Genomic DNA, 57,326 nt, shown 5'->3' on the forward strand with positions numbered 1-57,326 from the left:
AGGGGGAGGTGCTCCATCCCTCCCCCTGGAATCCTGCCCGGCCAGCTCCACTCTGCGGCCAAGCCGCGGAGCTGCCGGCCGGCTCTGGCCACCCACGGCCGGACATCTGGCCGCTGGGCAGCCCTGCAGGGATGCAAATGGCGGCTGTTGTAGCCGCCACCATTTGCGTCCCTGTATTGAGCCATGATAGGCTATGTAAATATTTACGTAGACTATCACGGCAGGGGAAAAACCCCAGCATACTCAAATGGCAGTAGCCACCACCATTTGCATACACTGGGGTTTCCCCCCCTCCCGCCATGATAGGCTACGTAGGTTACGTAGCCTATCACGGCCTCCGCAGGGACGCAAATGGTGTCCCTGGATTAGCCGTGATAGGCTACATAAGTATTTATGTAGCCTATCACGGCTATGAAGAGGAGGAAGCGAATGGCGGCCGCAGGATGGCCGCCATTCGCAAAGCAGCGCGGACGGGAGCAGGTAAGTGCTCCGTTTTGCATGCCTTTCGTGGGTTTGGGGGGGTGGGGGCTAAGTTCCACGACGGATTCAGGGGGCCGAATGCACTGGCATTCGGCCTCACCGAGATCCGTCGCGGAATTCTTTGACATCCCTATGTTTATTAAGCACGTTTGCAAAGGTGGGTGTCCTAGTTGAGTAGGCACACCTGATAATCAAAGCACACAGTTTTTATTCCCTTTCCCTGGCCGCTGAGTCCCTCCCTTGTTTCTCCATTGGGTGGGTACTCCAAAGTTCCCAGCCTATCCTGAGCGCCCAAGCAAGCCCACAGAAGTCCCGCCTCTGTTTACATCTCCCACTACTCTAATTCTAAAGCCCCTTGCCCATGTTTATAACTCTCCTATTATGGCTTCCACTTTGCTTGGCCTACCCACACTCTGACCTCAGTCTAAGTTTCCGGCCACAAAGTACCTTGGACACTTGTTTCCACATCCTGTCTCAGCTCAGCTAGTGCTCAAAAGCATTTGCGATCTATTTAATGCAAAAGCACATTTTAACCCTTTCCTACACGCCCACTCTGGGATGTGGCCCTGCCCACCGTGGGCATGTGCCCCCCAGCATGCTTGCCCAGGAGCAATGTGGCCCTTGGCCCGAGAAATACTCCCCAGCCCTGATGTAGGTGGGAGGTGTGATGCTGCTCTTCATGTTCACAGCCAGGCCACTGGAGGGACCCAGAGGTGGGGAAGCGAGGCAGCCTTGCTCCTGCCCAAGGGTGTGGGAGACAGAGGGACTGAGCCCCAGCAGGCTTTGAGACGTTCCTTCTACCCCAGCAGATGACATGGTGTCACTGCTGCAGCCTGCATGATCTGAGGATGTCATGTGACAGTGTTGCACAAAATGCTAGTGTCGCCCCCTGGAGGCTAGTCCAATTTGCCCCAAAGAGGAGAATCAACTTCAGGCTGGGTCCAACTGGATTTTATTGTTTGCAAACAGTTCGACAGAGGAGCTCACGCTCAAAAGCAGAGTCGACCCTGGGCAACCCCCGCGTTACAGTTTTATCACCTTAGCTTGCATTCCTTAGCCAGCGTGTCACTTTGATTGGTTGCTAGCAGTTTGCTTGGCTGCCTTATCTTAGGGTTACTGTCTGCTCATTCCAGGCATGCGCAGCTCTTACAATACTACGTGCTGCTTAAGACACATACAATGGCTTTTAGGTTACATTTTTACTACAATTCCCCCCTCAAAAGGCTTTTCTCAAATTTATACTCTCTTTGGCCCAGCGGTGGACTGCGCACTTAAGGGCGCAAACTATTATCGCTGTGGCATTGACGGTTTTCTCTAAACAGCAAGTGAGGCCTGGGACGCCTTTGTTCTAGCTACTAGAATGCTGACAACAAAAACACAGTTTTTTTGAACTTTTGGAACTCAGTTTTGTTCCGTTCATCAGGAACCCTTGAAACGAGAGCGCCCCCTTCCTGTAGACCTACTTGGGTCCTTTCAAGGGTTCATTATTCCAACGGTGACCTTCAGGTGGGTCAGCTTCCGGTGTGACCCTCTCTGGTGCAGGTGATGCCTTTATTCAGTGTGATGAATCCACTTCTTTTCTTTGGCGACTTTCATAGCAATGGGAGTGGTAAGTAGGATCTGAAACAGACCCTTCTGCTTCTTGGTAGGTGGTTCATCTTTCTAGGACTGGATTAGCACCCAATTGCTGGGATTGAGATTATGCACTGGAGCATCTAAAGGCCAGGATTGGTGTGGTGTCGCAAACCTGTGAAAACAAAACAGACTGCAAAGCAGTAACATAACCTTGAATCTTAAAACTTTTACTTCTAAATTCACATTTAAGCTATCAGCCATAGGTAATATCCGAGGTGGGCGCTTATGGAACGTTTAAAAGGTGTCAATTTAATACTTCCCTTGGGGGTGCACCGTACTCGAGTCAAGGTGATTGGCAAGGCTTGTGGCCTTTCAACTTAATCTTTAAACAAATTCTAGTGAGCATTGTCTTTAAGGTGCGGTCAATTGGTTTTATCATTACTAGCAGGTACCGATAGCCATGAGTCTGGGGCAACTCTGAAAAGTCAATTTGAAATCTCTGAAAAGGATAGTAAGCGCATGGGCGACTTCTCATTTGAGCTGGGGGCTCAAACATTTTTGAATTGTTTTTGAGGCACAAAGGGCAGTCCGCCACTGTTCTCAGGTCTTGGTCTAACCTGAAGGAGGTGCTATCTGCCTCGGGCGCACCCAAAATCGGGGTGTTAAAGGGGGATGATCCCTTTATTAGCTAACCATAATTTTTGAACTTCTCAATGAGTGGCTTCAAGCCTGCACAGGTGGCTTTCTTCAGAGGATACTGCCTCACGCACACAGGGCTCTCCCTTTTTAAAAGACGATTTTAACTGGTGTTATGCATTTGGTCGGGCAGGGGTTCTGTCTGCCCACACACATGGATCAACATTCTCTAAAATCTCAGTCCCTTTGGCCTCTGACACAATCTCGATTGCTTGAAGGGCCATCTGCTAATTTGAGCCCTGCATTGCTGGCAGCTGTACTACAATCTGATTATCACGGAAGAAGATTTTAGCTTGCAGTTTTGTTAACAAGTCCCGCTCCAAGAGGGCAACCAGGTGTGCAGATGAAACTACAAAGGCATGTTCCAGTATGTTATTTCCAGTCTTCGTGAGGAGGGGCTTACACACGGGCAATTTAGTTTGTTTGTTTTTCTTTTAATTCCTTTTATAGTTACATGCTTTCCACTTTTTCTCGCCGGGAGGCTTCACAGGGATCATAGAAAATGTGGCTCCAGTATCTACTAGGGCCTCACAGTCCTTGCCACCAACCCTTACTTTTACCTTGGGATTCTCCCAAGCGTTTGTTTGTAGGGTGGTGGCCCTTCAGCTAGACTTCCCCCCAACCCCGGAGGATCCTGCCCGCGTTTGGCAGCCTTCAGGGTGAGTTTCTTTTCTCTTCTCTTTTAACTCTGGAAAATCTTTTTAGTGTCTCTTCTCTCAACAATACGCACAGTTATTGAGCCCCGGTCGGCCCTTTCCTTTTCTCCCCCCCCCCCCCCCGGTCGCGTCTGTGCTCTCAAGCCGCGGTTTATATCTCTGCCCATGGTGGCTGCCAGCATTGCCTTTTCCTTTTTTCAGCAATGGCACTCTTTTCATGTGCTCTCATGTGCACCATAGCTCTAAAAACTTCATGATCTGGGGTCTGATAAGGCTAAAGCAGGCGGTGATATTAAGGCTTGCTTCAATTTAAGAAAAGCCTTTTTTAATTTTAATTGTCCACTTCTAGTGGGTAATATTTTTGTTAGAGCTTCATACGGGGGCTTTGCCCCTTTTTATGGCTACTATAGCCTCCCTCTTGTAACAGGCACACTTATCTTTTGGCTTGCCTGTTCTGCAGATCATGTTTCAAATTCTCTGTGCCATGCACCAGTTTTAACTCTTTGTCTTCTCTGCAAGTTAGGCTGTTTGCCATTGCTTCGACAGAGACTCGCTTGCTTAGATCTTCTTACTAATCTCAACAGCACACATTTGGGATAAGCTTTCTTTCTTTTTAAGCCTTTTTGTCTGCTACTTTCTTCTGCCTTCTTTTATACCTTTTTCATATCATTAAAATCTTACACCATGACTGGAAAACATTTGTTTTGCATCGTAGGGCATGGTGGAGCAGATCTAACAATTATACTGCTCCTCTGACTGCATGGTCAGGGCCCATCAAAATTAAGGGAAGGGCGTTCTCATACATGCAAAGAGTTCCAAGCCACCATTTTTGCATCGGCAACTCCACACTGCATGAGTTTTGGCAGAGTGTCAGGTTTGCCTCTGAGCAAATGGAACGTCAGAACAGTTCAGATTTTGAGAAAGAGCTGGAACACATGGGGCAGGAACTTTCTTAGGCTTCAGAAACACAGCTGGGCTTAGAAGTATCACGGGAGAGTGGGGGACTCTTTCCCTCTCACCTCTTAAGTTAAGAGAATTTGCTGCCCCTCTTTTTAAAGGGAAACTAACTTTCGTAGTTTCTCTTTGAACTTTGTGAAGGCTGTTTCCTTTGTAGTTTGTAAATCTCTAGCAATTTGTATCTGTATGCTTCATTAGGGTAAATGAAATCAAAGCCTTGGAAATCATAGAATCATAGAATAGTAGGGTTGGAAGGGGCTTACAAGGCCATCGAGTCCAACCCCCTGCTCACTGCAGGAATCCAAATCAGAGCATCCCTGACAGATGGCTGTCCAGCCTCGTCTCCAGTGTGGGAGAGCCCACCACCTCCCTAGGTAATGGGTTCCATTGTCATATTGCTCTAACAGTTAGGACGTTTCTCTTGATGTTCAGCTGGAATCCAGCTTCCTGTCACTTGAGCCCATTATTCCGTGTCCTGCACTCTGGGATGCTCGAGAAGAGATTCTGGCCTTCCTCTCTGGGACAACCTTTTAAGTACTTGAAGAGCGCTATCAGATCTCCTCTCAGTCTTCTCTTCTCAAGGCTAAATATACCCAGTTCTTTCAGTCAAATGCAGCTTTTTATCTGAGTGTTGAAATCACAAATTAAACTGTACACTGAGCTGATCACAAACAAACACACAATTTACAACAACGGGAGTTTAGGGCTATGACAAGCCTCACAGTACTTTTTATAGCAAGTCTTTAACTGTCCAAAGTTCCAGTCCATGTGCAGAGTGCCTCTAACAAAGAAGGCTTTGGGCCATAAAGAAGGGATGTTTTTAACAAAAGCTCTGTGTCTCTTCATCAGTTCGAATGGGGAAGGTGTAACCTTACACCTCTTCTAGATTCCTCCACAGATAAGAACAGAGCAGTGCTGCTCAGCTTTCCAGCTGTGATGCTTTTCTTGTTTTTTTTTACAAATCTCACTCTTTTGTCAGGTCCTCACAGACACCTTCCAGCCTCTCTGCTTGCTAAGGCTAAACCAGCCACAGCGAAGGGGGGTTAGGCAAGTCCCCCTTGGCTCTGCTCTGAGTAGGCTGACAGAGATAAGCTTACACAGACCCTGATATTTTAAGAACTTGCTCTGTCTTTGTTTCTTGATCTTGCCACAGTCTTTAAGACGTCAAACAAATTTATTTCTTCAGAAGTTGCAACGTTTTTCAACTGCTTTTGCTTCTTCTAACAAACATGGATACGGTGGCAGACAAACTGTCTCTGGAGGGCCCCCTCCCTATCCCAACAACCTCTCCTCCCAACCTAACAGACCGAATAAGACCGGGGGGAGCTCAGGGCACCTTGGGCAGGGTCTCCCAGTCTTCAAGCTCCTTCCATGGGGCTTGAATCGGGGGGAACAGGGGCTTTGGGCTTCACCTCGGAGCATACCATCATGACTTTACAATATTGAACTTTATATTCAACCTTTTCTCGCCTTCAGTGGATTTTGGTTGGCACTCATCCAAATGCTGATAACCTCACCTTCCCTGAGGCAAATTTATCTCTTACTACTTGATTCAGACACCACCCGGGGTCTCCTGCCCCTGCGGTCCTTTGCCAGTAACACATTTACACATTTACACTTCCGTAACTAAGGGGGATTCTTTCCGCACCAATTCAACTAACCATCAATATAGGCGAATTGATCCCATTGCCCATTATTCACCACATTTTTATATACAGCATTTACAAGATTTACACCAAAGGATCCTATGTCTGGCCAACTAATTCCACATGCTGGCCATTCCAATTGACAGAGTGTAACCAGCTTGCCTTTCGACATCTTAGTACACGGAGTCTGACAAACCTCAGACGCTTGACTTTGCTAAAGGTCTTTAGCATGCATCCCAAGGGAGTGGCAGAGCTTTCTAAACGGGAGCTACCCGCCCCCATTGTGCCTACCTCTGTTTGAAACCATACACGGAGCCTGACAAACCTCCAACACTGACACGGAGTCTGACAAACCTCAGACGTTTACACAGAGTCTGACAAACCTCAGACGCTCCGAAGGCAACTCAAACAGAAAGACAGAAGGGAAATCAAGTACTTACTCTGCCCAACACCCTAGTGCCGTCTCTTCAGACCCATTCAGCCTGGTTGACTCAATCAATGGAGTCCATGCCTTTAACCTCCTGGGTGTCCCGACCCCCGTTCTCTGGTGCCGTGGCAGACCTCAAAGGCGGTCCGGCGCGCCCCACAGGCACCTTCGCCGGTTCTGTCGTTTGACCCCAGCGTGGTCCAAGGGACTCCTGACTAGCTCGCCAATTTGTTGCACAAAATGCTAGTGTCGCCCCCTGGAGGCTAGTCCAATTTGCCCCAAAGAGGAGAGTCAACTTCAGGCTGGGTCCAACTGGATTTTATTGTTTGCAAACAGTTCGACAGAGGAGCTCACGCTCAAAGCAGAGTCGACCCTGGGCAACCCCCGCGTTACAGTTTTATCACCTTAGCTTGCATTCCTTAGCCAGCGTGTCACTTTGATTGGTTGCTGGCAGTTTGCTTGGCAACCTTATCTTAGGGTTACTGTCTGCTCATTCCAGGCATGCGCAGCTCTTACAATACTATGTGCTGCTTAAGACACATACAATGGCTTTTAGGTTACATTTTTACTACAACAGGCCCCCTGTAAAGGCACAGGCCAAGGTACCCACACTGTGCGCTGGAGCCATTGTCTGGGAGGATGAAGAGTGGTGGATCTTGGCTGACAGAAATGACTCAGCAAGCCTGGTGTGGCCCAAACCATCCAAGGAATGCTCTCGCTTGGATGCTGCCGTAGTCGTGGCATAAAACGGGACATGTGCAAAAGGACATGCCGCATAAATGTTGCTTTCCACGTCGCAAAGCCTATGGTGGGTGCCTGCTTTCTTTTGGCAAATGTGTGTGGCAGCCCAAACCCTTGGACTGTTGAGTTTTCTACAACCCACAGCCCTCAAGGCACCCTCATATAAAAGACCCGTCCCACCCGGCTTCGGATCTGCTTTGTCTTCACCTCGTACACAACGGGGTTCAACATCGGTGGCACCAAGAGGTAGAGAGTGGCCAGCAGGATGTGAGCATGGTGGGGGATGCTCTGGCCAAAGCGATGTGTGAGGAAGGAGAAGAGCCCGGGGATGTAGAAGATGAGGATCACGCAGCAGTGGCTAGCACAGGTGTTCAGGGCCTTCAGACACTCTGGATTGGACGGCAGGCTAAAGACTCTGCTTTTAACCTCTACTGAGTAGAGGAGCAGGCACAGGCTAGTCTAGAACAATCACAAAGCTAGACACAAAAAGGGAAAAGAGGCTATGGAAGGACAAGACTCTCCAGTGGTGGTGACCTGCAAGGTGTGTGCCATGTTTGTTTTCTTGCCTGAGAACAGCATGGCCTACACCTGCAACAAGTGCAAGTTGATCACGCTGCTGGAAGAAAAAGTAAGTGGACTGGAGCGGCAACTGTCGACCCTCCGGGGAATAAGAGAACACGAAGAGTTCTTGGACAGAATGGGGGAACTACAGCAGCAAAGGGAAGACCAGAAGCTTGAAGAGCAACAGCAAGATGAGGCAGAAGTGGGAAATGCTGAGCAGAAGAAAAATGGAGTAGAGGATACTCCTTGGAAAAAGGTGACAGTTAGGAGAAGAAGAACTAGACGCCACTCTACACCAGTGGAAGCAGTGGCGCTGTGGAACCGATTCCAGGTACTTGCGGATGAGACTGGAGGACAGCCTGCAGAGGAAGAATCACAGGGGAACCTGCATGAGAGTGAGCAAGAGGCTGAAGGTCAGTCAAGCAGAGGCGATGAAACCCAGGCCCACAACAAGAAGAAGAGTGGCAGTAGTGGGAGACTCCTTGCTGCGTGGGATCGAGACCCAAGTATGTCGCGAAGACCCGTGGACTCGCCAGGTATGTTGTGTCCCGGGAGGACGGATTAGAGACATGACTGAAAGGTTGCCTGCACTCATAAAGCCCACTGACAGGTATCCCTTTCTTCTCATCCATGTGGGAACAAATGATGCTGCCAAGTGGAGCTACGAAGAGATCACGTCAGACTTTGAAGCTTTGGGAAGGAAACTCCAGAACTTTGGGGCCCAGATAGTTTTCTCCTCCATCCTTCCAGTAGTTAGAAGAGGGATAGAAAGGGAACGAAAAATACTCCAGGTGAATGACTGGCTACGAAGGTGGTGCTGACGGGAGAGATTTGGATTCTGGGACCACAGGCTATACTTCCTGGAAGATGGGCTGTTGGCAAGGGACGGGTTGCACCTCAGAAAGGATGGGAAGAATGTGTTTGGCCACACATTCAGAGAACAGCTCTGATAGCGCCCAATAATAGTCTTCAGACACGTGTAGGAAGAAAGCCAGACTATGAAGCACATGGTCTTCGATGTCTATACACTAATGCCCAGAGTATGGGAAACAAACAGAACGAACTTGAACTCTTAATACAAGAGGGAAATTATGACCTGATGGGTATAACTGAGACTTGGTGGGACAACTCTCATGACTGGAATACAGCAATTGAAGGATATAACTTGTTCAAAAAGAACAGGAGGAACAGAAAGGGAGGTGGGGTTGCACTGTATGTGAAAAATACGTATTTCTGCACAGAAATACAGGAGGAGGAGCTTGGTAGCCCCATCGAGAGCATCTGGGTTGCAATAAATGGAGCAAAGAATAAAAGGAACCTGGTGGTCGGAGTCTACTACCAGCCACCCAATCAAGGACAGGAGAAGACAAGGATGAAACTTTTGAAAAGTAAATAGCCAATGTTTTAAGGAAGCATGATGTAGTAGTAATGGGGGACTTCAATTTCCCCGATATTTGTTGGGAGACAAATTCTGCAAAACATGGCCCCTCCAGGAAATGCCTGACTTGTGTGGCGGATAACTTCCTCCTACAGAGAGCAGAGGAGGGAACTAGAGGATCGGCTATCCTTGACTTGATCCTGACCAACAGAGATGACTTAGTGGATAAAGTAGCAGTTACAGGAACTCTGGGGGAAAGCGACCATGTTGTACTTGAGTTCTTGGTTCTAAGGGAAGCAAAAGCCGAGTGTAGTCAAACGCGTACCCTGGATTTTAGGAAAGCTGATTTTAATAAACTCTGAACAATGATCAGTAAGGTCCCATGGCAAGCGACGCTAGCGAGAAAAGGAGTCCAAGATGGGTGGGAGCTTTTAAAAAAGGAAATTCTCAAGGCACAATTACAAACACTTCCAACAAGAAGAAAAGGTGGAAGACAACAGAAGAAGCCAATGTGGCTTCACAAAAAGCTTTGGGATGACCTGAAAACAAAAAAGGACACATATAGGAAGTGGAAAGAAGGCCAAGTAACAAAGGAAGAGTACAGGCAGCACAGAATTGCAGGGATGGCGTCAGGAAGGCTAAAGCTGAGAATGAGCTGAGGTTATCAAGGGATGCTAAAAACAACAAAAAGGCTTTCTTCAGCTACGTGCATAGTAAAAGACAGAGGAAAGAAATGGTGGTTCAGCTATTAAATAAGGATGGCAAAACGATAACAGATGACAAAGAAAAGGCAGAGGTGCTCAATTCCTACTTTGGCTCAGTCTTCTCCCAAAAGAGGGTCTATGACCCCCCTGGCAAAGGCGACGTACAGGCTGAAGGGGCAGGATTGCAGCTTGAGATCGATAGGCATATGGTCAAGGAACACCTAATGACTTTGAATGAGTTCAAATCTCCAGGGCCAGATGAACTGCATCCTCGAGTCATAAAGGAACTGGCAGAAGAACTCTCAGAACCGCTGTCTATTCTCTTTGAGAAATCGTGGAGGACGGGGGAAGTGCCAGATGACTGGAGGAGGGCTAACGTTGTCCCTATCTTCAAAAAGGGTAAAAAGGAGGAACCTGGGAACTACAGACCAGTCAGTCTGACATCAATCCCAGGGAAAATTCTGGAGCAGATGATAAAGCAATCCATCTGGAAGCACCTTGACAACAATGCCGTGATTACTCGAAGCCAACATGGATTTGTCAAAAACAAGTCCTGCCAGACAAATCTGATCTCATTTTTTGATCAAGTAACCTCCCTTGTAGACCGTGGGAATGCTGTAGACACCATATACCTCGACTTCAGCAAAGTCCTGATGAGCAAACTAGCTCAAAGGGGGCTAGATGAAACAACGATCCGGTGGATCCACAGTTGGCTACAGAATCGGACTCAAAGAGTGCTTATCAATGGGACCTTCTCAAACTGGGGAGAGGTAACGAGTGGGGTACCGCAGGGCTCAGTCCTGGGCCCAGTGCTCTTCAACATTTTTATGAATGACTTGGAGGAGGAGGTACAGGGAATGCTGATCCAATTTGCAGATGACACCAAATTGGGCGGGATAGCTAATACTTTGGAAGACAGAAACAAAATTCAAAGTGATCTGGATAGACTGGAGCGCTGGGCAGAAAACAACAGAATGACATTTAATAGGGATAAATGCCAAGTTCTGCCCCTAGGAAAAAGAAACCAAATGCACAGTTACAAGATGGGGGATACGTGGCTCAACCACACTACGAGCGAGAAGGATCTTGGAATTGTTGTCGATCACAAGCTGAATATGTGCCAACAATGTGATGTGGCTGCAAAAAAGGCCAATGCTATTTTGGGCTGCATTAATTGAAGCATAGCTTCCAAATCCCAGGAAGTACTAGTTCCCCTCTACTCAGCACTGGTTAGGCCTCATCTGGAGTACTGTGTCCAGTTCTGGGCACCACACATTAGGAAGGATGCAGACAAACTGGAGAGGGTTCAGAGGAGGGCAACAAAGATGATCAGGGGACTGGAAACAAAGCCCTATGAAGACAGACTGAAAGAACTGGGCATGTTTAGCCTTGAGAAGAGAAGACTGAGGGGAGATATGATAGCGCTCTTCGAGTACTTGAAAGGTTGTCACAGAGAGGAAGGCCAGGATCTCTTCTTGATCATCCCAGAGTGCAGGACACGGAAGAATGGGCTCAAGTGACAGGAAGCCAGATTCCGGCTGAACATCAGGAAAAACTTCCTGACTGTAAGAGCAATACAACAATGGAACCAATTACCTGGGGAGATGGTGGGCTGTCCCACACTGGAGCCGTTCAAGGCGAGGCTGGACAGCCATCTGTCAGGGATGCTCTGACTTGGATTCCTGCATTGAGCAGGGGGTTGGACTTGATGGCCTTGTAGGCCCCTTCCAACCCTACTATTCTATGATTCTATGACTGCCTGGACAATCAAGGCATAGGAGAGGGTAATGAAGAAGACATCCAGGCCCACCACAAAAATGGCCACCACCAGGCCGTACATCCGGCTGATGGTGGTGTCTGCACAGACCAGCTTCACCACGGCCATGTGCTCACAGTAGGCGCATGGGATGACTCTGTGTCCACAGAAGGGAAGCCTCTGGAGGAGGGAGCGAAGGGTGCGATGAGAACCAGGCCCCAGAGCAGGATCAGCAGCACCACTTTGGTCACTGTGGGGGTTCTCGAGACGGCCGAATGCCTCAGGGGAAGGCGGGTGGCCACGTAGCTATCCAGGGCCAGGGCCCTGGTGGTCCCAGACTCCACGGATGGGAAGGCATGGATGACGAATGCCTGTGCCAAGCAGACAGGGAAGTCAATGGCCCTGGTGCCCAGCCGGAGGCCAGCCAGCACCACGGGCAGCGTGGAGGTGGAGAGCACCATGCGAGTGATAGCCAGCGTGGCCAGGAGGAGGTGCATTGGCTCGTGCAGGCTGGGCTCCGTCTGGGTCACACGCAGGAGCAGGACATTTCCCAGCAAAGCCACGACGCACATGGGTGGCTGCCAGCCCTGGGATGCCCATCAAGAGGAAGGTGGAGGGCCTGAGGCTGCCCTTGTTTGCAGGTGACATGGAGGCCATAGTGGTTTCAGACACCTGCAAGAAGCAAATTGGAGAAGGGATCCAGAGATCCAAGGATGGGGGGGCCTCCTTCCCCCAGGAAAGGGCAGGCCTAGCCCAACTGGAGAGACTCCCACGAAGCCGGCGCCCAGCTGTGAGCTGTGTCCCAGCAAAGGATCCCCATCAGGTTGGGTGCCCTGGGAGGGGTCCACCAAGGCGGGATATAAGTCAAACACACGAATAAATAAATAAGTTCCACATTTACATTGAGCTCATTTCACATGCCAGCAAAGTTATGCTCAAAATCCTACAAGCTAGGCTTCAGCAGTATGTGAACCGGGAACTACCAGAAGTACAAGCTGGGTTCCGAAGAGGCAGAGGAACTAGAGATCAAATCGCCAACATTCGCTGCATCATGGAGAAAGCAAGAGAATTCCAGAAAAACGTCTATTTCTGCTTCATTGACTACGCTAAAGCCTTTGATTGTGTGGATCACAACAAACTGTGGCAAATTCTTAAAGTGATGGGAATACCAGACCACCTTACCTGTCTCCTGAGAAACCTGTACGAGGGCCAAGAAGCAACAGTAAGAACCAGACATGGAACAACGGATTGGTTCAAAATTGGGAAAGGAGTACGACAAGGCTGCATATTGTCGCCCTGCTTATTTAACTTATATGCAGAGTACATCATGAGAAATGCCGGGTTGGATGAATCACAGGTCGGAATTAAGATTGCCGGGAGAATTATCAACAACCTCAGGTACGCAGACGATACCACCCTAATGGCAGAAAGTGAAGAGGATCTAAAGAGCCTCTTGTTGAGGGTGAAAGTGGAGAGTGCAAAAGCTGGTTTGAAACTCAACATTAAAAAAATGAAGATCATGGCATCTGGCCCCATCACTTCCTGGCATATAGAAGGGGAAGAAAAGGAAGCAGTGACAGATTTTATTTTCTTGGGCTCCAGGATCACCGCAGATGGTGACTGTAGCCATGGAATTAAAAGACGCTTGCTCCTTGGGAGGAAAGCTTTGCAAACCTAGACAGCATAGTAAGAAGCAGAGACATCCACCTTGCCGACAAAGGTCCGCATAATCAAAGCTATGGTTTTCCCAGTAGTAATGTACGGCTGTGAGAGCTGGACTATAAGGAAGGCTGAGTGCCGAAGAATCGATGCTTTCGAACTGTGGTGCGGGAGAAGACTCTTACGAGTCCCCTGGACTGCAAGGAGGTCAAATCAGTCCATCCTAAAGGAAATCAACCCTGAGTGCTCATTGGAAGGACAGATACTGGAGCTGAAGCTCAACTATTTTGGCCACCTAATGCGAAGAGAAAACTCCCTGGAAAAGACCCTGATGCTGGGAAAGACTGAAGGCAAAAGGAGAAGGGGACGGCAGAGGATGAAATGGCTAGACAGCATCACCGATGCAATGAATACGAACTTGAGCACGCTGCGGGAGAGAGCGCAGGACAGGAAGGCCTGGTGTGCTATGGTCCATGGGGTCACGAAGAGTCGGACACGACTTAATGACTGAACAACATTTACTTCCTTGATGAGATAAGACCATAAGAGCATAAGAAGAGCCCTGCTGGATCTGACCAAGGGTCTGTCTAGTCCAGCATTCTATTCACACAGCGGCCCACCAGCTGTCGACGGGGAACCACAAGCAGGACAGGAGTGCAACAGCACCCTCCCGCCCATGTTCCTCAGCCACTGGTGTATATCGGCTCACTGCTTCTGGTGCTGGAGGTAGCATAGAGGCACCAGGACTAGCAGCCATGGGTAGGCTTCTCCTCCTCTGGGAATTTGACTGGCTCTGGGCCCGGTGATAGGTGTGCCAGCCAGAAGGGTTCTTCTTATCAACCCGGTGCAGAAAGGGAACATCCCTCCTTCCCTCCCTCCCTGTCTGTGTCTAGTGCTGCTGCTCAGCCTTGTGCACAGAACACAGAAAAAGGGTTGGGGCACAGGAGGGACTGAACGGCAGGATCCCAGCAGGCAAGTGGGGTGTCAGCTGAACTCAGAGATGTTGCTGAAATGAGAGTCTGGGAAGAAGCCGCCGCCGCCGCTGGAGAGGCTCTTGGAGCTCTTTGGACCAGCAGGTGGTGGAGTTGTGCGGAGGGGCGCCTGTGCTGCTGCCCCTCCTTCTCAGCCTGATGGATCCATGCTGTGCGAAGCACGGGGGCGGGGCTTCCAGACAGAGCGCTCCCAGCACTGCCCATTGGAGCACCTTGTGCAGCCACGCCGTCTCTTTTTCCTCAGCAGATCTCCTGCGCCAAGGAAAAAGAAGAACCAAGCCACAGGAAGACACAGGACAGGAGGGTTACAAGTGGAAGATGTGGTCATCTGAACACGCGCGCGTGCCTCTGATTCTGTGAATGGGGCCAGGCGATGGCACTATGATGGCCTCTCCTGGAAGCAGCCCTTTGCTCATGGCACACAGAGCAGTTCTCCGAGCCCCCTTCTGCTTGGAACCTGCCAGGACGGGAGGGTGAACGACAGCCATTTCTAGGAGTTACAACCTCTCCCTTAGCGTTGTTGCTTTTCTCTTTACAAGGTAAAGTTTACCTGAGTTTTAGCTCTAAGAGTGGAAGGGAAAAGTTTCTCCCCAGACATTCAGTTGTGGGATTGGTCCTCCATTAAACCTTCCCTAGGCATGACACTATCAATGGGTTTTGCCCACATCTGGGGTCTAACTGGTTTCTATACCTTCTGGGGAGGAGAAGGACCCCCGGCCCGGCTAATTACTCTGATGTTTGGGGTTTTTGTGAATTTTTGTCCGCTTACTTGAGTTGCGACAAGCTCCACTGGCAGTTCATCCAGGCTTTGGACATTGTGGGCTGGATCACAGGGGTAAGGTGGATTGGACAGGTAAAGGGGCAGGGGGGCTGTAGGATGGATGGCGCTGGCCGAAAGAGGGTTCGATTGGATGCCTTTTAGCCCACCCAGAGTCACATCATCCCCATCTTCTCCTCAAAAGAGAAGTGGTTTGGGGGGGCTCACCAGAAAGCTCTCAGTGGAGGGCCATTCTCAATACCCAAGGAAGCATTCAGCATAAGTATCATGACTGCATGGGGCGGCTGGGTGGGTGGGGCTTTGCCAGCAAGGGTTCTTGGAAGGATCTGTTGGTTTAATGGGTACAGTAGCTGTGTGGCATATGGGAAGCTCTGGATCCAACCTCTCCCTTTCAGAGGAGCTGAGCTAGGTGGCGTCCCACCCTCCGGACTAGAGAACTGTTGCCAGATGGGTCAGATAGTCCTGGCCAGGTGGGGCCTGTGGCCTGCCTCCCAGTTCGGAAGCGCTGCTTTGCTCATACGCTGAAGACTCTCACAGACCTGTGATCCCCTGCAGATGTCTGGACGGAAGATCTCCATCTCTCCTGCCTTGCCACCTCCGGACCTGCAAATCTTCCCTACCGTCAGACAGTGTGTGTGTGTATCTCTGCAGCTCTTATGGTCCTAGTCCATCCCACATCGCTCATTTGCTGTTCCCTGCATCCCACCCATGCCTGCCCCTGCTACACTGGGCTTCTGGTTGCGGGCCCACCTGACAGTCAAACGTCACCACGTCCCAGGTTGGCTCTTGGTGCCTCCGCCTTCGCACTGCCTGCTGGACTCGGCTGCTGCTCGTGGGCGGCACCTATAAAGGTCCTTGTGCCATCCTCTGGGCTGCAGTACCCAAGGAAGCTCCCCTGAGTCCCAAGGGAAACCAGCAGCAGTCTTTGCCACCCTGAACATCTCAGGAGAAATGAACCCACATCACTGGCTGACCGGACAGAAATAACTGGCCGTGAAGAGGAGAAATGGCCCTTTGAAGTCAGTTCAGAAGGAAGCAACTCGGTGGGGAGGGGCCTTGCTCAGGCTTCGCATGTGGACGACCTCGGGTTTAATCCCTGACCGCCCCAGTGCAGAGGCAGCGGGTGCCAAGGAGACCCTTCCCTGCCTGCAAGAAGCCCAGAGAGCTGCTCCAGGTGGAATAGACAGCACTGGGCTGGATGGACAAGGAAGGGTTTGACCTGGAATGAGGCATCTTCCTAAACCCCTGGGGATGGGGGCCACCCAGAGGAGAACGGACCATTTATACAACCACTTTGACTTGGCCAAGGGAGGGAGACTTCTCCTCTGGCCAGTGGATGGGCTCTGCTCATGCCCTGGTGTGCTGCTGACAGAGTAATAGAAGGATTACGTGCAGGTCCAACCACTTAAAAGTTTCCTAGGAGGCGTTGGAAGGTTGGTAAGATTGCTCACCCCTCTCTGAAAGGTTTGATTGGAGGGGCTTCAGGGTGGCCACCCCTTGGTGTGAGGCTGGCATCCCTCCGGGGCTGGGTGATGCTTCACCTCCACATTTGTGGGAGCTCACAAGAATCCAAACTCATAAGAACAAAAGAGCCCTGAGGCTGAATCACAGCAAGCATCCATCCAGTCCTGCATTCTGTCCACACATTGGCTGACCAGCTGCCCCAGTGGGAACCCCCAAGCAGGACATGAGTGCAAAGCACCCTCCTGCCCATGGTCCCCAGCAACTGAGGTACACTGGCATGCTGCCAATTAGGGCTGTGCCTGGACCCCCGATCTGACACGGGAGCCACTTCGGGGCTTCTGAGGTGGGCCCAATTTTGCTTGGGCTGAGTCGGGGGCCCGACCCACTTCGGCCTATGAAGCCAAAGCAGGATTCACACATCCGACTCCCACTTCGCCCCCAACACGCTCCCCAGCCCCCAGCTCCTGACCTGGGCCCTTGTTCCGTGGGGGGGCATCCAGCCCTCATCCGTATTCACTGTAGAAGATCTAGGACAGATACTTGTGCCTGAACTGATGTTTTCAGGAAGGGAGTCTGAGGAACTGAGGCAAATAGTGCTGACAAAAGATGAAGTTCTCAACCCTATTGATCAACTGAAAGCAAATAAATCACTGGGCCCAGATAGTATCCACCCTACAGTTCTCAAAGAACTCAAATATGAACATGCTGATCTTCTAACCAAAATATGCAACATGTCCCTAAGATCAGCCTCTATAACAGAGGACTGGAAGATGGCCAACGTAACACCAATTTTCAAAAACGGATCCAGAGGGGATCCAGGAAATTATAGGCCCATTAGCTTAATGTCTGTTCTGGGTAAATTGGTTGAAGGCATTATTAGATAAAATTAGTAAGCACACAGAAGGACAAGCCCTGCTGAAAAAGAATCAACATGACTTCCGCAAACAGAGTCTGCTCCCTCCTGTTCCACCCGTTCTGCTTCTTCTGGCCCATGTGTGTGTTAGTGCCCCTTCCCTCCCCACCCCATGTCTGATGCTCCCCCACCCATTTTTTTAAAAAAAACATTTTCTGTCTAAAACTGAAATAGTGCAATAGCGCCAGTACTAAATGTGTAGACCCACTGATTTCATTTTACTTGGGGTGCTGGAACCAGCAGGCGGAGTAGTTCTTTCCTGGGGGACTTTGCCCGTTCCCCCTTGTGTCCCCAGTGGAAGCAGTTTTTCCCATTGAGAAAATCTCCAGGAGTGTAGCAGCGACCCCTCACATTACCACAGTAGTGGGGACACTCAATCACTTTAGATAGTCTGCTTTCAGTCTTTAATATATCCCACCCCCTTCAGTGCATGTTTACTCAGAAGCAAGAAATGGATCTTGCTCCCATGCAGTGAAAGGGTTAAATGCTAACTTTAGTAACTTGCCCTATGCTCTGTTAGATTGCTATTGCAAGGTTGTGCTTCTTTGATGTTCTGTAGTTTGTGAAGTCCCTTCTCAGCTTTATTGCTTTATCACAGTATTTTTCCTTCTCATTGCGAGCAGGGGAAGGAGAAGGGGGGGGGGGTGTTGGAAGCAGTAGACAAAAGTGTACACATGGGGAAAAATTGGGTGGGAGCAATAACTCCGCAGCAGATTGCTGGGATGTGGCAAAATTGGGGTGCGTGGGGAGCTGTCAGGAGCCATATAAAGAGGTGCAGGGGCACTTAAGATTATGAAGTCCAGTGTAAAATTACTTAATTGCACCACAGTTGACATGAATGGTTTGGATCAGAGTGGAGTGGAGTGAGAAGATGGCTTCCTCCACCCCTAGAAAAGGAAGGAGAGAAGGAACTCGATGTCCTGTACCACCCCACTGCCCCCAGCACCCATGCTGCACACTTGCTCTCTCAACCCCTTAGCTTGGGGCAGACTGAGCCAAGTGGGCAAATGGTTTCCACAGGACAAAGGCTGGAAAGGACTCAGGAGTCCTGGCTTCCCTGATACCCCCCCCCCAAACACTCCTCTGTCTGAGTTGGGGGCAGTGATAAAGTTTCCCCCTTTGCTGCCACACTCTAGGACAGCAAAGTAGCACCATCTCTGCCAAAAAAAGAGAGAATTGAACCCAGGCACCTAGTAAGTCACCTCTTCCCTCCTTGGGACCCCCAGAAGCTGCCAAGAAGACCCACTCCTCTTTTCTGTTTAACCATCCATTACGGGGCACGATTCCCTTCCAGCGACCCCAGGGCACAGCATTTTGGCTCTAGCCACTACCCATCTCCCTTTGGCAAGGCTCAGGCAGCAGCCCGGTTCTTGCCAGGACAGGCAGGCATTCAGCTCGTGTTGTCCAGAAGCAGAGAAGGGGAGAATGCCATCTTCACCTGTTGAATTTATGCCTGTCCTTCAGCAGTTAAAGGCACAGAAGCTCTGCTAAGAGGGGGTGGGTGGGTACCCCCCCAATCCAGAGGTATTTTATTGGACTGATAAATTTATAAATAAGCAGATGGGATGGGCAGATCTGAGGAGGGGGAGGATAGGAATGGGGTGGTGGTCATAGAGACAGCTCTACCATAAGACAAGGTGTGGTATACCTATCAGGGGGCAGATTTGGGGTGCCATTAGGTCCTCCTGGGGAGAGTTCTCCTCCTGTGCAAACCACACTGAAATGAGGAATTGCTGTCAGCCTCCTCTTCTTCCAGTGAGAGCCTGCCTTCAGTTCTGCACATCTAGCTATTGGCTATAGTCTACTAATGGAAGATGCTCCGTTCTGGAATCCAAGCATTTCAGTGCACTGTTAGCTTTCAAGGGGTTATAGAACCCAGGCGTCCAAGCACCCAGGCCCTCTTTCCTCGTGCAGAAAGACTGAAAATATGGGGAGGGGGTCCACCACCATCAAGGGTGCTATAGGCACTGAGAAAATCCTTACCAGAACCCTTGCATCGGCAATTTGTGCTAGGGTTCCATTTATGAAGCATAATGTGATGTTATCTTAAAGAGGAAGGGGTGCCTTTGAACATGCGCAGAGTGCATTTTCCCCACCACCAGAGCATCACCACAACCAGCTCCCCAGCTAACTGGGATTACAAAGGTTAGGACTTGCAAGTCACAGAAAGCCTGGATTGGCAACGCTGACATGGTGCAGTAGTTAGAGTCTCGTACTAAAACCAGGGAGACCCAGGTTCAAATCCCCACCCCACCAGGAAGCTTGCTGGCTGAGCCTCAGCTACTCACTGTTGTTGTTGTTCAGTCGTTCAGTCATGTCCGACTCTTCGTGACCCCATTGACCATAGCACGCCAGGCCTTCCTGTCCTGCGCACTCTCCCGGAGTGTGCTCAAGTTCATATTCATTGCATCAGTGACGCTATCTAGCCATCTCATCCTCTGCCGTCCCCTTCTCCTTTTGCCGTCAGTCTTTCCCAGCATCAGGGTCTTTTCCAGAGAGTTTTCTCTTCGCATTAGGTGGCCAAAATATTGGAGCTTCAGCTTCAGTCTCTGTCCTTCCAATGAGCACTCAGGGTTGATTTCCTTTAGGACTGACTGATTTGACCTCCTTGCAGTCCAGGGGACTCGTAAGAGTCTTCTCCCGCACCACAGTTCGAAGGCATCAATTCTTCGGCGCTCAGCCTTCCTTATAGTCCAGCTCTTACAGCCATACGTTGCCACTGGGAAAACCATTGCTTTGATTAGACGGACCTTTGTTGGCAAGGTGATGTCTCTGCTTCTTACTATGCTGTCTAGGCTGGCCATAGCTTTCCTCCCAAGGAGCAAGCGACTTTTTATTTCATGGCTACAGTCACCATCTGCGGTGATCTTGGAGCCCAAGAAAGTAAAATCTGTCACTGCTTCCATTTCTTCCCCTTCTATATGCCAGGAAGTGATAGGGCCAGATGCCATGATCTTAGTTTTCTTAATGTTGAGTTTCAAACCAGCTTTTGCACTCTCCTCTTTCACCCTCAACAAGAGGCGCTTTAGATCCTCTTCGCTTTCTGCCATGAGGGTGGTATCGTCTGCGTATCTGAGGTTGTTGATAATTCTCCCAGCAATCTTAATTCCGACCTGTGATTCATCCAACCCGGCGTTTCTCATGATGTACTCTGCATATAAGTTAAATAAGCAGGGCAACAATATGCAGCCTTGTCGTACTCCTTTCCCAATTTTGAACCAATTGGTTGTTCCATGTCTGGTTCTTACTGTTGCTTCTTGACCCTCGTACAGGTTTCTCAGGTAAGGTGGTCTGGTACTCCCATCACGTTAAGAATTTGCCACAGTTTGTTGTGATCCACACAATCAAAGGCTTTAGTGTAGTCAATGAAGCAGAAATAGACGTTTTTCTGGAATTCTCTTGCTTTCTCCATGATGCAGCGAATGTTGGCGATTTGATCTCTAGTTCCTCTGCCTCTTCGAAACCCAGCTTGTACTTCCAGTAGTTCTCAGTTCACATACTGCTGAAGCCTAGCTTGTAGGATTTTGAGCATCACCTTGCTGGCATGTGAAATGAGCGCAATTGTGCGGTAGTTTGAACACTCTTTGGCGTTGCCCTTCTTTGGGATTGGAATGTAAACTGACCTCTTCCAGTCTTGCGGCCATTGTTGAGTGTTCCAAATTTGTTGGCATATTGAATGCAGCACTTTAACAGCATCATCTTTTAGGATTTTAAATAGCTCAGCTGGAATACTGTCATCTCCGCTAGCTTTGTTGTTACTAATGCTTCCTAAGGCCCACTTGACTTCACTCTCGAGGATGTCCGGCTCAAGTTCAGTGACCGCACTATCATGGCTATCAGGGACATTCAGATCTTTCCTGTATAGTTCTTCTGTGTATTCTTTCTACCTCTTCTTAAGCTCATCTGCTTCTGTTAGGTCCCTGCCTTCTTTGTCCTTTATCATGCCCATCTTTGCACAAAGCGTTCCCTTGAGATCTCCAATTTTCTTGAAGAGATCTCTAGTCTTTCCCATTCTGTTGTTTTCCTCGATTTCTTTGCATTGTTCATTTAAGAAGGCCTTCTTGTCTCTCCTTGCTATTCTCTGGAACTCTGCATTCAGTTGGGTATATCTTCCCCTTTCTCCCTTGCTTTTCGCTTCCCTTCTTTCCTCAGCTACTTGTAAAGCCTCATCAGACAGCCACTTGGCTTTCTTGCATTTCTTTTTCTTGGGGATGGATTGAGTTGCTGCCTCCTGAACAATGTTACGGACCTCCGTCCATAGTTCCTCAGGCACTCTGTCTATCAGGTCTAATCCCTGAAATCTATTCCTCACCTCCACTGTATATTCATCAGGGATATGATTTAGGTCATACCTGAATGGTTTAGTGGTTTTCCCTACGTTCTTCAATTTAAGCCGAAATTTTGCAAGAAACAGCTCATGATCTGAGCCACAGTCAGCTCCAGGTCTTGTTTTTACTGACTGTGTAGAGCTTCTCCATCTTTGGCTGCAAAGTACATAATCAATCTGATTTCGATATTGACCATCTGGTGATGTCCATGTGTAGAGTCGCCTCTTGTGCTGTTGGAAAAGAGTGTTTGCTATGATCAGCGTGTTCTCTTGGCAAAACTCTATTAGCCTTTGTCCTGCTTCATTTTGTACACCAAGGCCATGCTTGCCTGTTATCCTGGTGATTTCTTGACTTCCTCTTTTGGCATTCCAACCCCCTATGATGAAAAGGACATCTTTTTTTGGTGTTAGTTCTAGAAGGTGTTGTAGGTCTTCATAGAACCGCTCAACCTCAGCTTCTTTGGCCTCAGTGGTTGGGGCATAGACTTGAATTACTGCGATGTTGAATGGTTTGCCATTCTTTTGCCATACTGTAGTAGATATGATTTTGCCATACAGTAGTAGATACGATGGTCACCTGAATTAAATTCGCCCATGCCTGTCCATTTTAGTTCGCTGATTCCCAAGATGTCGATGTTCAATCTTGCCATCTCACGTTTGACCACCTCCAGCTTACCTTGATTCATTGATCTGACATTCCAGGTTCCTAAACAATATTGTTCTTTACAGCATCGGATTTTCTTTTCACCGCCAGACACATCCACAGCTGAGTGTCCCTTCGGCTTTGGCCCAGCCGCTTCACTCTTTCTGGCGCTACTTGGAAATTCCCTCTGCTCTTCCCCAGTAGTATATTGGACACCTTCCGACCTGAGGGTCTCATCTTCCGGCGTCATCTCTTTTAGCCTTGTGATACGTTCCATGGGGTTTTCTTGGCAAGAATACTGGAGTGGGTTGCCATTTCCTTCTCCAGTGGACCACATTTTGTCAGAACTCTCTGCCATGACCTGTCCGTCTTGGGTGGCCCTGCACGGCGTAGCTTATGGCTTCACTGAGTTACACAAGCCCCTTCGCCACAACAAGGCAGTGATCCATGAAGGGGCAGCTACTCACTACCTCTCAGTCAAACCTACCTCACAGGGTTGTTGTGTGGATAAAAAGGGGGACAGAAACAGTTTAAGCTGCATTATGCTCCTTAGAGGAAAGAGTGTGTGTGTGTGCAAGGAATTAAAGTGCTGGCTGGCATTTTATGGAACCGGGGCCACTGCAGAAGGGAGCACTGCCTAGCATTAACAGCTGGTCCTTGGAGTGCCATTAGGAGCCCCATGGGGCCAGTTCCCCCCTCTTCCTTCAGTGAGGGCCTGCCTTTGGTTCTGCACATCTCACCATTGTTTGGTAGTCTGCCAAGACAGCCAGTGTGGTTCAGTGGTTAGAGTGTTGGACTGGGACTCAGGAGACCCAGGTTCTAGTCTGCACTTGGCTATGAAGCTCACTGGGTGACTTTGGGACAATCACTGATTCTTAGCTTAACCTACCTCACAGGGTTGTTGTGAGGATAAAACAGAGAGGAGGAGGACCATGTAAGACATGTTGGGCTCCTTGCAGGAGGGAAAAAGATGGATATAATTAGAATAATTATAACAGGCCACTTAACAAGATCAGCCTCGGATGGACTTCTCTCTGTCCCATCAGCCAGGACAGCTAGACTGGTGGGGACAAGGGAGAGGGCCTTTTCTGTGGTGGCCCCCACTCTGTGGAACTCCCTCCCTAGGGAACTCCACCACGCTCCCTTTTTAATGAGCTTCCGCCGTGCATTAAAAACGTGGTTGTTCAGGCAGGCATTTGGGAGGGGTTTAGGGTATTTTAGAAAATGTTTTTATTGTAGAATTTTATTGTTTTAAACTGTTTTATTATATGCTGTACATCGCTCAGAGTGGCTGGGTGACCAGCCAGATGGGCCATTAATAAATTTAATAATAATAATAATAATAATAATAATAATAAATGAGATAACAGAAGCTCAGCTCTGTTCCTGAGTTCTCTTCTTCCCCACAGCCTCCATCTGATCCCAGAAGGCCTGAACATTGAGGATGGTAATGCTTGCATGAAAGGAAAAAAAGAGCTTTTTTTGGACTTCTGGGCATGCCTCTTTGACTGGCAGTGTCCTAGGATGCCCCATTCCCCCTTGTTTCCACAGTGGAAGTAGTTTTTCGCATTCCCATTGAGAAAATCCCCAGAAGCGCAGCAGCAGCCCTAAAGCGTTCTTTTGCTTCTCTGATGCTCTCTTAGATCGCTGTTGCAAGGTTATGCTTCTTTCTGTACTTTCTCTGTTGTTATGTAAAGTCTCTTCTCTGCTTGACCACTTTATTGCATTAATGATCTTTCCTTCTCATTACAAGCAGGGGGAAGCAGAAGGGGAGAAGTGGGGGGGGAGTTGGAAGTGGTAGGCAAAAGTGCACACATGGGGAAAAATGGGGTGGGGAGCAATAACTCAGCAGCAGATTGCTGGGATGTGGCGAAACTGGGGTGGGAGCTCTCAGGAGCCTTCAGATGCTGCACTGGAAGACTGGGGATTTTAGTTTCTTCAGGGAAATCTGCATACACGGGGAAAATTAGTTGCTTTCCATTCATAATGTAGTAGCAGAGGGGAGCCTGTGAGCAGGGGGAAGGGGAAACGGAGCAGAGACCCCCTCACATTGCTGCAGAGGGGCTACATGGGGCTGGATCCAGATCTAAGCAGGATCCCTGTCCCCTCCTCACAGCAGTCCCCCGAGCCCCTGAAAGTGTGAGGCAGAGTCAGGAGACCCTGCTGCATGGAGTGAGCTCTGGTGTGTGGAGGGTCCCCTCCCAATTGGGGAGAGGGTCCTTTGCGAGCAGAAGGCAGATCCTGGCTCCAACCCACAGTTTCCCTTGCTTTGTGCTTCCATGCAGAAGCTGGAGCAGGGGAGGGCGTTACCTGCAAAGAACCAGTGCCACACTGGGTCAGCCCAGTACCCCACTGAGCTCAGAATGCCTGTCTGCCAAGAGAGACGGGTCAGAGGCCGCTCTCCAGGTGTTCATCCAGCCCAGGGGTAGGCAACCTTTTGGGGCTGTGGGCACATTAGGGCTATTTCAGAAACTGTCCTGGGCACCACCACAAAATGGCTACCATGGGGTGCGGCTAGTCACAAAGTACAAATAAAATGCCCCCAAGACTGAGTACAAGGCAGAGGTGGGGTAGAGGCCCCAGTACATCATGCAATTCCTTTGGACCCACAGATTTCAGCATCACAGAAACCTCTTTTACAGCAATCCCAGCTGCTGGGAAGAAAAGATATGAAATAAAAATCGAAGTGGGGGGCACCTTGTTGGGTGTCAGGAAAGGTGCCACACTGCCTACCTTCAGCCTGGCCCATTTGCACACGGAGGGGTTTCCTCACACACCACACAAGGGCTTATGGAATTTGCTGCTGTTGCAGAAATCAGAGTCAGAGAGACCACGGAGTGAAGGGAAAAGAGTTTTTCTTTATGAACGCGCGAGCTTTATGGCTGGAATCACTTCCAAAGAGCCAAAAGCCCCGATTTACATCAGCAACTGTTTTTAAAGATATTGTGACACATAGGCAAAATCTCCCCTGCCCCTTTCCGTGTGGGTTTGCAGTATTCAGCATTTCCTCTCCTAGCACAATTGTTTATAACACAAGAAATGGGTTATAGGGTAGCCATGATTAGCAGAGAACATCAGAGAACAGCAGAGAACATGATATACAACTCTATGCTGACCTTAGCCTTGTTAACTAGATAAGACATTCCTGCGTCTTGTCAGCTAACAAACATATATTTCAGAGAGCAAGAGCTCAGCAAGAACATGAGGCATGAGGCTACTTAGTCTGACCCTTTACATTGCTACTACATTTCCCCCCTTAAATGCATAATTTTACTACAATTATAGCATTTTTATTAAACAAATAGACATTATAGTTTGCAAAGCATAACACAGGACTCTTATGGCAACCTCTTACTTAATGTCCTGCTGAGCTATTAGAGCATAGAGGGCGGCAGTTTTATTAGCTGAGACATAAAACAGATTGGTTAAACAGCGCATAAGACAAGGGACGCAAAGGCATAACAGTAACTCCATGAACAACACTGGTAGAGTTAGGATGAACAATGCCTTAAGCCAGCTAAGATTTGGGAGCCAAGAGGTTAACCAATCTAGCCAATTGTTTTGTCCCATTGTTATATCAGCCACTATATTATGCAGATTATTGATTTGAACATCTACAGCATTACTATTATCAGTTAAATTAAAACAACAAAGCGTCTGGTGTACTTCACAGCCTAAATGATGGAGGAGAAAAAGATAAAAAAAACCTGTTTGCAGGTATATCTCTTGGCAAACAAAAATGTTCTGCTCCCGTGATGTTAGCCAGGTGAAGCCAGTAATTATCAGCAAATCGCTGGGACAGATTTCCCTCTCTAGGGGCAGACCCCCCCTTTTTCACACCTTATTAAGGAAACACAATGCAACACTACTAACACTACAACACACATGTTTGATCTTCTTTGGGATCTGACCGTACGCCGGGCAGCTATTCACCTGGCTAGCTGCAGTAGGGTCTAGTCCCCTTCTTCAATTCTCTCCAGTTGCAGGTCTGACCGTACGCTGGGTGGGCGGTCTCCAGGTGTGCCCACAGTAGGGTCTAGCCTGAATTTTCTTACTGTTTCTTTAGAATGACTTTTAAAGGATTTTCAGCTACAGTCCACTTTCCCCTTTGCTTTCTTGACTCGTGTCTAATGTATCCAGGGTTTAATTCCAGCTACCTTCACGGCTGTGGGGGTGAAAAGTATGACAGTTTTTGGTCCTCTCCACTTAGGAGTCAACGGGTCATTTTTCCACTCTTTAACCCATACTTCATCTCCTGGTTGGAAAGGATGAACTTCTGTGATGGGAACTGGGGCCAATTTTCTAAGACAAAACGACGCTGGGCTTGAAGAACTTTGCCCAGTGTTTGGACTTCTTGTTTAAGGCTAACGTTTGCTTGCTCTTGATGCCGCTCCAGTGTCAATCATGAAGTCAATGTCACGGCCCCTCACAGTGGCAGTGACTAGGGGCTTCCCGGGGCCGACAGTAAGGGGGCCCGGTTTGTCTTATTTAAGACTTTTGGCTTTAGCCACTTTAATGAAGGGGGCTTCTTTATACATTTTTATAGACCCCTGCTTTTGCCAGTTTGGTTGCTAACCAAGCTGTCTCCTCCCTCGCCCGTTCTGGCCCCTTTGGTTTTCTCCTTTGTGTATTTGATTTATTTTATTTGGGCATTCGTGCCACCAATGTCCATCTTGTCCACAATGGGAACACTGTGCCTCTGCCTCTGCTGGGTCTTCTTCTATTTCCTCGTCCATGTCTTCTTGGGCCTCTGGGTCGAGGGGGGTATACTGGCGATAGGCATTTGAAAGACGCTCCAAGTACGCTCTAAGGCCTCGGTGGCACCTTGCAGCACTTTAGACACCTTGGTCATATTAACTGACTTCTTCATACCTGCCTTTACGGCTTTTAACAGCCGGGTTTGATACTGGGTGAGGCGCTCTAGCCCCGCTTCTGTGTTGGGAGAGAGAAATCTCTCCCTCTCTTGCTTTCTCTCTCTTGCTTTCTTTCTCTTGCTGATCTGCCTGTATTGCAGATCATGTTTCAAACTTTTTACATAAAACTTTCCGCTCCATGCACCAGCCTTGTCTCTTCATGTGTCTTTTTCAAGTTAAACTTACTTAAACCTTTCTGCCCTACACTAGTCCCAATGACGCACATTTGGGATAGGCTCTTCTTCTCCTTCTAGTTACATTTTCTCATCTTAAAGAACTATTACATTATTGTGGCTACTTTACCCCCAGGTAATAAGCTCCAGGCACAATCAGCTGCTTCTAATTCACCCTGGGGGCAACTATGGCCACGCTTCTTCTCTACAAATGTTCTTTCTCTTTGCCTCTTGCCTCCTCTTTCTTCTCCCCCCCCTTCTCTATCTGTCTGCCACTTTCTCTATTTCTCTGTCTTTTTCTACTTGTCTCTGTCTTTCTCTATTTGTCTCTGTCTTTTCTCCTATCAACCATTGGGAACCACACTCAGTATCATTTGGAGTTGCAACTAACAGTATAAACATCTGCAAATATCACATATATTTTATGATATCTAAGAAATCATAAAATACACACAACAAACTTTTTTGCAATTTAACACAATGAATGGAAACACTTCTTGCATGGTAAGGCATGATGGAGCAGATCCAGCAATTAGGGGGGAAAAGCTCTCGGGGCTGTCTATCACTAGACAAGCTAGCCAGGGATTTACAATATTACACACACCCCTTTTCTTCTCTTCTCCCCCAACCTGGTACATGAAAGCAAAGTGCCGAAACTCAGGACGCTGGGGGGTGATGGGCATCGCCTTATACTTGCATTCTTCAGGCAGCCATTAATTTTCAGGGAGGCGGTGGGGTGATTTGCAGGACTTCAAAGGCAAGCTTCTCAGCGTGTTTGTATTTGTAAATCCCAAGCTCAAAACAGGACACGATGAGGTACAGGGCAGCCAAATTCTTGCTTTGGCACGGGCAACAAATAACTCGGGTCAGCTTTCTTCGCTGGGGTCTCAAACAGGAAAACAGTCTTAATTTAAAGTTGTAACATTACTGACAGCGTCAGCCAGCCAGCCAGCTACACAGATCTCACTGTTTTTTTAAGACAGTTGCTCCAATATCTTCTTTTCTTCTCAATCAGGTTGGGTCTCCCAGCTTACACAGTTTATTGCAGCTTTTAGGAGCATGGTAGTAGCGTGATTTTGGCTTGGCCAGGAAGTACTTTGCCAGCGAGAGGGCCCCTCCTGGAGGCCGGTGGGATATTACTCCAAGGTCCTTGATGTCGTGGCAAGAGGCTGGCCGAGTTGCTTAAGGGCAAATAAGGCCGCAAAGAGGGCAGCCAAGGAAGGAATCCAAGGTGTAGCAGAAATCAGAGTCAGAGAGACCACGGAGTGAAGGAAAAAGAGATTCTTCTTTATTTAACGCGCGGGCTTGAGGCTGGAATCATTTCCAAAGAGCCAGAAGCCCCGAATCACAGTAATACATGACTTCTATAGATATGACAGCAGGCAGTTTCCCCCTCCCCTTCTCTCACTGTTTCTAACTGCGAGGTCTATGAAAATGGGTAATAGGGCATGATTAGCAAAGAATGAGACCTTGATATGTATCCAAGCAATATGCAAGCCAAGCAGAGGACTGGAACATGATATGCCAGTGTCAGAGAGACCCAGTCCTGTTAATAATTTGGGGAATTTCCACATTGCTGTTTTAGCTATCCTATGCCAGCTCAGCAAGAACATATCTAATTTTTGACATGGCTGCTACATTCCCCCCTTTAATGCATAATTTTATTACAATTATAGCATTTAATTACACAAGAAGTTGGCAAAGCATAACACAGGATTACTATAGCACTTTTACTGTATATCTTGCTGAGCTATTAAAGCATAGCGGGCAGCTGTTTTAGTGGCCGAGGCAGTAAATTGATGTTTCAGGCAACGCATGAACCAGGGGATGCAGGAGCACAACAGCATTCCTACCACTATTACTGGTAATATCAGAACGAACAATGCTTTTAGCCATCTGAGGTCTGGAAGCCAAGAGGTCAACCAGTCGAGCCAATCATGTTTTCCTATTGTTATATCAGCCACTATATTACGCAGATTATTGAGCTGCATATTTATAGCGTTGCTGTTATCAGTTAAATTAAAACAACAAAGCTTCTGGTGTGACTCACAGCCCAGATGATGGAGAAGGAAAAGATAATCTATACCAGCTCTGTTCTCTAAAACGGCACCTCTTAGGTCTCGTAATTTAATAATGACAGAGCTTGTGAGGTGGCATTTATGCTTTTGGCTAAGCTACAGGTTAACCTGTTAATCTCCAGACCATCAGCCAAGGCTAGGCCCGGCACTCCAACTAGAGATGCTGCTAATGCTAGTTTCTCTGAATCAGAGTACAGACTCACATGACTAGTACAGCTCTCAGTCAGCTGGAGCGCCCGGGGCTGTCGCTGGCGAATGTTCTCAGGCCACGGGGGAAGGACTGGTACCAGACGGCTAAGGCAACATGGGTGGTTATCAGACAAGTTGGCAGGGATGAATGACCAGGTACGGGAACCACAGGTCCAAAACCATCCATGAGGCAGAAGTATATGTGCATAATTAAAGGATATGTTTTGAATTTCATTACAGTGGAAGGGGGGTCCAGGGATAGCTTTACATTTTCCAGAAGATTTTTGACAATTAATCATACGAGCACAAGTGGCATTTATACCAGCTACAATGGGAGTGCGTAAAGTAAATTCAGTAGGAGGCAGAGTTTTTGTAACTGCGCCCCAGTTTGCATTTTGGGAATAAGTCAAATTTATATGATAATGACTCAACATAGTATCATTTTGAATCCCATCGGGATGCTTACAAACGGGTATTAAACAGGAACTAATAAGTCTATTGGCTGGTATATCTTCTGGCAAACAAAAATGCTTTACTCTAGTGATATTAGCTAAGTGAAGCCAATAATTATCGGCAGACCTTAAGGGCATACCTCCCTCTCCCAAAGCAGGCCCCCCTTTAGCGCACAATACTGAGGAGGTGCAACTTAACACTACTAACATCGCAACATACATGTTTAATCTTCTTTGGGATCTGACCGTACGCAGGGCAGCCATTTACCCGGCAAGCTGCAGTAGGGTCTAGTCCTGCTCTTCAACTCTCCAGCTGCAGGTCTGACCGTACGCAGGGGGAACAATTTCCTGGTATGTCCCCAGTAAGGTCTAGCCTGAGTCTTCTTTTACTGCTTTTTCTTTTGCAATACAACTTTTAAAGGATTGTCAGGATTTCTGTTTGCAATCCACTCCCCCCTTTTTGCTCTCTTGACTCGCGTCCAATGTATCCAAGGTTTAACTCTAGCTACTTTTACAGCTGTAGGGGTGGAAAGTATAACAGTATTTGGTCTTTTCCATCTGGGAGTTAAAGGGTCATTTTTTCACTCTTTGACCCACACTTCGTCTCCCGGCTGGAAAGGATGGATTTCAGTAATAGGAATTGGGGGTCTATTTTCCAAAATATACCGGCGCTGGGCTTGAAGAATTTTGCCTAGTGCCTGAACCTCTTGGGTTAAACTAACATTGGCCAATTCTTGCAGGTCTCCCTTTAATCCTACTAAAATTTGGGGAGGCCTGCCATACATTAATTCAAAGGGAGACAGACCAGTAGTTTTGTGTGGAGTGCATCAAATTCTGAACAGAGCTAAGGGCAGCATCTCTATCCATTTTTGCTGAGTTTCCTGACACAGCTTGGCTAAGTGGGTCTTGAGGGTCCGATTCATCCTTTCCACTTGTCCAGGACTTTGCGGGCGGTACGCACAATGAAGCTTCCACTGAATGCCTAATAAATGGTTAACTCCTTGCAACACCTTGTCAACAAATGCAGGGCCGTTATCGGATCCAATAAATAGGGGTAATCCGTGTCTCGGAATTATGTCTTTCATTAAGGCTTTTATAACTTCACGTGCTTTCTCAGTTCGGGTAGGATAGGCTTCTACCCATCCTGTGTAAGTGCACACAAAAACTAGTAGATAACGATAATGTCCTACCCTAGGCATTTCAGTAAAGTCAACAACTAGGGCCTCAAAAGGAAGAGTGCCAGGTTGCTGAATGCTGGGAGGGGGTCTCTTTCCTTGTCTGGGGTTATTTCTGGAGCATTCTACGCATCGCATAGATGCTAAATTGGCATAACTGTGTAGTTCATTGATGTAGACCTGCTTTTGTAGTAGTGCTGCCAGGGCACTTTTTCCCAGATGGGTAGCTTTATGTGCAGTCTGGACAATGCTCCAAGCTAGCCATTGTGGCACATAGATTCATCCACTGGCAGTTCCCACCACTTCTGGGCTATTTTCTTAGCTTGCAGGGTCTCAACAGCTATTTGATCTTCTTCCGGAGTGTAGGTTGGACGCACATCTGTCAAGTTAACTTGGAACAATGGGGCTTCCGAGATTGTCATCTCAATTTTTTCTCTATCGTGCTCGTCTCTGAGGGCAACTTGCTTGGCTACGTGCTCTGCCCATCGATTGCCTTCTGCCACCTCACTTGTTCCCTTTTGATGCCCTCGGCAATGTATTACTGCTACACGTTTGGGGTGCCATACGACATCTAATAGAGCTGATATTTCTGTTATATTTTTGATACCTTGTCCGGTGGAGTTTATTAATCCTTTCTCACGGTACAATGCTCCATGGGCATGGAGGGTGGTGAAGGCATACTTAGAGTCCGTATAAATATTGACCGTGAGTCCAGCAGCCAACGTCAGGGCTCGAATTAGGGCAATTAATTCTGCCTTTGGGGCTGAAGTTCCCACAGACAGAGGATTGGCCTCGATAACCTTGTCTTTAGTTACTACTGCATAGCCGGCGTATCTTTTCCCATCTCGGACAAAACTGCTTCCATCAGTAAAGTAGGTGACGTCTGGGTGAGGCCAGGGGCTATCACGCAAGTCTGGACGACTGGAATAAACTTCATCCATAGTTTTGATGCAATCGTGTTCAGGCTGACCTCCTGGTTCTATTGGCAGCAGCGTGGCCGGATTTAAGTTGGATGACGCCTCTAACTTGATACGCGGATTTTCACGGAGCATAGCTTGGTACTTGGTCATGCGCTCGTTGGTGAACCAATAATTTCCTTTATACTCCATTAGCGTGAGTACTGCATGTGGAACCCGGACGGTTAGTTCTTGTCCCATTGACAACTTATCTGCCTCTTTAACCAGGAGGGCAGTTGCGGCAATGGCTCTCAGGCAAGCTGGCCAGCCTCTGGCAACTACATCTAACTGCTTGAATAAATATGCAACAGGTCTCTGCCATGATCCAAGTTGCTGTGTCAGCACCCCTACAGCTACACTGTCTCGCTCATGGACATACAACAGGAAAGGCTTAGCCACATCAGGAAGTCCTAGAGCGGGCGCTTGGAGTAATGCTTTCTTGATATCTATGAAAGCTTGTTTTTGTGGCTCTCCCCACTGAAACGGAGCTGCCTCTGAACCTTTGGTAGCTTCATACAGAGGCTTACTCATTACAGCAAAGTTGGGAATCCAGATTCTACAAAACCCAGCAGCCCCAAGGAACTCCCGCACCTGCTTCCTAGTAGTTGGCTCTGGCAGGGCACACACAATCTCTTTCCGTTCAGGACCCAATTCTCGCTGATGGTGAGATACTATGAACCCTAGATATCGTACCTGGGTTTTACAAAGTTGTGCCTTTTTCCGAGATACTTTATATCCTCGTTCCCACAGGAGTTGCAACAGTTCCTGGGTGCTTTGCCAGCATTTGAGTCTTGATGATGCTGCTAGGAGCAAATCATCAACGTACTGCAACAGAACTCTTTTCCCGGGTTCGGAATGAAAATTTTGGAGGTCTTGACTTAGGGCTGTCCCGAATAATGTGGGGGAGTTTTTGAAACCTTGGGGAAGATGGCCCCAGGTCAGTTGGGTCTTTCTCCCAGTCATTTGATCTTCCCATTGAAAGGCGAAGATAGCTTGGCTCTTAGGTGCCAGTCGGATACAGAAAAAGGCATCTTTTAAGTCTAAGGTAGTAAAGTGAGTAGCTTCAGATGGAATCAATCCCAACAAGACATAGGGGTTCGGGACCACCGGATGTATCGTCACAGTTGCTTGGTTGACCAGTCTGAGATCTAGCACTGGACGGTAATCTTCTGTGCTGCCGGGTTTCTTGATTGGCAGGAGGGGGGTATTCCATGGAGACTGACATTTTCGAAGGATACCATATTGTAACAGATGGTCTAGGTGCTTCTGAATTCCTAGCACCACTCGGCGCGGCAGTGGATACTGACATACGTGCACTGGTATTGCTCCTGGTTTTAATTCAACTACAACAGGGGGCACACATCTTGCCATTCCTGGCGGATTATCTTCAGCCCACACTCCAGGCACATAGAAAGCCTGCCATGGCTCTTCATCAAGTACTGGCATGGTCCAATGTAGCCTCCACTCTTCTTCCTGTGGATATGTGAGTGACAGGAGCTGACCTTCCTGGGGCCTGCGGAAGGCGACAGCCGTTGTTCCGTCTTCTTCAAAGGATATTTGGGCCCTCAGCTTTGACAACAAATCACGTCCCAACAATGGCATAGGGCATTCAGGTAAATATAAAAACTGATGTTCTACTATGTGGCTTCCGAGCCGACAAGTCCGTTGCTGCAGCAGATGCTTTTCTTCTACTGCACCAGTTGCCCCAATCACCCGCACTTTTTGATGGGTGAGGGGAGCAACGGGGTAGGTCACCACTGATGACACTGCTCCAGTGTCAATCATGAAATCAATATTTTGGCCCCCCACAGTGGCAGTGACCATGGGCTCCCCGGGGCCAAGATTAAAGGGGCCCGGTCTGTCCTATTCGAGACTTTCGGTTGCGGCCATTCCCGTAAAGGGATTCACTTCGTAATTCCCAGTTGATTCTCTTTGCATTTGCCAGTTATTCGGTTGCCAGCATGGCTGTCCCCTCCCTCGTCCGTGGTAGCCCCCTCGATTTTCCGCCTGGTACGTCGGATTGGTTCCATTTGGACACTCACGCCACCAATGCCCATCTTGTCCACATTGGGCACACTGATTCCTTCTCAAAAATTCTCTTCTTCCTGCTCTCCCCTTCCCTCGTCCGCGTCCTCTTTGCTCTCTGCCCGGTCCTCCATCTTGCGGACCTACTAGTGCTGCAGCAAGCAGTTCCGCATTTTTCACCATTCTCTTCTCTTTCTCTTTCTTTTCTTCTTGGTCCCTGTTTATGTACACCTTCTGAGCGACTTCTAATAATTCCGTCAAATTCTTCCCAGCAAAACCATTCAACTTTTGTAGCTTTCTTCGAATATCTTTATAACTCTGAGTTACAAAGGCCATATTAATCACTTTCATATTTTCTTGGGCTTCTGGGTCGAGAGGGGTGTACTGGCGATATGCATCCAGGAGACGTTCTAAATATTCTCCAGGTGCTTCGGTTGCTCCTTGCAACACTTCAGAGACTTTTGTCATATTAATAGACTTTTTCATTCCTGCTCTCATAGCTTGCAACAGCAAGGTTTGGTACTGAGTGATGCGTTCTAACCCTGCCGGTAGGTTGGGATCCCAATGGGGATTTTCTAAGGGCACTCTCTCTCTCATCCATCCTTGGGGATTTACATAATTTTCTAGGGCTCTTTCTAGGGCGATTTGTTCCATTTGTTGATGGATTCGTCGCCTTTCCTCAGTGGTGAATAACGTCAAAAGCAACTGTTGGCAATCTTGCCAGTTAGGCATATGCGAGGCCATAATGCTGGAGCATAGTTCCACTAGCTCATTAGGCTTTGTGGTATATGAAGCATAATGGGTCTTCCAATTTAGTAAATCTGAAGTTGTAAAGGGTGCATAAGTGTAGGCTTGGATGGGGATATAATGCTCTGCCGCCTCGGGATCTGGGTTGTGCACCATCTGAGTTATCTGCCTCAGAGGAAGCAGAGGTTGGGCTTCACTCTCTGACTGCTGAGCCGTAGATGGGCTCAACCCCTCTTCTTCTTGTGAGCACATCTCTGTAAGGGCCGCTGCTGATTTTACTACTTCTTCTATCCAACTTCTCAATTCTGCAGCCTCTTTTATTAATGCTGACTGAGGTGTAAGAGGGGAATCTCCCGATCCTGCAGAGATGGAAGCCTCAGCAGGCAATATCTGAGAGTTGAGGACCGTAGCTGAAATCGGCGAATTACTGCCGGTGGGGCTTGAAACTGATGGCGTCAATTCCAAGTCGAGGCGCGGGGCAGTGCCTCCGGAAGGGGAGGATGGCAGGGGCTCAGGATTTCGACGAGGCGGTCTTACAGTAACATGGGCCCGGGGTGGAAGCGGGGCATAAGCGGGTGGAAACGCCGTTAGCTCTGCCAGATCTTCACACGGGGCTTCTAACACTGGCTGTAATTTCTTGGCTAATTTTTCTTTTCTGAGCACCAAAACTTTTGCTTGGGATTCTAGGCATTTCTTTAGCCACGGAGGAGAAACACGGACTATGGAATCCCACGAGTCTATGTAGGGAAATTGATCAGGGTGCCCAGGGTTCCCAACTATGATGGCATATACACGACTGATTTTGCTGGGCTCCAAAGAGCCTCCAGTAGGCCATCCTACACCAAAAGATGGCCACTCTATTTCACATAAAGTTCGCAACCGTTGAGGATTCATGGGGGGGTCCCCATAATCTCCACTAAAACCTTTCTTAAAATTTGCTAACATACATCCCAAGGGGGTGCAAGGTTTGCTTCCCCCGCCACCCATAGCCTCCCTCCTAAATTGAAGACAGACACAATTAGGGAATGGGATTGGTCAGTGAGCAAGGGGTCTCACTGGCCGACACAAGAGGATTTTACACACCACGCACTTTGCTACTGGCCTGGGCACCCGGACGGCCAACGGTATGCTTCAGAAACCGCAGTAGCCACTCACACAATCATCATTCTCTCCACTGCTTCCATATGTCCCTGCCACCCACTTTTCCCACTTTTTACCAGAGCGGAAAACGGCTTCCCCAGCTTCCTCAGCTTCCTAGTGAGTACTGGCGTGCTAGGTACTGGCGCCCACTCGGGGGTGTGATCAGGCCCCCCTTCTACCCGCAAGGAGTAGGTTCTTTTGTATACGTATACCACCAACACTGACCTTCTTCATAAGGCGGGGCCCTCTTTTTTTCTGCCCAGTGGCCTTTCTCCCTAAAGGCGGGGCCCTCTTTTTCCCATATACTTGCCTTTCTCCTGAAGGCTTCCAATGTGGGTTTCAACTCAATTGCAGCTGCAATACAGGCAGGGCTCAAGTTCCTTCCTCCGCTTCCCAAGGTTCTCTTGCCGCTCGCTACAGTTCGGGCGGTCCCAGCTCAGGCTGTCTCCTGTTCATCCAACAAAAAGGTTGGTGGCGCCAAGAAAGGGAGGCATGCGCAGAGCCCGTCTTCCCGGTGCGGCGATCAAGAGCAGGCAACTGCCACCTGTCTGGCTCAGAGCCTGCCACATCCGAGTCACGGCACCATTTATGTAGCAGAAATCAGAGTCAGAGAGACCACGGAGTGAAGGAAAAAGAGATTCTTCTTTATTGAACACGCGGGCTTGAGGCTGGAATCGTTTCCAAAGAGCCAGAAGCCCCAAATCACAGTAATACATGACTTTTATAGATTTGACAGCAGGCAGTTTCCCCCTCCCCTTCTCTCACTGTTTCTAACTGCGAGGTCTATGAAAATGGGTAATAGGGCATGATTAGCAAAGAATGAGACCTTGATATGTATCCAAGCAATATGCAAGCCAAGCAGAGGACTGGAACATGATATGCCAGTGTCAGAGAGACCCAGTCCTGTTAATAATTTGGGGAATTTCCACATTGCTGTTTTAGCTATCCTATGCCAGCTCAGCAAGAACATATCTGATTTTTGACATGGCTGCTACAAAGGGACATTTCTCGTCTTACCCAGAAGAGAGGAGCCCCCACATACTCCCCTTCCAAGTTACAGATGGCGCAAGAACACAGAGTAAGTCCCCGTGGCGACGGATGGATCCAGATGACAGATGAGAGGCTGCTCCTACCACAGACCCTGCAGGGAGCTATCTTAGAGCAAGTGCATCATTCTCTTGGACAACCGGGGCATCAGCCATGATTGACTATTGCAAGAGGCTGTTCGTCTCTCCTGGCCTAACTGTACGCGCCCATCGATTAGCAGCAACATGTGAGGTTTGCCAGAAAATTAATTCCCCCAGGGCACCCCCTCCACCAAGGGGAGGGCGACCATGGGCGCACTATTCCTTCCAGAGGGTGCAGATTGATTTTGCTGAAATGCCACCGTGTAGGGGTTACAGATATCTGCTTGTAATAGTGTGTCAAATGATGGGGTGGGTAGAAGCATTCCCATGCAGAAACTGTCAAGCAAAAACTGTAGTTGCTAAGTCGTTACAGGAGGTGATGCCCCGGTTCTCCCTGCCTGAGGTTGTAGAGTCCGACCAGGGCTCACACTTCACCTCAGCTGTTATGCAAGGACTGGCACGAGCTCTGGGGGTAAAGTGGCACTTACATTGCCCCTGGAAACCCCAGGCGAGTGGACAGGTTAAAAGAACTAATTGGAGTCTCAAGGAGACCCTAACCAAGCTCCAGCAAGGGGTAAAGCTTACTTGGATTGAGGCTTTGCCAATAGCTCTAACAAAGCTTCAAAGAATGCCAAGAAAAGACATAAAGTTGTCCCCCTTTGAGCTAATGTTTAGATTCCCACCCCGGGTACACTGCGGAAGGAGGGAAGAAGTCAAGTGGGAAATGGGGGATCAGATGTTGAGGGGCCAGTTGACTTCTCTACAGTCCGTTCTTTCACAGCTACGAGCTTACTCCATCCCATTCCAGAGGTTGCCGCTAGATGCTCCCATCCATCTCTTCCAGCCGAGAGACAAAGTGTTGTTGAAAAAGTAGAATAAAGAAGCTCTAAAAGAAGGGTGAGAAGGGCCTACCTGGTGGGACCAACCAGCCATTCATGTGTGAAACTTGTAGGTTCTAGCAAATGGACACATTGCAGCCGGTTAAAGCCATTTAGACGACCCCTGCCTCCTCCTGTCACCCGGAAAGAACAGGAGGACACGGGCAACAGTCCTCTGCTCCCTGGCACCCCCCTGGAAGCTGCCAGGGACACAGGCGAAGAAGCCATCCAGGAGCCACAATCGCCTCTTGTTTATAAATCCCAGCAGTTAATTGAAACTGCTCTGTCAAAACAAATGCTCTTGCTTTATTGTGCTGATAGAGAAACCCCGTTTTAAAACGCTTTAAGACATGAGTAAAGACTTAAAGGAGGGAACTGTTAGAAAAAGGGGAAGTCTAGCGAGACAGTCACATAAGCATAATCAGAAATAAACATGTTGACACAGTCGTGCTCTAAGGAGTCAGCTAACGGCTCAGTCAGTTGACATGTCTTGTGGCTAACAGAAAATTGTAAAGAGGGGGGGTATAAAAGATTTGTGCATGCTTAGCTTGGGGTCCAGACCGCTCTGCACCCGTTTTGCAAAACGACTAATAAAATAGTGTTGGATCCGCTGCTGCCTGCCTGGCATCCTTTCTTTCAACCAGAAGCAAGAGCTTTTTATCTAACAAAGTGAAGACGTTACTTGCGGATGAGACTGGAGGACAGCCTGCAGAGGAAGAATCACAGGGGAACCTACATGAGAGTGAGCAAGAGGCTGAAGGTCAGTCAAGCAGAGGCGATGAAACCCAGGCCTACAAGAAGAAGAAGAGAAGAGTGGTAGTAGTGGGAGACCCCTTGCTGCGTGGGATCGAGACCCAAGTATGTCGCGAAGACCTGTGGACTCGCCAGGTATGTTGTGTCCTGGGAGGACGGATTAGAGACGTGACTGAAAGGTTGCCTGCACTCATAAAGCCCACTGACAGGTATCCCTTTCTTCTCATCCATGTGGGAACAAATGATGCTGCCAAGTGGAGCTATGAAGAAATAACGTCAGACTTTGAAGCTCTGGGAAGGAAACTCAAGAACTTTGGGGCCCAGATAGTTTTCTCCTCCTTCCTTCCAGTAGTTAGAAGAGGGATAGAAAGGGAACGAAAAATACTCCAGGTGAATGACTGGCTACGAAGGTGGTGCCGACGGGAGAGATTTGGATTCTGGGACCACAGGCTATACTTCCTGGAAGATGGACTGTTGGCTAGGGATGGGTTGCACCTCACAAAGGATGGGAAGAATGTGTTTGGCCACACATTCAGAGAACAGCTCTGATAGCGCCCAATAATAGTCTTCAGACACGTGTAGGAAGAAAGCCAGACTGTGAAGCACATGGTCTTCGATGTCTATATATACTAATGCCCAGAGTATGGGAAACAAACAGAACGAACTTGAACTCTTAATACAAGAGGGAAATTATGACCTGATAGGTATAACTGAGACTTGGTGGGATGACTCTCATGACTGGAATACAGCAATTGAAGGATATAACTTGTTCAAAAAGAACAGGAGGAACAGAAAGGGAGGTGGGGTCGCACTGTATGTGAAAAATACATATCTCTGCACAGAAATACAGGAGGAGGAGCTTGGTAGCCCCATCGAGAGCATCTGGGTTGAAATAAATGGAGCAAAGAATAAAAGGAACCTGTTGGTCGGAGTCTACTACCAGCCACCCAATCAAGGACAGGAGAAGACAAGGATGAAACTTTTGAAAAGCAAATAGCCAATGTTTTAAGGAAGCATGATGTAGTAGTTATGGGGGACTTCAATTTCCCCGATATTTGTTGGGAGACAAATTCTGCAAAACATGGCCCCTCCAGGAAATTCCTGACTTGTGTGGCGGATCACTTCCTCCTACAGTAGGAGGAGGAAGGAACTAGAGGATCGGCTATCCTTGACTTGATCCTGACCAACAGAGATGACTTAGTGGATAAAGTAGCAGTTACAGGAACTCTGGGGGAAAGCGACCATGTTGTACTTGAGTTCTTGGTTCTAAGGGAAGCAAAAGCCGAGTGTAGTCAAACGCGTACCCTGGATTTTAGGAAAGCTGATTTTAATAAACTCAGAACAATGATCAGTAAGTTCCCATGGCAAGCGACGCTAATGAGAAAAGGAGTCCAAGATGGGTGGGAGTTTTTAAAAAAGAAAATTCTCAAGGCACAATCACCAATGTGGCTTCACAACAAGCTTCGGGATGATCTGAAAACAAAAAAGGACACATATAGGAAGTGGAAAGAAGGCCAAGTAACAAAGGAAGAGTACAGGCAGGTAGCACAAAATTGCAGGGACGGCGTCAGGAAGGCTAAAGCTGAGAATGAGCTGAGGTTAGCAAGGGATGCTAAAAACAACAAAAAGGCTTTCTTCAGCTACGTGCATAGTAAAAGACAGAGGAAAGAAATGGTGGTTCAGCTACTAAATAAGGATGGCAAAACGATAACAGATGACAAAGAAAAGGCAGAGGTGCTCAATTCCTACTTTGGCTCAGTCTTCTCCCAAAAGAGGGTCTATGACCCCCCTGGCAAAGGTGAAGTACAGGCTGAAGGGGCAGGATTGCAGCTTGAGATCGAAAGGCATATGGTCAAGGAACACCCAATGACTTTGAATGAGTTCAAATCCCCAGGGCCAGATGAACTGCATCCTAGAGTCATAAAGGAACTGGCAGAAGAACTCTCAGAACCGCTGTCTATTCTCTTTGAGAAATCATGGAGGACGGGGGAAGTGCCAGATGACTGGAGGAGGGCTAATGTTGTCCCTATCTTCAAAAAGGGCAAAAAGGAGGAACCTGCGAACTACAGACCAGTCAGTCTGACATCAATCCCTGGGAAAATTCTGGAGCAGATGATAAAGGAATCCATCTGGAAGCACCTTGACAACAATGCCATGATTAGTCGAAGCCAACATGGATTTGTCAAAAACAAGTCCTGCCAGACAAATCTGATCTCATTTTTGGATCAAGTCACCTCCCTTGTGGACTGTGGGAATGCTGTAGACATCATATACCTCGACTTCAGCAAAGCTTTCGACAAAGTGCCCCATGACATCCTGATGAGCAAACTAGCTCAAAGTGGGCGAGATGAAACAACGATCATGTGGATCCACAGTTGGCTACAGAATCGGACTCAAAGAGTGCTTATCAATGGGACCTTCTCAAACTGGGGAGAGGTAATGCGTGGGGTACCACAGGGCTCAGTCCTGGGCCCAGTGCTCTTCAACATTTTTATGAATGACTTGGAGGAGGAGGTGCAGGGAATGCTGATCAAATTTGCAGATGACACAAAATTGGGCGGGATAGCTAATACTTTGGAAGACAGAAACAAAATTCCAAGTGATCTGGATAGACTGGAGCGCTGGGCAGAAAACAACAGAATGACATTGAATAGGGATAAATGCCAAGTTCTGCACCTAGGAAAAAGAAACCAAATGCACAGTTACAAGATGGGGGATACGTGGCTCAACCACACTACAAGCGAGAAGGATCTTGGAATTGTTGTCAATCACAAGCTGAATATGAGCCAACAATGTGTGGTGGCTGCAAAAAAGGCCAATGCTATTTTGGGCTGCATTCATAGAAGCATAGCTTCCAAATCCTGGGAAGTACTAGTTCCCCTCTACTCAGCACTGGTTAGGCCTCATCTGGAGTACTGTGTCCACCACTGGGCACCACACTTTAAGAAGGATGCAGACCAACTGTAGAGGGTTCGGAGGAGGGCAACAAAGATGATCAGGGGACTGGAAACAAAGCCCTGTGAAGAGGGACTGAAAGAACTGGGCATGTTTCGCCTTGAGAAGACTGAGGGGAGATATGATAGCACTCTTCAAGTCCTTGAAAGGTTGTCCCAGAGAGGAAGGCCAGGATCTCTTCTTGATCAACCCAGAGTGCAGGACACGGGATAATGGGCTCAAGTGACAGGAAGCCAGATTCTGGCTGATCATCAGGAAAAACTTCCTGACTGTAAGAGCAATACGACAATGGAACCAATTCCCTAGGGAGGCGGTGGGCTCTCCCACACTGGAGGCCTTCAAGACGAGGCTGGACAGCCATCTGTCAGGGATGCTCTGACTTGGATTCCTACATTGAGCAGGGTGTTGGACTCGATGGCCTTGTAGGCCCCTTCCAACACTACTATTCTATGATTCTATGATTCTAAGACAGCCATGGTGCAGAAGATGAGGTTGACACAGATGTGGGATCCACAGGTGCCCAGAGCCTTGTGGCCAGCCTCTTTGGGGGACGGGCAGCAGACCGTGAGCAGAATCAGTCCGTAGGACAACCTGATGAAGAGAATGTCAAAGGTTCCGATGAGGGAGGCCACCGTCAAGCTGTACGCCTTCATGACTGCTGCATCTGCACAGGCCAGCTTGACGAGGGCCACGAACTTGCAGTAGCTGTGGGCAGTGACCTTGGACTTGCACAAAGGCAGCTGCCCCACCAGGAAGGGATGTGGGGAGAAGAGCACCACGCCCCTGGCCACGACCCCAGCACCAATCGCAGTGACGCGGGCTCCTGTGAGGATGGTGGGGAGCCTCAGTGGTTTGCAAATGGCCACGTAGCGGTCGTACGCCATGGCCAGGAAGAGGCCGGACTCCATGGCTGTGATGGCGAGGATGAACGTCTGGGCCAGGCAGGCGCTGAAGCCAATGTGCCAGCACCCAGCCAGAGGATGGCCAGCATCTTGGGCAGGGCGGAGGTGGAGAGCACCAGGTCGGTGAGGGAGAGCATGGCCAGGAGGAGGTGCATGGGCTGCTGAGACCCGGGTCAGTCGTGTAGAGCCCGAGGATGGCGCAGTTCCCCAGGAGCGCCACCAGCTACGTGGAGCAGAAGGGCAGGGCCAGCCAGGCATGCAGCGGGCCCAGGCCGGGGATGCCCGCCAGGAGGAAGGCAGCCGCAGGGCTGGGGCTGGTGGAGAGGTTGGAGGGAGGAGGCTGCATGCCACTGGGCCTCTGGTCCCCTCGGGATGACCCAGCACGCCGGCATCGGGGCTTCTTGCTAGGAGCTGAAGAGAAGGAACGGCACGTCGAGTGGTGAAGGCAAATCACCGGCAAAAATACCAAGCAGCAACTGCCCCGAGAGGCACTGCAAGATCGCAAGGGGCCAGCTGTAACCCCAGTTTAACAATGGGTTTCATCCCACTGTTCCTCCCCAGGCAGCCATCCTGTTCTCCCTGCCCTCCTTTTATCCTCACAACACCCCTGTAAAGTCGGCTGGAAGGAGCGACTGGGCTCCTGGGCTCCAGCTTGGCCCTCTTGCACCACGCTGGCTCCAGAGCTGGGAGACCCAGGTTCTAGTCCTGAGTCTTCTGGGAACCTGGGTAGCCTGATGCCCGTTACTCTCTCCTAACCCATCCAACCTGCCAAGTTTGTTCTGAGGATAAAATGAGAATTGTGACAAAAACGACAGAGTCAGCACCTTAAAAACTAAAAATGGTATGATGGCATAAGCACTGTGAAGCAGTATCGACTCTAGAAAGTTATACAGACCTGATAATTAGGAGTAACGATGCTAACTGACTGAGGGCATGTAAACAAGCCAGAAAGAAAAACCGGGAATGTGTGCAAGAGTGGAATGCTGCCGGTAACATTAGCGCACCGTCCTTTATATTTTGGACAGAACCATATAGCAGCAGCTGGCAGGGCAGCCATCCCCACAATGTGGTGGTGCAGCCCCCCAGGCCCCCCAGCCTTCATTAGTTCAAGGACCTTAACATGGTCAGTGTGATGGTTCTCGTTTCTGCGCCACGGACTGGTTGGAGAACACAACAGCCACACTCTCATTTACTGCATTTCTATACCGCCTAATAGCCAAAGCTCTCTGGGCCGGTAGCAACAGTTAAACCCCTAAAAACATTTCCTCTCTCCAGCATGATGATTCTATGGAGCTTCCAGCTGCTTTTTCATGCTGATGCCTTGGCTGGTTCTGCGAACTGCGAGATTAGCAGAGTTAGTGCCATCTCCAAAAATGAGAGTACAATATGGAGGAAGTAAGAGAAGCACCACCCATGTGGTCCCGGGGGGGGGGGGAGCTTTTGTGCAAGAAGAGACAGAAAAGACTCTGAATTATCACTGCGTTCAAAATACAAGAAGAGAGGGCGGCGTGAGGGTGAGGGCGACATTACAAGTGATGATTAGAGCAGCTGTGCCCAACCTGGTCTCCTCCGAATGGGCTGGAGCACATCAACCCCAGCAGAAAATGCTGGGAGTTGTAGTCCAACACATCTGGAGGGCACCAAGTCGGGCACGGCTGAGGGATATTGCAGAGTCAATGGGTCCAGGACATTTACTTCTGAGACAACAGAGTCCATGCCCTGATGATGACACCTGATGGATATGAAAATAGTGCCGTTCTGAAATGAGCTGACGGGCCTCCCTCTCCCTCTGCCCCCCTCCCGCCCACCACAGTTTGGAAATATTCCCTTCTTGTGAAAAGAAGAACCAATTCACAATGGCCAACGGGGCATGTTGAGACAGTGGGCTAGTTAGGTGGATTTCTGTGCAGAGTTGAAGACATGGTGCTGTGGCCATGTGGTCCTACTCAACCCACAGTTCCTGGGATGACGTAAAGGAGCCCCGACATGTCATTCTGGTCTTGCAAATAGTTTCAAAAAAGACCAGAAAGATCCACTGAATTGTTGGCTTACGATCACTTGCCAAATCCGGGCGGGCTCAGGGCAGGCAGAGATGGCCCTTGCAAAAACCGTTGACGGATCTAAACATTTTCAGAAGTATATCAGCAACCAAATGCTTGTGCAGAGAGCAACCTCTTCCACTGCTCTGGCTGCTGGCAAGGTGGGGACGGCAAGAGCTGGAACGACTCAGGAGGTGGATTCTCATACTGCCTGGGTCTCTATGAGGCTTAAACTGTTAGGCCTGGAGACCCTTTGGAGGCCTTGTGGTGTCCACCTTTCCTCTGAACCACCAGGACTGAGCACAGGCAGTTGCAACATGAGCCAGGAGGACTGCGAGTTTGGCCCCGTGGGGACGTTTTGGGTCTTATGAGCACGTTGTGCTCTGGTGCCTCCAGGTCCGCCTGCTCGGCATCCGTTCCTCTCCTGTCTTCTGGATCCACTTCGGCTTCTGAAGATGGACGAGCAGCCGCATCAGCCAGCCAGACGCCCTTCTCCTACAGCAGCCAGGCAGGGGGCAGCCTGCGTCCGGCACTCAGCTTGTGGTGCCGCAGGAGGCAAGCGGCAAACTGTGCAGTCACGGGTGCGGTGCCAGCAGCCTTGGTTCTGGTCTATAGTTAGCTCTGCCGCGCAGCCCCACGAGTCTCAGGGGCCCTCAGGACACAGTGACCGCAGCTGGAAGCAATTTGCAGAGCACCGATGAAGAGTCCATCACTGGGCTCACCTGGGAGCTGCTGTATATCCTCTGCTGAGGACGGACGATCAAAACAGAGCACCCCCCCGCCCCCGTGGCCCAACAGTTGGAGCAGCGCGTTCTTGGGCTCTTTTCCCCACCTCTGCTGAATGTCAGGAAAGGGCCCCCAGGAAAGCAACTTGCACAGACAGCATTTTTGGTAGACTGAATTCATGGCAGGGAAGAAATCTGAACAATTGTGACCTGGGGGGCATCTCCACGAGTGATTTATTCCGAGCTAGCTGCATTTGAGACACATGAGGCCATGGCCATCCAGCAGCCACCCCAGAGCTTACCAGAGAAAAACCGGATTTCCTCAGACTGCTTAAAGTCCGATTCTTTTCCTTAAGCTGGGTTCTCCCCAGTATAGTTGCTGTGTGCCCCAACCCCCGCATTGACCTCGGGTACGCTAGCCCTGCCCAGGGGGGTGCCTTTCACCGTGCCCTGGTCAAGGGGTGTTTCCTGCATGTTTCCTGTCCCTGCACAAACCCATTAGTGTCTCTTCAGAATTCCCATCGTGCTCAATGAGGCTTGTCCCCTGAATGCCCATATCAGAATTTACAGAGATCCCCCTCAATTGACATGGCACAGTTTAAAGCACAAAGTCCCTAAATGCTCTAAAGCGTGATCTCAGGCTCTGATTCTCCGTTGTTTGGTTTATTGCCTTAGGAAGTAACTACCTCACACCTTCATTATAGAGATCCTGCACAGCATTGGGTTACAAAGGGGGCTGGTTTCCCATCCCTGTGTTACCCCCTTTCTCATCACACACATGTGTGTCTACTCAGAAGTAACTCCCATTGTGCTCAGTGAAGCTTGCTCCTGAAATGCAGGTGCATCTGGAGCTTTACGGGAAAAGAGAAAGGGGAGGAGGGGGGAGCCTCTCTTTTTGGTTGAGCAGCCCCTGCCAGTCAGGTGACACTCACTCTGCCCCCCCCCCCGGAAGTATGTTCTGTGAAGAGATTTTTACTTGTGCGGAGCACTCCCTTGTAGAGCCCCGCATGGACCGAAGCGCAGCAAAGCTGATTCCTTTTTAAAAATCCGGTACCCCTCCATTCACTTCTTCTTCCATTGTCATGGAAGCACCCCTGGTCTCAAGCCTCCTACTGTGGGGGGTTGGGCAGCAGTTCAAAGAAGTGAGGAGCCTCCCTGTGGTTCTGCCCAGCCAGGTACAGAGATGCCGTAGAGAAGTAAGTATATTGTGTGAACAGACACCCCACAGGTCAACTCCTGCTGCCTGTTCTCCAATTCTGGGGCAGCTCCAGAAGGTGTTGCCCTGATCACAGAAAGTGCAAGTCAGAGCAGAGCCGCGGAGTGTCGCTTCACACAACACGCTTCTTGACATGATCCCTTTACCCAGGAATGGTCTGGAGAGATGTGCGGGGTCTGCCTACTTCTATGAACTGGCCACAATAAGATCAATATTTATTTATAGTATCTGTTTACCCTGCTCTTCAGCCAAAAGGTTCCCAGAGCAGGTTACATACGATCAGCAACATAGGACAGTCCCTGCTTGGCAGGTTACCAGCTCATCTTCAGAGCTCAGAGCACTCTCCTCAGCCACATGCTACACCCTGCTCCTCCTTGCAAGCTTCACGGTGAAAATGACAGGCGTGCGTATCAGTCAATCAAATTCTGGCTCAGTCGCCTGTCTCTCCCTCCGCCCCGCCCCGCCCCGCCCTTGGCGCTTTGGGAGTGCTTATTTCTAACTTTCAAAGCATCATACGGATGTTCAAGCAGAGATCCATTCATTCATCGTTTTATTGCCATCATTTTTCACAAAGGAGACCTTGTCCTTGTGTAAGTACCATGACTCAGTGGCAGAGCAAAGATGGATGGCACACACTTTGTCTGCAGATGGTCCGGAGCGTCGCCTGCAATAGCATCCCTTCCTTTTTGGGGGGGAAGGAAATGTTTCCAGGGAGCTGAGGAAGACTGTGCTCTGCCTGAGACCCACTGTCAGTAAGAGCAGACAATACTGGCTGGATGGGCCGGTGGTCAGACTCAGGACACACTGTTACTCCTTTCACTTCCAAGGCATTGCTGGTACTACGGTTTGTTTTCAGTGCAAAGCCACTTGGTTTTCATATGCCAATCAATGCTGCATTGTATCCTCTGTTCTGTGCCGCACGCCAATGGGCAGAGATGGTGGTACAGCAGAAGTGGGTGACAGTTTTTATGGCATATAGGCTGTTCTTGGGGCACCTTTCTCTCTCTCAGATAAGCACATGTGAACCTGGGCAGAGCAATTTGTGTGTGATGTTGCTGAAGTCTCTTCTGAAGATTTCAAAACCCAAATTTGTACATAAATATAACCTGTAGTGAGTGACACATCTATGCTCAGTTTTTTTCCTCGATCTTGTCCAGTGTTCCTGGGATTCGGTCTTTTAAAGAGTTATTCTGACCTTGGCATGTGAAGGAAATAGGGAATTGCCCGCAGGAGTTGCCAAGAGGAAAACAAAACATTCTCCCACCCCTCTTTATATTGCAGTAGCATGGAATACGAAGCTCTTGGGCTAGATGACTAGCAGGTAGTTGATTTTGAGTCTTCTGTTCTTCTGTTTTGTTGGGGGGTTCCCACAGGGCCCCCAGCTGTCCAAAAGATCCCAACTCGGTGAGCATCTTCATGGCCCACTTTGCCTGTTGCTAGTGCTGCTTAAGTCTTCTGCAAAGTCCTGCACAGTGACCCAGGTGTTCATCTGCAGAGTTTTTTTGGAAGTCTGTGCAGTTGTTCACTGGAGCACGGAGGTGTGGGTGCACATTGGAAGTAATGGCTAAGTTTCTAAAGAAATGGTTGGTCATTTAAGTGGCCAGATCAAGGAAGGTCTGGAAATGAAGAGAAAATGGCCTGTTCCCTGCTCACAGGGCTGCCGCCCCCCCCCCCCCCCGAAGAGGGAGGTGAGGCAGAAAGGTTGCCAAGCATGTTCTGCATGCTAAAACCACTGGCATACAGCAATGGCATCTTGCTTGTCCATCGTACTGCAAATGCTCACGCAGCGACAGTGCAAGAGCCAGAAGAAAGGTCATATAGCAGGTCAGGAAAAGAATGGAACGAAGAGGTGGAAATCCTGAGAACACTCCAGGCTGGCAGAAAGGTAAGTGGCAGAAAGGCAGCTTGTTATCTTCAGTATATACCAAGAGCAGCGGTACTGGTCCTTGTGGGATGTGCCATCGTCCCTTTATCTGCCTGGCCCTAACACGGGGTGTTTCTACATTAAGCAAAAACCCCACATCCTTACTGGGGCTTTCTGCTTTCGGTTTCTTTGCAGGATTAGGATGGGCAGACACATGGTTTGAATTGAGGGAGTGCCTCCCTCCCTCCCTGGCACGTGTGTAAAGGAGCAGGGTGGGGGTGGGGTCTTGTTTTCGTTGCTTAACTTGTGCTGTACTGTTTCCTCGCAGCCCCCAGGAAAGCTAAGACTTATTTGTGAGTAGATGTGAGATTGTGCTATAAGTCTGCAACCCTGGGCATGCTTACTTGGGAGTAACCCCGCTGAACTTAATGGGGCGCTCTGAATCAACAGAGGACACTGATTCTGCTCTGGGTGGGGTGGGGGATCAGATCTGTCTCCCTTTGTTGCAGGGTGGCATTTTACCCTCTTCTCTCACCAATCAGCCTGTGATTGAGAATTGTGCTCACGCGTTTACATGGCAGACACATGGTTTAAACTGAGGAAAGTCCTTCCTCTGCAAGTTCATAGTGCTACGTCAGCATCACACACTGCCAATATGGCTCTACGCTGGCATTAAACAGTAGGGCTATGCACCGCCTTGTCACGAAGCCTGAATAACAAGGTGAAAAGGGGTTATTCGGAACAAAATCCTCATGATACAAGGCGGGTCAGAGAAGTACCAAGGCACCCCGGGGCGAAGCACCCCCACCCCCACGAAGTGCTTCCTGTCCCTTGTATATTTGGAGCTCTACTTAATGCCTGAGCAGTCCAGACAGGACGTCTCCAAAACGTATCAACTTCTGAAAGCTCACACTGTAGCAGCCATATCGGGGGTCAGACTAAGTAGCCTCATGCTTCATGTTCTTGCTGAGCTCTTGCTCTCTGAAATATATGTCTGTAAGCTGACGAGACACAGGAATTTCTTATCTTGTCAACAAAGGCTAAGGTCATAGTGATACGTATATCATGTTCTCTGCTGTTCTCTGCTTATCATGGCTACCCTATAACCCATTTCTTGTATTATAAACAATGGTGCTAGGAGAGGAAATGCTGAATACTGCACGATTTCTTAGATATCATAAAATATATGTGATATTTGCAGATTAGTGTTAGTTGCAACTCCAAATGATACTGAGTGTGGTTCCCAATGGATGACAAGAGAAAAGACAAAGACAAGTAGAGAAAGACAGAGACAAGTAGAAAAGACAGAAAAATAGAGAAAGTGGCAGACAGAGAAAGGGGGGGAGAGAAGAAAGAGAAGGCAAGAGGCAAAGAGAAAGAACATTTGTAGAGAAGAAGCGTGGCCATAGTTGCCCCCAGGGTGAATTAGAAGCAGCTGATTGTGCCTGGAGCTTATTACCTGGGGGTAAAGTAGCCACAATAATGTAATAGTTCTTTAAGATGAAAAAAATGTAACTAGAAGGAGAAGAAGAGCCTATCCCAAATGTGCGTCATTGGGACTAGTGTAGGGCAGAAAGGTTTAAGTAAGTGAGTTTAACTTGCAAAAAAGACAAATGAAGAGACAAGGCTGGTGCATGGAGTGGAAAGTTTTATGTAAAAAGTTTGAAACATGATCTGCAATACAGGCAGATCAGCAAAGAAAAAGAAAGCAAAAGAAAGAAAAAATTTGTCTTCCCATAAAAATGAATAAAAGTGTTATCAAGCACTTTGGGAAGCGAAGTTGTTTACAGGAAGCTGTGCCTGAGAACCAAACACTTCTAGCCTATGCTGAAAATGCTTGCTAGTGTTGTGCTGCCTCATGGGTAACATGTATGGTATAAAACCCATTTAGCCCAATAGCTCGTGGTTCAGAGAAGCTGTCTGATCCAACCATTAAGTACGCCTGTGTGCTGTAAGTTACCCAATAAAGTCTCCTTGTAAGTAACCCCCCCCCCCCGCTGGAATCCCAAAACACAAGTGGGGCTAGAGCGCCTCACCCAGTATCAACCCCTGCTGTTAGAAGCCATGAAGGCAGGTATGAAGAAGTCAGTTAATATGACCAAGGTGTCTAAAGTGCTGCAAGGTGCCACGGAGGCCCCAGAGCTTACTTGGAGCATCTTTCAGATGCCTATCGCCAATATACCCCCCTCGACCCAGAGGCCCAAGAAGACGTGGACGAAAAAATAGAAGAAGACCTAGCAGAGGCAGAGGCACAGTGTGCCCAGTGTGGACAAGATGGACATTGGTGGCATGAATGCCCAAATAAAATAAATCAAATACACAAAGGAGAAAACCAAAGGAGCCAGAACGGGCGAGAGAGAAGACAGCCTGAGAGGGGCCGTGACATTGACTTCATGATTGACACTGGAGCGGCATCAAGAGCAAGCAAACGTTAGCCTTAAACAAGAAGTCCAAACACTGGGCAAAGTTCTTCAAGCCCAGCGTCGCTTTGTCTTAGAAAATAAGCCCCCAATTCCCATTACAGAAGTTCATCCTTTCCAACCAAGAGATGGGTCAAAAAGTGGAAAAATGACCCGTTGACTCCCAGATGGAGAGGACCGAAAACTGTTATACTTTCCACCCCCACAGCTGTGAAAGTAGCTGGAGTTAAACCCTGGATACACTGGACACGAGTCAAGAGAGCGAGGGGGGGGGGAGTGGACTGTGACCAGAAATCCTGAAAATCCTTTAAAAATCATTCTGAAAAGCAGTAAGAAGACTCAGGCTAGACCTTACTGTGGGCACACCGGGAGACTGTCCACCCTGCGTATGGTCAGACTTGCAACTGGGGAAAATTGAAGAAGGGGACTAGACCCTACTGCAGCTAGCCAGGTGAATAGCTGCCCAGCGTACGGTCAGATCCCAAAGAAGATCAAATATGCATGTTGTAGTGTTAGTGGAGTTGTATTATAGTTCCTTAATAAGGTATGAAAAAGGGGGGTCTGCCCCTGGAGGGGGAAGTCTGTCCCAGCGATTCGCTGATAATTACTGGCTTCACTTAGCTAACATCACTGGAGTAAAGCATTTTTGTTTACCAAAAGACATACCTGCGAACAGGCTTATTAGCTCTTGCCTAATACCTGTCTGTAAGCATCCTGAAAGAATTCAAAATGAGACTATGTTAAGCAATTTTAATATAAACTTGACTTATTCCCAAAATTCTGACTGGGGCATAGTTACGAAAATCTTACCCCCTACAGAGTTCACTCTACGTACTCCCATTGTAGCTGGAACAAATGCCACTTGTGCACGAATGATTGTCAAAAATCTTCTGGGAAATGTAAAGCTATCCCTGCCCCCCCCCCTTCCACTGTAATGAAATTCAAAACATCTTTTAATTATGCACATATACTTCTGCCTCATAGATGGTTTTGAACCTGTGGTTCCCGTACCTGGTCGTTCATTCCAGCCAACTTGTCTGATAACCACCCATGTTGCCTTAGCCGCCTGGTGCCAATTCTTCCCCCGTGGCCAGAGAAAATCCGTTGACGGCAGCCTAGAGCACTCCAACTAACTGAAAATTGTAATAGCCACCTACAGCTATACTCTGACTCAGAAAAATTGGCACTGGCAGTATTGTTAGTTGGAGTTCCAGGTCTAGCCTTGGCTGATGGTCTGGAAATCAACCGGTTAGCTTGCAGCTTGGCCAAGAGCATAAATGCTACCTCACGAGCATTGTCATTATTAAATAAAGAGTTGCGTGATCTAAGAGGTGCTGTTCTAAAAAAATCAAGCTGGTATAGATTACCTCTTCCTTCTTCATCATCTGGGTTGTGAGACGCACCAAACGCTTTGCTGTTTTAATTTAACTGATAACAGTAATGCTGTAGATGAACAGATCAACAATCTGCACCATATAGTGGCTGACATAACAATAGGACAACATGAGTGGCTCGATTGGTTAACCTCTTGGCTTCCAGATTGGTTAACCTCTTGGCTTCCAGATCTTAGCTGGCTTAAGGCATTGTTCATCCTAATTCTACCAGTGTTGTTCATAGGGATACTGTTATGCCTTTGCATTCCTTGTCTTATGCGCTGTTTAACCAATCTGTTTTATGTCTCGGCTAGTAAAACTGCCGCCCTCTACGCTCTAATAGCCCAACAAGAGGTTAAGTGATATGTATGTTATAAAAAGTTTTGTATTGTGCTTTAAAGACTATTATGAGCATTCGCTTATCAGAAATGCTATAATTGTAATAAAATTATGCATTTAAGGGGGAATGTAGCAGCCATATCGGGGGTCAGACTAAGTAGCCTCATGCAGTCTCATGCTTCATGTTCTTGCTGAGCTCTTGCTCTCTGAAATATATGTTTGTAAGCTGACAAGACACAGGAATTTCTTATCTTGTCAACAAAGGCTAAGGTCATAGTGATATGTATATCATGTTCTCTGCTGTTCTCTGCTTATCATGGCTACCCTGTAACCCATTTCTTGTATTATAAACAATGGTGCTAGGAGAGGAAATGCTGAATACTGCAAACCCACACAGAAAGGGGCGGGGGAGATTTTGCATATGTGTCATAATGTCTATAAAAACAATGTGCTGATGTAAATCGGGGCTTTTGGCTCTTTGGAAGTGATTCCAGCCATAAAGCCCGCGCGTTAAATAAAGAAAAACTCTTTTTCCTTCACTCCGTAGTCTCTCTGACTCTGAGTTCTGCAACAATGCGGAGGGGCAGGAGGAGGAGGAAGGAGGGGGAAGGTGAACACAGGGGGAGGAGGGAGTGTGCTTTCACAAATAGGAACTCTCGGCCACAACAGATGCCAGCAGTCACCAATCAGAGAGAGTGGTGGAGGAAGGGGGTATATATATTTTGGCAAAAGGCTGTGTTTGGTTATTGCGCTAGCTGTGTCTTTGGGAGAGGGCTGATGTATGGGTAGATGACTGTGTGTGTATATGCACGCATGCATTCCTTGGAGTTGTTCCTTCTATTTCTTCATTCTTGATTGCCATTAGGCTTTCCTCAATATTTAAATTAAAAGGAAACAGCTTGGTTGTAGTGGGATCATTCCCTTGCTCCTCTGTCCCCTTTGGGATGGTGTCTTTGCAGCACCCCTTCTGCTGCCTTCTCCTATTTCTTTTTACCTCCAACTCATGTGTTATTTGTATTAGATATATTCAACTCTCCTTTCCATTTTTTTTTAAACATAGCTTTTCCTTGCTCGTTGCTGCTATGCTCCCCCTCCCCCCCCATTCCTGTGTGTGTGTGTTTATGTTGCTTGGACTCCGGAAAAGGCTGCGTTTGTTGTTCAAGGTTGACCCTCACTTCTGCTTTCTCCATTCTATTTCCTTGTTGATTTTGTCTGTCAACTCTGTTTCTTTTAGATTTTTGAAAACCCAGTCTTATTTCAGTTTTTAAAAGCAAACACTGACTTCTGGTCATGTTCCTCCTCCCCCCTTTTAAAGTCATATTTAAGCATTTAGTTTTTTCTTGCTTTCTACATTCTTAAAGAAAGGCATATTATAGCAGCCTATGTGTATAGTATTTGGTTCCCTCCACCCCCGTGCCTAAGTTAACTGTCCGTGTTTTCGCTCTGTGTCAATCGTCCCAAAACAGAAATTTAAGAAGGGTTTTTTAAAATTGTTCGATTTTTCTTGGCTCTTATTGCCTGCGCTGTTGTCCTGTATTTCTAGAAGTTACCCTGCCTTCCATAAAATAACATGAAATATAAAACAATAAATTAAAGACACCCGTCATTTGCTTAGGTAGTTCTGCTTTTCTTTAGCTCTTGTGTGTCTGTGTCCATGTGTGTATGTGTCCTAGGTTTTTGTTCCACCAACACTATATGTGCAAATTGCAAGACAGTGTTGAAAAAGCACAAGATGCATAGTATTTATATTAACTTCTTACCCCAATAACACTCCACTGGGTGGCAAAGCAATCCAGCTCAATATGAGGCATATTTGGGGTGTTGGCAGGGGCAGAGGTGGGCAAGGTGCTGCTGTCACTAGCAGCACCATTAGGCCAGCTGTCTGTCCCATAGTCCAGATAGTGCGTCCCAGTGCAGTAGGGCAGCAGAGCGCGGAGGCCAGTTGCAGTGCTCGGAGGTCACTGTTCGAGGATGCTGGCATGGGCAGGTGCAGCAGTCATGCTCTTGCCCAAGGCGGAGCAGCATCTCCTTCTGTGGTGGAAGAGGGGGGCCCACTGATGGAAGTTGGGTCAGAGGTGCCTGACATCCTCGGTGTGGTGGAGGGCGAGGAGGAGGAGATCCTCCAGGGTGTGATGGAGGAGGAGCAGCAGGTAGAGGCTCCAGCGCCCGGCCCCTCTTCCATTGCTCCCCCTGCTCGGGTGGTCCCCCCACCCCCAACTCAAGGCAGGCCGTCTGCGTCTCCTCCTCCCCCGAAACATCAGCATCGTGTGGGACCACTGTGAGGTGTGCGTGGACCCCAGCACTGCCGCCTGCCGCCACCGCAAGGCGTCTCTGAGCAGGGGAAACGGCCAGGCGCTACAGCACCAACGGCCGGCTCCTGCACGCAAGGCAGCAGCACCAAGCAGTCTTGCTCAGGGCAGAGGCCCCACGTCAGTCCCAGCAGGCTGGCATCAGGGGCAAGCAGAAGGCTGGTGGTGCCTCCGGAACTTCTGCAAGCTCTCCGTCTCTCACCCAAGAGGCTTAGGCAGGCCATCATGGCAGAGATGGGGTGGGGGAAGCAGGGGTCCGCCAGGTGGAGCTTTCCAGTGTTCAAAAGTCAGTGGCCCTGCTGGACTAGGCAATGACTGTGTTCATTCAGGATACATTCACAATACTCATTTAGTGTGTGCTAGAAATAAACAAAAGCAGATGATAAAATAACCTCTTCCAGCCTGCCTGGCAGGTAATGTGTGTATTCAGCCATAGAGAGGGTGAGCCGGTGATTCTTCTGAATAAGGGTTGTTTTGCACTTCAAAGAAACCTGCAGAAGAGATTAGGGATAGTGACCTCTGCTTCCGCACACTTTCCCTTCTGAGTTTGGTCTGAGTTTCTGGGAATATCAGATTCAATCTGCGCCTTGCACACAAGCCAGTGGGCCAAACTGCCCGGACTTTGGTGGGTGGGATGCCCTTGGAGGGGTCTGGGAGGGGCCCAGGTGTCACACACGTCCGTGGAAACAGGGAGAAGTTACGGCTCTTTTCTTTGGGGTTTTTGTGGAAAAAAATCAAATTTCACCAGTGCCTTGCACACAAGCCAGAGGTCCAAAGTGCCTGGACTTTGGTGGGTGGGATGCTCTCAAGGGGGGCTGGGAGGGACCCAGGTTTCACATGCGTGCATGGAAACAGGGAGAAGTCACAGCTCTTTGCTTTGGGAGTTTTCCTGGAAAAACGCAGATATCACCTGCGCCTAGCACACAAGCCAATAGGCCAAACTGCCTGGGCTTTGGTGGGTGGGTGGGTGGGATGCTCTTGAGTGGGACTGGGGGAGGCCAAGGTGTCATGCGCATCTGTGGAAACAGGGAGATGTTACAGCTCTTTGCTTTGAGAGTTTCTGTGGAAAACATCAGATTGTAACTCAGCCTAGCACAAAAACCACTCGGCCAAACTGTCTGAAATTTTGCAGGGGCCTCCCCTCCAAGGGGGTAGAGAGGTCTCCAAATTTCATGCCTGTATCATAAAAACTAAAAAAGTTATGACTTGCATAAAAAGGTTATGCAAGTCAATGCGAAAGTGCCAAAAACGGGCAATCCGGATAGCTGCATCTCGCTTTGGATTCAGATCCGAGTCAAAGCAGAGAGGGTCCGAATTGATATGAGGTGGATAGGGGTCACTTCAGAGGATCCAAAGTGACATCCAAAGTGGATCGGGGGTCCGTGCACAGCCCTATAAAACAGTTCTTAAACCGCCTTGGAGAATAAAAAGCTCTCTATCTGGCACTGAAAAGACTACAATGTAGGCACCAGGTGAGCCTCCAATATGGCCCCATAAACTTTTATCACCAGCTTATCTCTGATCTTTCTGAAAGCGGGACCGAGGGGGAAATGTGCAGATGTCCTGGAGGTTGATGACGTTGTGTAAAGGGCCCGCAAACTTCTGTGAGTGGCTGATCATGAGCGAGCAATAAATCCCTCCTGCAGAGGCACCCGCAGGCAGGGGTCGCTCACCTGATGCTTATGGCTAGTTTGATTAATGCCACCCTCCAAAGTGCATTGCGGCTTCTACTCTGCTGCATCTGTCACGAGGTAGCAAAGCTCCGCAGCGTACAGGGGGCACACAGGGCATGGCATGTCTGTTGGCTGTATGGCTATGGGCTTGGTGTCATGGCCACTTGTTCTTGGGCGCCTATGGTGCTTGGGACTGAAATCCCCAATTATAAGAACATGAGAAGAGCTGTGCTGGATCAGACCAAAGCTCTGTCTAGTCATTTATTCTATTTACTGTACCTGTAAATCATCCAGTAACCACAGTGCTCTGGGCAGTGAGCAATACCTTAAAAACATGCGGCGCGAACAGTGCAGAATAAAAGCCCGATAAAGCCGGCCGCAAAGAGGAAAGCCATGGCAACATCCCAACACCAACTTAAGGCCAGCCACGGAACAGAGGACCGGGATCACTAAACAAGTTCTCGAACCGCCTGGGAGAGTGAAGACGTCTCCTCCGTCGGGCGCCGAAAGGCCCGTAACACAGGCAGCAGAGGCGCCTCTCCGGTGAGAGCA

General features: G+C 48.7%; 1 protein-coding gene and 2 pseudogenes across 1 annotated transcript; all 3 read right to left on the reverse strand.

Moving 5' to 3' along the window:
• Positions 1-7,325: 7,325 nt before the first annotated feature.
• Positions 7,326-12,225, reverse strand: LOC146349173 (olfactory receptor 52R1-like; annotated as a pseudogene).
• A 17,327-nt stretch (positions 12,226-29,552) lies between these two features.
• On the reverse strand, positions 29,553-35,661 carry LOC146349174 (uncharacterized). The gene is made up of 3 exons (XM_084842116.1): positions 34,198-35,661; positions 31,634-34,113; positions 29,553-29,811 (listed from the first exon to the last, which is right to left on the reverse strand). Exons 1-3 carry the CDS (start codon positions 35,311-35,313, stop codon positions 29,553-29,555), a joined length of 3,855 nt encoding a protein of 1,284 aa, XP_084698242.1. The 5' UTR covers positions 35,314-35,661.
• Positions 35,662-42,369: 6,708 nt separating this feature from the next.
• Positions 42,370-43,162, reverse strand: LOC146349175 (olfactory receptor 52K1-like; annotated as a pseudogene).
• Between the last annotated feature and the right edge of the window lie 14,164 nt (positions 43,163-57,326).

Source organism: Heloderma suspectum, chromosome 3 (genome assembly GCF_057233095.1).
Source record: "Heloderma suspectum isolate Gila_16-S chromosome 3, 16-S_ref, whole genome shotgun sequence".
In the NCBI taxonomy this organism is placed as follows: Eukaryota; Metazoa; Chordata; class Lepidosauria; order Squamata; family Helodermatidae; genus Heloderma; species Heloderma suspectum.

Coding starts and splice junctions, on each gene's coding strand:
- LOC146349174 (XM_084842116.1), bottom strand. CDS start 35,313: ATGTGCTCACAAGAAGAAGAGGGGTTGAGCCCATCTACGGCTCAGCAG. Junction 34,114..34,197: donor AATCAACTGGGAATTACGAA/GTGAATCCCTTT, acceptor CCCGGGGAGCCC/ATGGTCACTGCCACTGTGGG. Junction 29,812..31,633: donor AAGAAAATAGCCCAGAAGTG/GTGGGAACTGCC, acceptor ATGTTGCCTTAG/CCGTCTGGTACCAGTCCTTC.